The sequence below is a fragment of the Pezoporus wallicus genome, unplaced genomic scaffold (genome assembly GCF_028554395.1).
Source record: "Pezoporus wallicus isolate ANWC-B61680 ecotype Strahan unplaced genomic scaffold, APGP_CSIRO_Pwel_v1 contig_7696, whole genome shotgun sequence".
NCBI classification, from domain to species: domain Eukaryota; kingdom Metazoa; phylum Chordata; class Aves; order Psittaciformes; family Psittacidae; genus Pezoporus; species Pezoporus wallicus.
In genome coordinates, this window is record NW_026636239.1 from 42,151 (window position 1) to 103,584 (window position 61,434).

Consider the following 61,434-nt stretch of genomic DNA (forward strand, 5'->3'; position numbering starts at 1 on the left):
TGTGACCCCCCCCAGTGACTTCCCACAATGACCACTGCCCCCCAAGTGATCCCAGACACAAAACAGCCCCTCCAGTAATGCCAGAGAGAGCCCTCAGACCCACAAATGCTGCCCAATGACCCCCCCCGACTCACAACTGCCCCCAAGTGACCCCCATGTGACACCCCAGACCCTCAACTGCTCCCCCCTGTGTATTTCTGAGCTCTGGAGCTCCCTCAGGTCCTGGTTTGGAGCCCCGAAGCTCTGGCTCGTTCCTTGTTCCATGCTCCCAAGGTCCCTGCATGGGCCAGGCTGAGCCAAATGCCCCATAAATGGGTATTTCTGACCCCAGACCTCTCAGGGTGCCTCTTCTGGAGCCCCCAGGTCTTGTTTGCCATCAGGTTCCACTAAACCCTCTCCTGACTGTGCCCCCAGCTCCAGCCGGTGCCATGGAGACCTCTGGAGGGGATGGAAGAGGCGAAGACGTTGCCCTGCGGCCCCAGCCCAGCCACGAGGGCGACCGTGACCCCTCGGATGGGGACGAAGACCAAGGACAAGCCAAGGTGGCATCCGAGAGCCTGAGCGCAGTTCCCAAGGGATGTGAGGCTGTGGGTTCAACCATGCAGCAGGAGACACGGGACCACATGCCCAGCTGTGCCAACCGGGAGGGCCTCTGCAGTGAGCCAGGTAGTGGAAGAGCAGGGATGGATCCTGATGGGATCAGGGCAGGGAAAACCATGGAGCAAGACTGGCCCCAAGCTCACATATCAACTGTGATGGTCTTTCCTAGAGCCATCGCCAGCAGACGCGTTGGTGGGAGATGGAGAGGACAACAGCAAATGGCATCTGGCCACTGGTTCCTCCAGTGGACACAAGGTGGGAATCCCAGAATCCCAGACTGGGTTGGGGTGGAAGGGGCCTTAAAGCTCATCCAGTTCCAGCCCCTGCCACTGGCAGGGACACTTTCCTGTGTCCTGCTCCAAGCCTCCAACACTTTCCTGTTCCTGCTCCAAGCCCCTGTGTCCAACCTGGCCTTGAACACTGCCAGGGATGGGGCAGCCACAGCTTCTCTGGGCACCCTGTGCCAGTGCCTCAGCACCCTCGCAGCAAAGAGCTTCTGCCTAAGAGCTCATCTCAGTCTCCTCTCTGGCAGGTTAAAGCCATTCCGCTTGTCGTGTCCCTGCATGCCCTTGTCCAAAGCCCCTCTCCAGGTTTCCTGCAGCCCCTTTAGGCACTGGGAGCTGCTCTGAGGTCTTTCTTGCTCTGGGCTGCAAGAGCACGTTGCCAGCTCATGTTGAGCTTCTAATTGACCAGCCAGCACCGCAAGTCCTTCTCCTCAGGGCTGCTCCATCCATTCTTCCTCTGACTCTGTTTGTGCTTGGGATTTCCCCAGCCCAGCTGTGGGACCTTGCCCTTGGCCTGCTTGAACCTCATGAGGTTCACATGGTCCCATCTCTGCCCTTCCCTGGGGTAGGATGGATGCAGTATCTGATGCTGATGCTCTTTAGCAGAACCTCCACCATTCAGAACTGTTTTGGCCACAAAGCAGCACCACTGGTCATTAACTCCATCCCTGGTCAGAGCCAGGAGAACCCTCCATGGGGGAGGTCAATTAGGCAGGAAAGAGCCAGGTTTTGGTTACAAATCTGGGTTAACTCATGCAGGCATGTGAGTTCTGGGTCCTGTTGGAGAGTCTGTGTGTTAGGGAAGGTATCTCTGGGGGCTTGGTGTTGCCCGAGTGATCCTACACTGGTCAGGTTCATGGTCTTGAGGGTGTCAGAGCCCTTGGTCATAGCCACGTGGTGCTCAGGTGGCTCCTGCTTTCCTCCCCCCCACTCTTGTGACCGCCAGGAACTCTGTTCTCATCCTTCCCAGGCTCCTGAGGTCCCACCACTAGCTGAGATCCAGCTCCAGCAGATCCCAGTATGCTATAACATGGAGAAGGAGAATTACCAGGACACCTGCGTCCATCCACAGGGAGCATTGGGAACACAGGAGCAGGAGCAGAATCATCCGGTTAGTCCATGGCAGCTTTGGAAGCTCATGGCCAAAGTTTGTGGAGGACAAGAGTTGAGTTCTCCATGTCAGGGCAGTGTCTCTGGCCTGGATTTGGGAGCTCAATGCTGTAGAAATGGTGGGGCAGAAGAAGACTGTGCCCAGCCCTTGATCTCTCTTGTCCTTCTGAACTTCATTTCTGGTCCTTCAACTCTCCTTTTGTCCAGGCAAATGCCCCAGGTCACACGGAGCAAGTGGGGAGGACAAACCAGGAGAATCTGAACCGCACAGGTACCGGTGAAGCTCCTCAGCAGAACATGGGAGGACAGTGAGGACCTCAATCTTAGAGTGGGTTGGGGGTTCCTCTTCCAAGAAGACCATGCCCAAACTGCAAGGAGCCCCACCTCTCCCTGGTGAACCCCAGTTTCTACCTTTTCTTGTCTCGCCACCTTCTTTGGAGGTGTTCATTGATGCTTTCTCTTCAGTTGCAGATGACTCGGGACCTTCCAACAGGTTCGTGGTGCGGAGGGATAGCATCACTGAAGGCTTTGAGGTTGGATCTGGAGGGGGGGAGGTCCAGCAGCTCCCCAGGGAGATGAGTTGTGGTGGGAGGAGATGCAGCTTGGGCTACACCTCTTTACACCCTGGTCAGTGTAGAGAGACCCCAGGATGTCCTTCCACATCCCAGTGGTGGGCACTTGCTCTGAGGCATCCAGGTCTTTCCAAAATGCCTTGGAGTAAACAAGAGGTCTTCACCAGGGTGGGAGGTGACGATGGGCTGGACAAACAAGCGCTGGGGACGTTGCCGAGTGGACACACATCTGCTGGGAACAAGAGCCAAGGGGAGTGGATGTGAGTAGTGGAGCAGGTGAAGATGGGGAAGGGGAACGGTGGCAGGAGAACACAGTGAGGCTTCCACCACCTCTCTCCCAACAGCTGCCAGCCCAGCTCCTACCTATTTGGTGCCCATCACCCACTGCAGGATGCAATGAGCCTGGAGTTTGTGGCAGTGCTGTCACAACCTTGTAACCTCAACAAGAAGGACAAGATCTGCATCGTCTTCTACAAAGGGCAAGGCCACTGTGAAGAGTTTGCCAACATGGAGAGAAGGTGAGGAGATGATGGTGGCATTTTGGTGTTGGAGCTTCCACTGGGGGTTGAGGGATCCAGCTGCAGGTTCCTGCTGAGGTTGGAGGTGAACCCCCCCAGTGGGGGCACCCTGGTGTGGTCATAGCACTTGGTGGTGGCTCCCTCAATCTTCCTCATCACTCAGGGAGCTGCCAGTGTCGGATCTAACCTGGGCTGATGGCTTTTGTGGCTGCCCCATCCCTGGCAGTGTTCAAGGCCAGGTTGGACACAGGGGCTTGGAGCAACCTGCTCTAGTGGAAGGGGTCCCTGCCCTTAGCAGGGGTTGGAGCTGGATGAGCTTTAAGGTCCCTTCCAACCCAAACCAGGCTGGGACTCTATGATCCTCCTCCTCTGGGTGATGAACCCGGCTGTGGTGACCTCTCCGACAACTTGATGGCCAGCGCTGCCATGTTGGATGAGCCAAAACTTGATCTTTGTCTTCGGGTTGACCTTGATGCTCAAGCCCAAACCAAGGAGCTCCTTCTCTTCCAGTTCCACGAACCAGCAAGTAATATCAGGCAGCGCCAGGATCCCTGTTTCGTGCCTCCAACAAGGTGCCATCTTCTACAAATACGCCCTGGTTGACACCTACAGCCAGAAGAGGGCCTGTAACTTGGAGCACATTCCCTTGGAGAACTTCAGCATCCCCAAGACCTTTCAGAGCAGAAACGTTCCCTTATTTCGGGTCCTGAAAATCCCCAAAGAGGAGATCAGAGTGGGTGGTAAGTGCTGTTGTTCAGCCCACAGCCATGGCCAGACGTGACAGTGGGTCCTTCCTGCTCTCTTAGAATCGTAGGATCATGGAATGAGTCAACGAGGTTGGAAAAGACATGAAGATCATCTCATGGCACTAAAGGCCTTGGCTACACAGTGTGGGAATGCTTCCAGGGATGGTGACTTCAGCACTGCCCTGGGCACCCTGTTCCGATGCCTGAGCACCCTCTTGATGAGGACATTTCTCCTCTTAGCCAACTTAAACCTCCCCTGGAGCAGCTTGAGGCTGGTTCCTCTTGTCCCCTTCTCCCCTTGTTACTTGGGAGAAGACACCAGGTATACCTGGTCTAAAGATCTTTAGAAGCTGCTCATATAAATAAGCTTATTTTTCCTCCCTGTAATAAAGCTCATAGTTGTCACCCAAGTGACAGCACCCAAATCCTGTCCAGATTATGGGTGGCACCTTTTGTTGCAGATGGCTGCATGCTGTTGGGGCTCAGCCCAGCCTGGTGTCTACATTTTGTTCCCAAACTTCTCCTCTCCACAGGAACATGGACCATCTTTGAACAGCTCCACTGCCATTTTCCCAGAACAAGCACTTTGAGCTCTTTGGTCTCAAAGGGGCCCAGCCACCAGATGGAGGTGAAATACCTGGAGAACTGCTTCTTTGCACACACCACTTCCTGGAAATCCCTTGAGGCCATGGAGAGAAAACTGGACAGGTACAAGGAGAGCAGCAGTGTCTGTCTTGGGGACCCAGAGGAAAGAAAACACTTTGAGGTCACCTGCCAGTCTGCAGATGTGGTGAGTATCCCCCAAAACCTCTGTGGAGCCAGCAAAATGATCCCAGAATTCCATGACTGGTTTGTGTTGGAAGGGACCTTAAAGCTCATCCAGTTCCAACCCCCAGGGGCACCTTCCATTAGAGGATGTCTCCTCATCTTCTAGTTACGAGACGTCTCCTCACAAGAGAGATGCTCCAGATCACTCCTTATCTTTGTGGCCTCCGCTGGACCTCTCCAGTAGCTCCTTTTCTCTCTTGTGCTGAGGAGCCCTGAACTGGACACAGGACTCCAGAGGTGGCCTCACTATGGTCAAGTAGAGGGGGAGGAATCACCTCCCTCGGCTGCTCCCAATTCCCAATGCACCTGAGGATGTCCCTCTTTATTTTTTTTTGGGGGTTGGGGGGGTGGTGGTGGTGGTGATGGTGGTGTGTGTGTGTGTGTAAGCTGAGAGCCTTCTCCTGCCTGATTTTTTTAGCATGTACGACCTTCCTGGATGGACAAGGTGTCTCATGGTAGCAACATCTTCCACCTCCTATCCTCCTCCTCCTTCCAGGACCAAGATGTGCTCAAAGAAAACCCATGTGGTGAAATGTTTTCTTCCTATTTCCCTTGTCCAGATCAGAGACAGTGTTGGAACCTTCATACAAACTGTCATTGAGAAGCTGGACACCTCAGAGCACAAACTTCCTCAGCTCCTCTTTGTGCTCTATGCCTCCTTCAAGTACGGCATCAGCCTTCCCTCAGCCTCCATCGCCAAGGCTGAGAAGCTCTTTGAGGACATTGGGTTCTTGCAAGAAGAAGAACTGAGAGGCAAAAGGTGATTTGGGTTGGGTAACCTGCTCACTGGGGCTCAGCTCAGTTGTTCCCACATGTCCCCATGTGTTCCATGAGCTCTCACATGGGGTCTTTGAGGGTGATTAAACCTAGGTTGGTGGCTTCAAGCCCATTGGGTCCATCTTGGGTACTCCGGGCACCTTGTTTCACATCTCTGATGTTGGGTGTCCCATGGAGGTGTCTTGCTCTGAGCTCTTTCCAGGCAGGATGGGGGACAAGCCTCCGTCCTGTGTTGGCGCACTTCTCCCGCTGGCATCCCAGAGGTTACTTGTGGGAAGTTGGACATTTTGGGTTTTTTATCTGCAGCAAATACTTCCCAGCTCTGAAGGAACTTTGTCTCAAGACCACTGATGGCACCTTGTGGATCTGGCTGGTCCCGCTGCTCTTTGCAATCAAGAAGACGGAAGATGCCTTTGCCCAAATTGTCCTTCCTTTAGAAGCCTTCAAAAAGCTGAGGAAGGACAAAGAGAAGCAAAGGTGGGTCTGGAAGTTGTGGTGGGCTGAGGGTAATGATTCTGCTCTTCAAAGGGCTTTTCATTCCTTCTGCTTGGTGGCTTCTCAAGAAGCTGCTGGTTCTCCTTGCTATGATGTGTCCCCTACCTTGGAGGTGTTGAAGGAACATTGGTGGACCTCAAGGGTATGATGGAGAGGGGTCCTGTGTGGTCTTATCCAGACAGCTGGATGGGAGAAGTCCTGGGGAGAGAATGGGTTGAAAGGTACCTTTGAATGTTATCTAGTGGCACCCCCTGTCCCATGCAGGGACACCTCTCACTAGGCCAGGTTGCTCAAAGCCCCATCCAACCTGGCCTTGAACACCACCAACAATGGGGCAGATATCCCTGTCCATGCAGGGATGAATCTAGAAGTTCCTTTCCAACCCAAGCTGAACCCAAGCTGAACCCAACCCATTCTATCACTGTGTTTACCAGTCATGGTGCCATCTCTACCACCACCACCATGCCTCCTGGTCCTCCGAAGCCCGACTGATGTTCTTGACCTGCTTTCCTAGGAAAGTCCTGAAGATGGTGGGTGCTCACAGGACCTTGATTACAAGCTGTCCTCTGCTGGCAAAGAAGGTTTTTGAGATGCTGGCCCTGAAGAACTTTGTGGAGGCCCCTTTGGCTGACATGTGGCAAGTTGCCTTGGAGTCCTTGTTCCGGCGCATCATAGACGAGAGGACGGATCTGCCTGTAAGGACAATTGCCTGGTGGAAGACCTTCTTTTGCCCTGCAGGAGTTGGGGGGCTATTTAACCATGGGTCAGGATGTGTCCTGGGTTCCTACAGAGATTTTTCAGCAGAACTGAAGGTCGTCATAGTAGAAAACAGGGCTTGGAGCTGAATCCTGAGACCAAACACAAGGGAATCCCTTTAACCTGGCCAGAAAGGTCCATGCTTTAGTGTGGAAGCTCCTCAGGTGTGGGAGCACAAGTCATCTCACATTGGTCCTCAAGGTCTTTCTGTCCTATTTTTCAGGAAGGGGATTTGAACATGGCCTTGAAAAGCATTGCCACCTGGATGGAAACCTGGGTCAAGGACTTGTGAGTCAGGGCTTCTTGAAAGGAGAAGATGGAGGGTCTAGGGAGGGATGGATAGATGGATGATAGATGATGGGTGGATAGATGGATTGATGGATGGATGGGTGGATGGATAGATGGATGATAGATGATGGGTGGATAGATGGATTGATGGATGGATGGGTGGATGGATGGAGGAATGGATGGAGAGATAGATGGAGGGAGCCCTGGATGAGCAGAAAGCAGGTGGCTGCCATGAGCTGCCCAATGCTTTTTTTGATGTCTCTATGGCTGACAAGCCTGGAGACCCTCAAGGGTTGTGTCCCATGGACCTGCCCACTTCTCCCAGCTGCAGAGGGTGGCTGTGCTCAGACAGCGACTGCAAAAGCAAGTGCAAGAAGCCATTGGCCCTGTCCTATGTGCACAGGTGTTTCTCAGGGTCTTCAAAAGCACCGCTGAAGGCCATCCCCAAGGATGAGGTCATGCAGTGCCTGAACCTGGGGTACCTCCTGCTGAAGTACTTCTTGCAGAAGCAGATGCGCTCAGTGTCCTTCAGCAACGTGCTGGCAGTGCTGCAGATCCTTGGGACATCTGTGGACATCACAGAGTTACTGGAAGTGCACAAGGTGAGGACGGGACCTGGGGCTTGTCAACAGGGCTCAGCTTCGTGCCTGTAGCTGAGGAGAGTCCAGAGCTTGTGCCTCACTCTTCTGCTCTTGGATTTCTCAAGGAATTCCAGCTGCTCACCTCAGAGGAAAGGTTTGAAGAGTTTTCTGGTTTTACCAAGCCGTGGCTCCAGACGTGCTTCCAGAAGGCACCTGTGAAGCAGGCATCCTTCCAGAAGAGCTTTGATGTGAGTGAGGAGGCCAACATGAGCCATTGGTAGTTTCAGGTATTTCTCAAGGTCAGCTGATGGGTTTGACTCTTCCACTACAGACATGGCAGCAGCTGCTCTCAGTGAAGATCCTCTGCCCAAGGTGGACCAAGTTGTGGCGGGGCTTGCTCCAGGATATGTTTAAGAACTGGCTGGAGAAGGTAGGTTATGGAGACCCATGAGCAGCTGGGGGAAGATGCTGCAGGTCTTTGTCTCAGTGGTGGGACTTGAGGTGCTGGGTAAAGGCCCTGAAAGCAGCCGCCTCTCAAGTGGTTCCTTGCTGTAGGTTGAGGACAAACACCTCATAGACTTCTTCCAGCATTTCCTGAAGATGGATAAAAGCTATGACATAGATCTGGAGAGCTGCTTTACCAACCACATCATCCAGTGTATCAGAGGCATTGGCAAGAGCAAGGTAGGAGAGTACCTCCACACCTGGGGCTGCAGGAGGTCTCCACATTCCACCATGCTGACTCTTTTTGCTCTGTGTTGGGTGAAGAGTGTGGGGAAAGGTCCTTCTGAAGCACCCACGAGCCCACAAAACCCCTAAAGAGGAGAAACTTCTCATCCTTCCAGGAACCCATGCTCAAATCCTTGCTCTCTGTGATCCTCAAGACAAGGAAACCGTCTGCTGCGAGGCTGCTGTCCGTTATGGTGGAGAGGATGTTCTCAGTGATGGAGACGCTGAGAAGTGTCACCATGTTTGATGAGAACACTGGCCCTGTGCTGGCCAACCTGCTCAACAAGCCTGAAGTCTGTGACCTCCTTTCTGTTGTCCGTGAGTGTCCCCTGTGTAGCTTTCTTGGGAGAAGCTCTTGGTTTAGAAGCCAGATGAGAAGGCCAGGAGTCTTTCCATTGGAAACACAAAATGAGAGGGAGGGGGAAATGATTTCCAAGCCAGAAAATAAGGTTTCATTCAGGGCTGGAGAAACATCTCAGTTTCTTTATCCCATCCCAGTGGTGCTTCATTGAGCACTCAACAAGGGTGGGGCTTGTTGCTGAGGAGAAGACATAATGGAGACAGAGCCCAGAGCCTTGTCCACACAAAGACAGTGAAGGATTAGAACAAGAGTGGTTCTTCACCACACTTGGAGGGTTTCCATTGACAAAGCCTGGTTTGAGGCCTGTATCGGCCGTGCTTTGCTCAGGCCATGGAGAAGAGGAGAGTTCGTGGCTGTTGCTCCCTGCTCCACCTTCTGGCACCACCAGAAAGACTCTGGGCTGGTTGCCTCCATAGCTGCCCTTGCCATAGTAGCTGTTGGCTGTGGTGGGATTGTCCCATCACCAACTCTTGGCCACAAGAAAGACAACCAGCATCTTCTGTGCTTGGAAGCCCTCCATACCCACCTGACCTGGCTGCCCAACCTCAGATACAATCTCCTGGGTGGTCTCCAGGCTTGTTTCAGGCAGGAGGAATTTCTCAAAGGGTTTCCAAAGGAAATCTGTGATCTTCCCAAGATGCTGGTTTTGATGGTTCAGCTAGAAAGCCACCACACATCTGTCCTTGACACCCCAGTGGGGTGATGGAACCCCATGAACTGGTTCTTCCTGAGGATCTGGCTTCAAAAGAAACATATCTTTGATGAAATTCTATTGATTATCCAGGAGAAGGAGAGGGCAGGTGCCATTTTCAGCTCAGCAATGATGCTAATGTCCTCCTTGACCGGGTGTCTGCGCTCTTCTGCTTTGTGGGACGCTGCGTTCTCTTGGGAGACCTTCCCTGCAGCGTCCTGGAGAGCATCTTAAAGCATCGGGAGCAGTTCATGAAAATGCTGTGCACCTGTGGTGAGTTCAGTGTCCAACCTGGGCATGTTCTCATGGATGCATGGCCAGTGGGAGATAGATCTATGGGATAACAACCTAAAATGCTGGGAAAACTACAAATTGTCTGCAAGAGGAGCCCAAAGAAATGGAAGTCCAAGTGGAAGAGTTGCTCATTCTGCCAAAAGGGGTGATTTTAAGTTATTTGAGAAGCAGGAAGGAGCAAAACCGCTCTTTTTTTTCTTAATGCATTTGAAGTTTTGGGGTATTTGTGGAATTTATTTTCAAGTTTTGGGGTGTTTGTGTTATTTGTTGCCAGGATTGGGGTGGTGGAGCTCCCTGGTGACAGGCCTTGCCTTCAGATGCAGTGCAACTCCAGCTCTATCTACTTAAAACCCAAAGGAAAGGGAGCAAGTTCTCATTTTGCTCTGAGAAGAAACTATGGATATTTCATTGATGTTTTGGGCTCAGATAATGAAGTTGTGGATCTTTTTGGTGGTTTTGGCCACAGGGCTGCTTTGGGAAGGAGCTGTAGGCTTTCTGCAGGCTGAAAATCATCTTGGTTTTGATGGCAGGGGTTAATTTTCCCACAGCTTTTCTCTTTCCAAGGGTTCTTCTTCAGGTCTGGGTCTTCTTTTACCAGATTCCTCTTTCACCAAGTGTCTACCAAATGTGCTGGAGGTCAGGAAGCGGGAGTTTGAGCAACTGGAAGAGCAGAAGAAGCAACGACATTCCCTTCTGTGCCTGTGCCGTGCCATAGAGGACGTGATCAAAGGTACTGGTTGGGTTAGCAGGGCTCCTGCTGTGGGTGTTGGGTGCGGAGAGGTCTTCTAAAATGCAGAGTCTCACAGTAGGGTGGAGGGAAACGTGATCGGGGAACGTGTTGACATGGAGAAATGTGTTACGTGGGTTCCTTCTTGTTGTCCCTACTCGGTTTAGTGGATACAAGCATCATGGAGAAAAGCATTATGGACAACAACAGCTTTAAGGATCAGACCTCGGTGAGGAAGTTCCTCATTGATGGCACGAGTGAAATGGAATCGCACGTCCTCGATGAATATCAGGACATGATGCAAAAACTGGATGTGGTGAAGAGAAGCCAATGTTTCCAGAGGCTGTTGATGAGAAGTGCGCAGCAAATCAAAGCCACGGCCTCTGAAGACCAAGTTTTGTCCATAGCAGATGTGGAAGAAAAGATCTACAAGCCAGCCATGGCTGCCTTTGGAGAAACCTACCAGACCCTCAAAAACTTCTCCATCACCCTGGGGACGGTGAAAAGCCAGTTCAAGACAATGCTGGGACAGCAGGATCAGCTCCGGAAGGAGTTTGAAATCATGGAGGAGAGCGAAGGGACGAGGCCTGGAAAAGCTGCTTGGATCCCCAGGGCAGTGGAGAGAATTGAAAACTACCTGACTCTATCTGAAGTAGTGACCACGGCCAAGGTGATCGAGGACCTGAGACAGATGCTGCAGCTCAAGGGAGATTTCCAGGTTCTCAGTGACCTGGTGAAATACGTACGTAGCAGACCTGTGGGCTTCTGGGGTGGGAGCTTCAAATTCAATCCCATCAGGTTTGATTCCTTCTGCCTCCCGCCATGGGGATGCTGCGAGGGCTGGAGCAGCTCTGCTCTGGAGCCAAGCTGAGAGAGTTGGGCTGTTTCAGCCTGGAGAAGAGAAGGCTTCTTAAGAGGAGACTTCAGAGCAGCCCCAATGCCTGATGGGGCTACAGAAAACCTGGGGAGGGGCTGCTACAACAGCGTGTAGTGATGGGACAAGGAGTAACAGCTTCCAACTGGTAGAGGGAAGAATTAGATGGGATATAAAGAAGTTGATTTCCACCATGAGGGTGCTGAGGCGCTGGCACAGAGTACCAGGGAAGCTGTGGCTGCCCCATCCCTGGCAGTGTTCAGGGCCAGGTTGGACACAGGGGCTTGGAGCAAGCTGCTCTAGTGGAAGGTGTCCCTGCCTGTGGCAGGGGGCTGGAACTGGATGAGGTTTAAGGTCCCTTCAACTAAAACCTGGCTGGGATTCTGTGATGGTGGAGACCTACAGGGATGCATTCTGGAGTAGACTTGGGTTTGAGGCAAAGATCTCATCTGTTTCAGGGAGGAGGAGGTAGGACCAAGCTTCTTTCCTCCTCTTCCCTATAGACACAGGTTGGGTTTTATTTTTTCCCTAGGATAAGGAGGAATTCAAGAAGAAGCGACTTGATTTTATGACCCAAGACTTGATGAAGGTGAAAAAACAATTGAGTGACATTCCCCAGGGAGTTTTGGACTTTGTGAAGGAACTTCTGGAATGTTCAAGGAGAGGTTTCACCGCCTGGATCAAGACCATAATAAAAGGTGGGCTGAAAAGGAGAAAGTCCTCAGATATGGACATCTTCTGACATGCTCTAGTGGAAGGTGACTTTGCCCATGGCAGAGGGTTGGAACTGGATGAGCTTTAAGGTCCCTTCCAAACCAAACCATTCCATGGATCTATGATATAACGACAGAGGGAAGATACATAGTTGTTGCCCCTACATCCAGCACAGGGTTTCATGATTCAGGGCAGGGAAATTCCTCAAATCTTCCTCTTATTCCCCCTTTTTCATTCCCAACTTCCCAGACAAGACAGAAATCCCTGTCTTTGTGGAACTGGCCTCAATTTCTGCGGGTGAAAACGACATAGATATTGACCGAGTGGGCTTCTTCCGGGATGCAATGGCTGCTTCTGCCCCCATCATCTTAGACCTGAGTCCCACAGCTGGCTTTGACCAGTTCTCAGAAGCTCTGTCTTTCATCAAAGATGCCGTCGCTAAAGACAGGAAGCTTCCCAAGAAGCTGGTGAGTCTTCAAGTCCCATGTCCAGAAGTACACTTGGACACTTGCTGTGAGGCCCAGTTGCTGACCCATAGGTGTGTAAAACCATTTAAGATGGTTTCCCTATGACATCCATCTGGGCCTGGCAGGACCCGGGCAGAGGCTGGGCTCTTTTTTGGAGTGGAAGCCTGGTGGTACATCTCAAGTGACCTGACACACCCGTGTGAGCTACTGGAGGAGACCAAGTAGGTGTTGTGAATAGGAGGAAATGAGTTCTGGAGTCTACAGCTTAGGATCCTCAGAAGAAATGCTCACAGAAACACCACCCGTATCAGATTAGAGAGGGGAGTAGTGCTCCATGTCCTTCCAGCTAGTTACTGGGTCTCCCCTTGGTTCTTCTTTTGCAGAGAGTTTCCTTTGACGAGAAGTGGTTAAAGGTGGTTCACGAATCTCATGGCTCTGTGGAGCAGTCTTCAATCTCTCAAGCCAGAAGCATCAACAGAAATGGGAAGTTTACCATCTCAGCACCTGCAAAATGCAAGGTGAAGGGTCTGAAAAGGGTGTCTTGTACTTTTTAATGCTATGGGAAGAAGGGATCTTTCTTGGAATCATCTTCCAACGAGCGTTCCAGGTTGCCAACAGATCTCCAGCTGGGTTTGCATTCATTTTCTCTTAAACCTTGAATATTTTCAGTGGAAAAGGGGTTTTTCTTCCCTCCAAGGGAAGTGGTACAAGACATGTGGAGTCCTGACGTGGAGCATTTTGACTTAAAGGCCATGTGGTGACCTTGGTTGACTTCTTTCCTTCCCAGGCTACGCTTGAGAACTGTGTCTCGTTGCGACTGCTGCCTGACTGCGAGGGTAGCACATCTCCAGCAACCCCCAAGGACAAGCAGTACAGCTTTCCTGAGCTCAGGGAGCTCCAGAACAAGCTTATGTTGATTACCACCAAAGTTGAGCAGGGCAGAGAGGAGACAAACCGCTTCTTGGAGGTAAGTCACAGGGCAGAACCAACATCTGCATGGAAAAAAAGAGGCCTGTTTGGTTCAGGAATTTTCTGGAATTATTTCCAGGAGACTCATCCATGACCTGCAGCTCTGGCCTTTCAGGAGGCCTTTCTAGAATAACACCCACTTCCCAATGGTCGTGGTTTAAACCCAGCCAGCCAGGCTGTTCACTCACTCCCCCCTCTTTCCTCCCTCTTCCTTTCCTCCCCCCTCCCCCCCCCCGAGCTTCCCTGCTCCCGGATGGATGGGGAGGGGAATCGAAAGAATGTAACTCCCATGGGTTGAGATAACAACAGTCCAGTAACTAAAGTATAACACAAATCACTACTGCTACCACCAATGATAATAATGATAAGAGAAAATAACAAGGGAAGAGAATACGATACCACCCGCTGAAACAAGCCCGATCCAGAAGACCCTGTGTCCTTCTGGGACACTCCCAGTTACCTCCCCAGGCATGATGTGCTGTGGTATGGAATACCTCTTTGGCTAGCCTGGGTCAGGTGTCCTGTCTCTGCTTCCTCCTGGCTTCCCCTCCTCCCTGACAGAGCATGAGACTCACAAAGTCCTTGGTCAGAGTAAACATTACTTAGCAACAACTAAAAACATCAGTGTTATCAGCACTGCTCTCAGGCTAAAAGTCAAAACACAATGCTGCACCAGCTACCAAGAAGGAGAAAAACTGACTGCTACTGCTAAACCCAGGACACCAAACTACAGAGGTGGGATTTGCTTTCCTGGGCATCTTTCCTCAATTGTGGTGCCCAACAGCCTATCCAAAACCTTTCATACCTCACTGTGAAAGGACTGATTCCATGGTTTGGGGTGGAAAGGACCTGAAACCTGCATGAGACCCAAACTGAGGAAATCTCTCCCCAGAAGCACAGTGGGCCACCTTCATAGAATCATGGAAGTGCCTGGGTTGATAGGGACCTTGAAGCTCATGCAGTTCCACCCCCCTGCCATTGACAGGGACACCTTCCACTAGAGAAGGCTTGTAAGAAAGATGAACTTCTAGCAAGACCTATGAGGATGGGACAAGGGGGAGCGGCTTTAAACTGACAGGGGAAATTGAGATGAGCTCTTAGGCAGAAGTTGTTCCCTGTGAGGGTGCTGAGGCTTGGGCACAGGGTGCCCAGAGAAGCTGTGGCTGCCCCATGCCTGGCAGTGTTCAAGGCCATGTTGGACAGGGCTCGGAGCAACCTGCTCTAGTGGAAGGTGTCCCTGACCATGGCAGGGTTGGAGCTGGATGAGCTTTAAGGTCCTTTCCAACTCAAACCAATCCATAATTCATGTTTGCTCTCCTAAATTTCAGCGTCCTCACTGCTCTTCCGGCCCATGTTCCTTAAGGTTGCCCACCAGGGTATGATCCCTGCAGCCCAGGCTGTCACCAGCCTGGACATCCCTCAAGAGTTCATCCATGTTGGTGAGCATCAGGTCTGGTGATGCACTTCATCTGGACAGGCTGCCTGGCACCTGGATGAAGTAATTGTCTGTCCTTGACTCTCTCCACGAGTCTCCTGGCCTCCTCACAGCTTGGCGTGATGCATTTCCAGTAGATCCCAGGGGGCTGACGTCCCCCAGCAGGATCAGAGCCTGTGAGCGTGATGCGTCCTGTAGCTGAAGTCAGGAGACCCAGCTTCTCAAGGATAGACCCAGCTCCTCAAGGGTAGACCCAGCTTCTCAAAGATAGACCTAGCTCCTCAAGGGTAGACCCAGCTCCTCAAGGGTAGTAGACCCACCTCCTCAAGGTTAGATGCATCTCCTCAAGTATAGACCCAGCTCTTCAAGGCAGACACAGCATCTCAAAGGTAGACCCAGCTCCTGAAGGGTAGACCCAGCTCCTGAAGGGTAGACTCAGCTTCTCAAGGGTAGACTCAGCTTCTCAAGGGTAGACATGGCTTCTGAAAAGTGATTGTAAAAGAGCAAACCAGCCATGCAGCCAAATGCTCCTGTCCCTTCTTCATCCTCCCTCCCTGTTACATCCATGTGTCTCTTGTACTGGAAAAGGAGGACCTGGGCAGTGTTTGGAAGCTGCTGAGAACATGCTGCAGTAGGTGACCCATCCCCTGTTGTGTCTTTGATGTGTTACAGGTACTGGAAAAAGTTGAAACGATTGCAAAGTTGTACCTGGAGCTTCTCAGTGTTGGCAACATCCTCTTCATCGACTGGAAGGCTGATATCTACTGCCGCCCCCAGCAACATGTGAAAGTCTACACGGAGTTTGGCATTGCTGGGATCCTCGTTCAGAGCACGAGGCCCCTCCTGGAGGAGCTGGGCAGCCTTTCGAAAGCCATGGAGCATTGCTTGGCCAAGTGGAAGAAGTACCTGGAGACTCAAAGGGACACCTACTATCATCTCAACCTCTTCACTGCCCACCAGCTCTTCTATTTGTGCAGCCAGCTGGCCAGAGTCCAGAAAGGCACCACAGAACCACAGGTTCTCATCATGCTTTCCGTCATCAAGCATGACATCCGAGCAGAAGATATCCAAAGAGCCCTGCGGGATGCGTTGATGACTCCCCTGGAGTCCATCCCTACGTTGGCGGGATGCGAAGAATCAGTTAGTTGGCAGGACTACATCATCCGCTTCCCCCAGCTCATCCGAAGCTTGGCTGAGTCGGGCTATAACGAGGCAGTGGCAAAGGCAGCCTTGCAGAGCTGCTTGGAAACCTTCCCCCATGCACCCATCACGGAGCAGATGCTGATGGATTTTGCCTTTGAGCAAGGTGAAGACAAGGACTTGGTTGAGCAGCTCAGCAAGTCCTATGAGGAGACAAGAGAGACCTTCCTGCAGAAGAGACGTAAGTTTAAGACCAAGCCCAGTGACGTTGACCAGGTCTCCTTCAGCTCCCTGGCACAGCATGAGTTGTCTGCCTCCTTTGAGAGCTTGCCATCTCTTTACGACAAGGTGAACCTCATCTGGGATGCCTACTGCAAGAAACTCCCTGGCCTAGTTTCCGATAAATACATAGGTTTGGATGTTTTTGGGGAGACACTGAAGCGTTTGGCTGCTCTGGAGAGCACACGCATCAAGAGAAGTCTACCTGTAGGCTTTGAAGTGGGGAAACCAATTCTCATCACGTGCAAGGAGGAGGACATGTTGCCCAACATGTTATTCCTCTACCGACACACTGAGATGGCGCCTCTCCCATCATATGATGAGGTCCTGGTGTGCACGCCCAACACGCATGAGGAGGAGGTGGAGCTACTTGTCAGAAGAGCTCTTGCTCCAGGGTCTCAAGACCAGAAGATCTACTGCTTGCTGGGTGCTGATAAATTAGTCTATAAAGTTTCTAAACAGCTTGAGTTCCACTTCTTCCGCCTGGTGCAATCTTCCCGCATCCCCAGCTACAGGTTCATCATCTTCTGCAATGCCAAAGCTCCCAGCTCCTACGTTATCACAGCCTTCGATGCCTACAAGATGACTTTCCCATGCTACTCCAACGCAGAAATCCAGACCTACCTGAAGATGCACCTCAAAGTGCCAAGTGGGACATCCCCTGTCACTCAAGCCTTTGAAGAGCCCCATCAGCAGAACATGAAGCTAGTCTTCTCAAAGCAAGCAGGGATGGGTATGTTTAGGGAAGTCATATTCTGTGTTGTAGCTCAAACCAAGTTGTCAAGGCCAGGGTGGATGGGGCTTTGAGTAACCTGGTTTAGTAGAAGGTGTCCTTGCCCATGGCAGGGGGTTGGAACTGAATGATCTTCAAGGTCCCTTTCAACCCAGACCCTTCTGTGATTCTACGAAGGTGGCCCATGGTGCTTCTGGGGAGAGATTTCCTTGGTTTGGGTCTCATGCAATTGTAGAAGGGTGGATTGATTCACTATCACCTCTTCCCACTCCTTAGGGAAGTCTCTCTTTGTGACCAATACCATTGGGAAGGTCCGTGCTCAGCTGGGTGGCATGCTACCACTTCAGAAAACCATCAGGCTGATGGAGTCGGACATCGATTTCCAGTCCTTTGTGGAGGAACTCTTCTCTGTCGAGGAGTCTGCAACTGGAAATCAGCCCAGCGTCTTCCACATTGATGTGTCTCCAGTGGTGAGTGCCTGGACAAGAAGAGGTGGTGGAACACAGAAGACCCTACACACAAGGGAGGGGGAGGAGGAGGGGGTGAAAACTCAGTTGTAGCAGCGTGTTTTGGAAGACTTCCGCACCAATTTTGGGGTGTTTCTCTTTCCCTCCCAGGTATCAAAGGGTCTCTACCGGCTGCTGATTGAGCTGTGCATCCTGCGGCACATCCAGAGGCCTGACGGCTTTGTCTGGAAGTGCAAAGCTTCTCATCTTTACTTGATTGAGTATTTGGCAAGAGGGAAAAGTGTCAGCAGTACAAGGAAGAAAGAGGTATCCTGGGGGATCGGCACTCACGCCGGAGGAACCATTCAGGCTGAGCAACCTCAAGGCCATGCTGCCATTCAGCAAGGCCTTGATAGGCTGGAGAAATGGGTTTAGAGAAACTTAATGAGGTTCAACAAGAGCAAGTGGAGGAGGAAGAACCCCAAGTACCAGTACAGGTTGGGGGCTGCTCTACTAGGAAGAGAAGGACCTGGGAGTATTGGTGGATGGCAAGTTCACTACAAGCTGGCAGTGTGCCCTTGCAGCCCAGAGGGACAAGAGTCTATTGGCGTGTGACCAGCAGGTCGAGGGAGGTGATCCTCTCCCTCTGCTTGGCCCTAGTGAGGCCACTTCTGTAGCACCGTGTCCAATTCTGGGCTCCTCTGTACGAGAAAGACAAGGAGCTACTGCAGAGGGTCCAGCAGAGGCCAGAAGGGTGATCAGGAGTCAGATCAATATCTCAAAGGTGGTTGCCAGGAGGATGGTGCCAGACGCGTTCCAGTGGTGCCCAGTTGACAGGATGAGGTGCGATGGCCATAAACTAAAACACATCCTCAACATGAGGAAGAGCTTGTTTATGTGAGGGTGGCAGAGCCCTGGCACAGGCTGCCCAAGGGGGTTGTGGAGTCTCCCTCTCTGCAGACATCCCAAACCCACCGTGGACACGTTCCTGTGTGCCCTGCTCTGGGTGGCCTTGTCTTGGCAGGGGGGTTGGACTGGATGACGTCCAGAGGTTCCTTCTAACACTAACAGGCCTTGGGTTCTGTTTAGTCTACTAAACTCTGGTGTCTCCACCAGAGCTCTGCAGTATATAGAGTCTGCTTCTCCAGTGGGACAAAGTCTGACCCACACAGAAGCAACCAGATCACTACTAAAAGGGAAATATCAGGCCCTGCACTCAGCTTTGGAGTTAAAAAAGGAGCTTTTTCATCCTATTTCTCCTGTCTCTTGGACCTCAGTCATGTTTTCGAAACCAGTTCACACTCGAGCTGTGCTTTAGAGCTCCCCTATGGTATTAGAGCATACCTCTATGTTATGAAACCTACCCGAGACTCACTAGTAGTTGATCATCCACCTGTGGTTCCTCACCATCCCTTCAATATTGGCTGAGTTCAGGTCCCTCCATCTCCAAAAGGATTTAGTGGAATGGGAGAACATATAGGAGAAGATCACCCAATCCAAGGTAGGATGCTGGGCAAGACAGACCTTACTGGTTATTGGGATGCTCCATCCTGGCAGTGAGCAAGGCCAGGGTGGATGGGGCTTGGAGCAACCTGGTCTACTGGAAGGTGTCCCTGCCTATGGCAGGGGGTTGGAACTGGTGGGGCTTAAGGTTCTTTCCAACCCAAACTATCCTATGATTGTATGACTTCAGTCCATTTGTAGGAATCTTGGCATTTCCATATTTGCTCCCAACTTTCTGAACCATTTATAACCAGGAGGGAATTAAAAAGGGTGTTCTGATAATGTAGGCAAAGTAGGGAGGTTGGAGACCTACCCTCACGGTGATTTGTGTCCTCTTCTTGTAGATGTCCATTGAAACGGAAAAAAGAATCCTGGATCTTTTTCCTACCGTGGAGTGCATATCACCACTGCAGGTGCTCAATCTGCTGGAACATCCCAGCCCCGTCCCTCCTGCAGAACCCAGGGAGGAACAGTTTGACCGGGACAAGCTAAACAGTGAAGTTTTCCAGAGGTGCTACCAATACCTCATCAGATACAAACAGAAGGAAAACCTTGACTATTTCACTTTTGTCCCTAGCAAAGTGTCAGGGACAGAGAAAGAATGCCTGCAGTGCTTGATGGAGTTCTGTGGGAGAAGCAACCCCTCCTGGACCGAGCTCAGCAACTTTACCCACTTCTTGAACTTCCAGCTACAAAAGTGTGAGAAATCGATTTTCTGCAGCCCGGTGGTTGGAGCAGACTTCTCTGGCTTCAAAACATTCGTCATCAAGTTCATGATCACCATGTCCAAGGACTTTGCCATGCCGTCCCTCAACGTGTCTGATGAAAGTGTGCCCAGAGAGGAGGGGAAGGAGATGGATGATGTTCTGAGGGACCACCAGCTAAGACGCCGGTGGGAACAGGAGTCTCACCCTTATGTAGTCTTCCATGCTGAGGGTGACTCCATGGAGTTTTTGGGGTTCCATATCAACAAGAATCTTGATGCTATTGACGCTTACTCCAAGGCCGTTTTGGAAACAGCAGTTCTGAGCAAGAACTTATACATCACCTTGAAGCTCCAGAACGTTCCTTTCAATAAGGAATTCGAAAAGTTATCCAGGCCCGAGCAATTGGAAGCCCTCTGCAGGGTCTTTGGGGTGAAATGCCAGGAAGATCCAGATCCTTCATACCAGCTGACCCTGGACAACACCATGAAGATGTTGGCTATCCACCTGCGGTTCCAGTGTGGCATCCCTGTGATCATCATGGGTGAAACAGGCTGTGGGAAGACAAAGCTGGTGCAGTTCATGAGCAACCTGCAAAGGGCAGGCAGGAAACTCCAGAACATGGTGGTGGTACGTGTTCATGGTAGCACCACCTCCAAGGCTATCTGGGAGAAGGTGAGGATGGCCGTGGAGCTGGCCCGCTTCAATGAGGAAGAGCACAACGTGGACACGGTGCTGTTCTTTGATGAAGCAAACACCTCAGAGGCAATCTTTGCCATCAAAGAGGTGCTCTGTGACCGCAGTGTCAACGGCAAGAGGATTCCCACTGACCGCTTAAAAGTGGTGGCTGCTTGCAACCCTTACAGGAGGCACACCAAGGCCACCATTGAGAAACTGGAGAAAGCTGGCTTGGGATACCGAGTGCGGAGTGAAGACACTCCAGAGAAGCTGGGTTACATCCCCCTGCGGCAGTTGGTGTACCGGGTGCAGCCCCTTCCTCCCAGTTTATTGCCTCTGGTCTGGGACTTTGGGGAGCTGAACGAGAAGACACAAAGCCTGTACATCAGGGAGATTGTGAAGTCCACAGTGGAGACCAAGATCCCCGCTGGGAACCTGGATGTCTTCACCAATGTCATCTCAGCCTCCCAGAAGTTCCTGAGGGGGAGGAAGGATGAGTGCAGGGTGGCCAGCCTCCGGGACATAGAGCGCTGCATGCAAGTCCTGCTCTGGTTTTATGACTTAAGAGAGCTGCTCTTCCACGAGGTTGATAAGAAGAGGCAGCTGCATGAAGAGGAAGAGGAGCCAACCTTCAATGATGCACAAAGGGCTTTGGTCCTTTCAGTGGGGGTCTGCTATTATGTGTCTCTGGAGAATCGCCAAGAATACCTGGAGGAGATTGCCAAATGCTTCTTTGTCCCTGCATCCCGGCTACAGCAAGAGATTGAGCTATGCCAAGAGGTGTTCCTGGATAACATCACCATTCCCAAGGCTACAGCCTGCAACAATGCTCTGAGGGAGAACATCTTCATGATGATTGTCTGCATGGACCTCCGGGTGCCACTCTTTCTGGTTGGGAAGCCGGGAAGCTCCAAATCTCTCTCCAAAACCATCGCTGTAGATGCCATGAAAGGCCCGTGGTCTAGCAAACCGTTGTTCAAAGCATGCAAAGAGGTCCAGCTGATCTCCTTCCAGTGCAGCCCCCATTCAAAACCAGAAGGCATCATCTCCACGTTCCAACAATGTGCTCAGTTCCAGAAGGGTAAGAATCTGAATGAGTTTGCTTCTGTGGTCCTGCTGAATGAAATTGGCCTTGCAGAAGACTCACCTGACATGCCCTTGAAGGCACTGCATCCTCTTCTAGAAGATGGATGTGTTGACGATGAGGATCTGGAGGCTTACAAGAAAGTTGGCTTTATGGGGATCTCCAACTGGGCCTTGGACCCTGCCAAAATGAACAGGGGCCTCCTTGTCTTTCGGACTGAACCTAACGAGGAGGAGCTGGTGAAGACTGCCAAAGGCATCTGCGCTGACCAGCCCCATGGGGACAGGATTGAGCATTTGTTCCCCATCTTGGCAAAATTCTACCTCAAAGTGCTGCAAACGCAGCCAACAGAATTCTTTGGGCTTCGGGACTTCTACAGCTTAATCAAAACGGTCATGTCCTACACACAGGACATGAAGTGCAGTTCTCAGGAGGAGCTCCTCATAAGGGCCATTCAGAGAAACTTTGGAGGTTCCAGAGATATCTATCCACTGGGAATCTTCTGTAACTGCACCAGCGAGTTCCAGCTCTCCAGTGAGAAGAAAACCAGCTGCATCCGTCTGTTGGAGGAGAATATGGCTCCGCAGCAAAAGGGAGCCATATCCCGGTACCTCCTGCTGCTGACGACCAACAACGCTGCCTTCCAGATCCTCCAGATGATGCGGCTCATCGATACCAGCAACTGCGACGTCATCTTCGGCTCCGGTTTCCCCCAGGACCAGGATTACTCCCAGGTGTGCCGCTCTGTGAACAGGGTGAAAACGTGCATGGAGATCGGCAGGCCTGTGATCCTCCTCAACATCCAGAACCTTTACGAGAGCCTTTATGACACCCTCAACCAATGCTTTGTCAGCCTGGGGGATAATTTCTATGTTGACCTGGGCCTTGGTACCCACGCTGTGAAGAGCCGCGTGAAGGAGGAATTCCGGCTGGTTGTTATAGAGGAGCAGGAAGTGGTCTACAGGCAGTTCCCCACTCCTCTGCTGAGCCGTCTGGAGAAGCATTGCTTGAACATGAACACCATCCTCAACCTGCAACAGCAAGACTTGAGACAGGATCTGAACCAATGGGTCACATGGTTTGTCAGCATCAAGAAGCCCGATTTGTTCAGCGGATGGTCCCACACTCTCGCTCCCGAGGATGTCTTCATTGGCTTCAGTGGTGACACGGCTGCTGCCATCGTGCTGGAGAGCTCCCAGCACATCCACTGCGGAGCCTATGAGCGCTACGGAGAGCCGGTCCTCTCTGCTGCCAGAAGCAGACTGGTGGAGTGTGCCACCCCTGACTCCATCCTGCGCCTCAAGAGCTCCATTCTGAAGAATGCTGAGCAGATCCAGGACCTGTATTTCATCGAGCAGAAGCACAACAGCCTGGCCAGTCTCTTAGGAGAGTTGATGAGCCAGCAGGAGAAAGGGAGCACCACCGGGCTGTGCCTGCAGGTACTCGTGCTTGGCTGTAAAGCACCCAAGGGTGCTGTTTGTGTTCCAAGTGAGCATGGTGGCCCTGTCCCTGGCAGTGTTCAAGGTCAGGTTGAACGGGGCTGTGCACAACCTGCTCTAGTGGAATGTGTCCCTGCCTGTGGCAGGGGTTGAAATTGGATGAGCTTTAATGTTCCTTCCAACCCAAACCATGCCATGATTCTATGATGGCCACTTGATCTTGGTTGGACCAGGAAGATGATGGGCTTGTGTCCCCTCTGTGATCATCTACAGCCCTTGCTCTTGAAGCAGATGGGACCTACTCAGTGGACCTTCCAGTTGCCTGGAGATGAGCACCAATCACCAACAGAGATGCCCCAGAGTAACCCACCCTTTTTAGGCATCATGACATCCAGGTTTGCCATGCCTTTCTGCTGCAGGTTTCTACCCATGCCAGGCTGCTCAACCAGAAGGATGTAGAAATGCTGAGGAAGATGCTTGACCTCCCCAACACAACTCGCTGCCTTTTCCTAAGCCAGTTTGACACCGAACATGCTTTCCGTCAGGACCTCAGGTGAGCTTTGATGTTTCTTTCCTTCAGTCTTGCAGGTGATCTCCACTTCTCATGGTGCTTTGGGGGTGGGGAGAGACCTTTACAGAAGAAAACATTAAAGGAGACGTTTTCTTGTAGGAATTTCTTCCATGAGCCCCAAGAAGCCAGTTTACTCCTTGTCCAGTTTCATTTTGATGAGCCGCAGAGCAGCAAAAGACTCCTGGCCTGTGCCAAGTAAGCAGCCTCCCTTCACCCCTTCATCTTCCTTCTTCTTCCTCCACCTTTCATTGTCCTTTGTCATCCTTCCTTCTTTCTTCCTCCATTCTTCCTCTCTTCCTCCTTTCTTCCTCGTTGGCGCCTTCCTCCTCCTTCCTTTCTTCTTCCAGGCAAAACACACTTCTCAGAAACCTCGAGAGCACTTTTTTTCCCCACCCTTAGGATGTGAACCGGGCTCTGCTTTAGACTGTCTGGTCTCATTTGCCTCTGGGGTTGTAGCAGGTTGCACCAACCATTATAGAATCATCTCATCCAGTTCTAACCCCTGCCACGGGCAGGGACACCTTCCACTAGAGCAGGTTGCTCCAAGCCCCTGTGTCCAACCTGGCCTTGAACACTGCCAGGGATGGGGCAGCCACAGCTTCTCTGGGCACCCTGTGCCAGTGCCTCAGCACCCTCACAGGACAGAGCTTCTTCCTTATATCCCATCTAATTCTTCGTCTTCCAGTTGGAAGCTGTTAGTCCTTGTCCTGTCCCTACACATTGTTGTAGAAGCCCCTCTCCCGGTTTCCTGCAGCCCCTTTAGGCACTGGAGCTGCTCTAAAGTCTTCCCTTAAGGAGCCTTCTCCAGACTGAACCAGCCCAGCTCCCTCAGCCTGGCTCCAGAGCAGAGCTACTTCAGCCCTCTCGGTATCTCCATGGCCTCCTCTGGCCTCACTACAGCAGCTCCACGTCCCTCTGGTGCTGCTGCCCCAGAGCTGGATCAGGACTGCAGGGGGATCTCCCCAGAGCACAGCAGAGGGAGGGAATCCCCTCTCTGAGCTGCTGCTCATGCTCTTGGGATCAGCCCATGGCTGGGTTCTGGGCTGCAAGCGCATGTTAATGGCTCACCCTGAGCTTCTTATTAACCAAGACTGTCAGAAAGAACGTCTTCTTGGTGTGGCATCCACCCAAGAAAGCCTGTTCAGTAGACTGCAGCCTTTGCAGAAGGGTTCCTGAGGGGGGAGCTGCAGCCGTTGCTTGGAGAGATCAGTCAAATCTGGAATCAGCCAGCTCTGACCTTCTGATGCTTCCAGGTACTGCATCACTGACGAGCGACAGAGGTCGGCCAGCCCCTATCTGCTGCACGTGGTGCTGATCACTAAAGTCCCGCGGGTCCTGGGCGGGTGCCGCTACCTGGCTTTCGACAGTGGTAAGGCCATGCTTGCAACCTGGGTTGGGAAGAGTTGGAAGGGAGGATGAAGGTTTGCAGAGAAGACCTGTGAGGTGGTGGAGCTTCTCTCACCTCCTTCCTGCCCAGGCTATCTGGTAAATCCAAGCAGCCAAGCTCCCTGGGTTTCCAAATGGCTGATGCACTAAAAGAGAGCAGATGGGCTGATCCACCTTCTTACCTGGCCAGGTGACTGGAAGTCCATCCACTTGGATGAGCTAATGCCCCCAGAGAACTTTAAGGCCAATCTTGGCCAGCTCTCCAAAATGACCATTGCTGAGATTTTCACAAGCAGCTCCCTGCAGCATCTCCCAACAGGTAAGAAAGTCTCTCACCATAAATCCACCATCTCCCCACTGCTGTCCCCTCCAGAAACCCACTGCCCCATCCTTAGATGTCCCACCTGTGGATAAGCCCCATTCTTCAACTAAATGCTTGGGCAACGGGGCAGAAGCGGTTGGATCCATCATTGCAAAACAACTCCAGGGGGCTCCTTGAATCCATGTTCTTCCTTCAAGGTGTCCAGCCAATTGCTCCCCAAGCCAGAAGGTCTCGTGTCACTAAGAAGCTGACACTGAGCTGCTGGGTGACTTCCAACCCAGTGTTGCTTTATTTCTCCCTGTTGATTATGGCAGTGCTCAAGGCCGGGTTGGACGGGGCTTGGAGCAAGCTGCTCTAGTGGAAGGTGTCCCTGAGCGTGGCGGGGGATTGGAACTCTATGAGCTTTAATGTCTCTTCCACCCAAACCATTCCATGATTCTCAGGTTAGATCTAAGAAAGAAGCTCTTTACTGTGAGGGTGCTGAGACACTGGAACAGGTTGCAAAAAGAAGTAGTAAATGCTCCATCCCTGGCAGTGTTCAAGGCCAGGTTGGGTCTAGTGTGAGGCATCCCTGCCCATGCCAGGGGGGTTGGAACTGGATGATCTTAAAGTCCTTTCTAACCCTAACTATTCTAGGATTCTATGATTACTGAGGGACTCACAACACCTCCTGTGGGTGGAAGTATCTTGTCTTGGTGTTTTGAGAGCTGAGTTGTGTGGTTGATTGTGATTTCAGGTTCTCCAGAGGATTCTGCTGCCTTGGGAATCCTCACTGAGTCAGGTCTTCACCCAGAAGAAAATGTATGGTTTCTCCTTTTTATCTCTCCCCATTTTTGTTGCTTATCGCTGGGCAAGGACTGATGTGGGGCTCAACAGACACCTTGGGATCTGCTTTTGAAGTTTGTTGCTTGGCCTGTGCCTTGTCACAGGGAAGAATAGCTGCAGGTCTTCCTGGTGATGTTGGGTTTTTGAAGGAGGGTGATGGTCTCCCAGCCCCACTGTGAGTGACTGGCACAAGACCAGGAGCCTTTTGCCCCCACCACCAAAGCCTTGTCCCATTAGCAGGGACATCAGCAGACCTCCATAGCCCAGGGACTGCCTTAGCCAGGGTTTATTGGGAAGGTGAGATGGGTACAGAGCTTGGAGCCCACTCTGTTAAGTTCTGGAGAAGATGACGTCCCAGGAAAAGTGTCCCCAGGCAAATGAGAGCAAAGTAGTATCAAGCAATCAACTGACTTCCAGTCTTTTCTAGCCACAGTTTCTCAATGTGGATGCAATGATCAAAGGGAGCATCCAGAAGGCCGTGGTCCAGCTGGAGGACAAGAGGGACAACAGCCAGCGTCCAAGAGAGAGAGTCAAGATCCTTCACAACCTGCTTTTCCACCCTCAGAGTAGAGGTAAGACTGAGTAGAGAGAACTACTAGCGGCTCATTGTTGCAGGTAGCAAGCTGTGTGGCTGGCAGAAGACACCAAGCAGGTTAAGGGCCAGTTTTAGTGTCTCTCAAAGCCATTGTGGGTGGAGAAGCACCCATAAGACAGAGGACAAGGTTGCATGGGGCTTCCACCACCTCCCTGCACTGTCCCTTATGGGCATGACCCAGATCCACCAAGCTTGCTGCAGGCCTTGGTAGATTTTCCCAGCGAGATATCACTTGCCAGTGGAATTTGATTTCTGCATAGGACTGAGAGAAGAACTTGAGGTGGTGGGATTTTTGAGTGGAGAACTGGCAACTAAAACCACTTACAGGGTTTTCATGAAGTCTCCGACTTGGAGATGTGGACCAAGAGGGTTTTAACCAGTCTGTTTTTGTCATTAGTTTCCAGCCACTTCATGACCATCCTGAGGAAGAGAGTTTGTTACCTCCTCCACGAGCGTGAGAAATCCATGCACGATCCAAAGGAATGGGTTTTCCACAGGGCATTCTCCACTGAATTCATCCTGGAAGACACGTCCTTCAGGTAGGGCTGGCTGTGGGCCACCTCCCCCATGTCAGGTAACCCTGTTCCTAAAACTGCTCTGCATGAAGTGTGAGGCCCTTTGCTTAAAGACAAAGATGTGACAGCCAAGGAATGTAAAAATACAACCTGCTCTAGTGGAAGGTGTCCCTGCCCATGGCAGGGGGTTGAAACTTGATTGTCTTTAAGGTCCCTTCTAAGCCAAACCAATCTAGGATTCTAGCCTAGGACAGGGTAGGTGCTGCTGAAAAGTCATCATCCCAAAAGCCCCCTAAAAAAATCTGTAAGAGGACTGTTGATTTTGAGGAGCCTTCTTTTGGAAGGGCTCTTCTGGCAGCAATGTTGGTTGACATTGAGATAGACAAGGACGGGTTTATGTCAAGCCTGGATGTCCACACTGGGCATCTTCCGAATCACAGAAGCATTGAATCGAGGTTGGAAAAAAACATATAAGTCATCATCAAGTCCAATTGTTGCCCCAGCACTGCCAAGGCCACCTCTAACCCATGGCACTGAGGGCCTCGTCTACACAGTGTGTGAACACTTGCAGGGACATGACTCCGGCGCTGCCCTGGGCAGCCTGCTCCAATGCCTGAGCACCCTCTGAGGAAGGAATTGTTCCTCATCTCTATCTAAACCTCCCCTGGTGCAGCTTGAGGCCATTTCCTCTTGTCCCATCCTTTGTTCCTTGGGAGCAGATGCCAGCCCCCTCCTGGCTCCATCCTCCTGTCAGGCAGTTGTAGAGAGCAATAAGGTTCCCCTTGAGCCTTCTCTTCTCCAGACTAAACCCCCTAGGTCCCTCAGCCATTCCCCATCACACTTGTGCTCCAGGCCCTGCACCAGCACCTCAATGTCTTTCTTGTAATGAGGGACCCAGCACTTTGCCTTGTTGAACCTCATGCAATTGAACCTCACATGACTGGAATATAGTCATGAAGGGCTATGTCCTTCTCAGGAAAGACAGGCCAGCCAGGTGGGGTGATGGGGATGCTCTTTATGTGCGAGAGCAACTACAATGCACTGAGTTCTGTCCAGGGACAGATGACAAGTGAGTTGAGAGTCTGTGGGTGAGAATTAAGGGGCAGGCTGGCAGGGGCGATACGGTTGTGCGTGTCTGTTACAGGCCACCAGATCAGGGTGAGGAAGTTGACGAGGCCTTCTACAGGCCGCTGAGAGCGGCCTCACAGTCACAGGCCGTGGTCATCGTGGGGGATTTTAACTTCCCTGATGTTTGCTGGAAGGACCACTCGGCAACCCAGCCACAGTCCAGGAGGTTCCTCCAGTGTATGGATGATAACTTCCTCCTGCAAATGGTGGATGAGCCAACCAGGAGAGGAGCGCTGCTGGATCTCATCCTCACTAACAAGGAGGGTCTGGTCGAAGCAGTAAGGGTTGAGGGCTGCCTTGGTTGCAGCGACCACGAGATGGTGGAATTCAGGATCTTGTGTGGTAGGACCAGTAGAATAGCAAGTAGAATTGCAACCCTGGACTTTAGCAGGGCAAACTTTGGCCTTTTCAAGCAATTGCTAGGGGAAATCCCATGGGCAAGGCTGTTTGAAGGTAAAGGGGCCCAAGATAGTTGGTTGGCATTCAAGGATTGCTTTTTCCGAGCTCAAGATGAAAGCATCCCGACACGTAGGAAGTCAAGGAAGAGGGCCAGGAGACCTGCGTGGCTAAATAGGGAATTGCTGGGTATGCTCAAGTGGAAGAGGGGATTTTACAGGTCATGGAAGGAGGGGCTGGCCACTTGGGAGGAATATAAGGCTGCTGCTAGAGGATGTAGGAAGGCAGCTAGGATGACTAAGGCCTCCTTAGAATTAAACCTGGTGAGAAGGGTCAAGGACAGCAAAAAAAGCTTTTTCAAATACATGGCAGATAAAACTAACACCAGAGGCAATGTAGGCCCACTGACGAACGGGATGGGTGCCCTGGTGACAGAAGATACAGAGATGGCAGAGTTACTGAATGCCTTCTTTGTCTCTGTCTACTCTGCTGCAGGCAGTCCTGAAGAGCCCTGTACCCCTGAGACCTTAGATGAAGTCAGGTCAATGGAGCAGTTTGCCTGAGCCGACGAGGAATGGGTTAGAGACCAGTTGAGCAATCTGGACATCCATAAATCCATTGGTCCAGACAGGATGCACCCGCGGGTGCTGAGGGAACTGGCGGAAGTCATTGCTAGACCACTCTCCATCATCTTTACCAAGTCTTGGGAAACGGGAGAGGTGCCTGAGGACTGGAGGAAAGCAAATGTCACTCCAGTCTTCAAAAAGGGCAAGAAGGAGGACCCGGGTAACTATAGACCGGTCAGCCTCACCTCCATCCCTGGGAAAGTGATAGAACACCTTATCCTTGGTGCCATCTTAAGGCATATCAAGGATAAGAGGGTTGTGAGGGGCAGTCAACATGGCTTCACCAGGGGGAAATCATGCTTGACCAATCTCTTAGCCTTTTATGAGGAAATAACATGGTGGATGGATGATGGCAGAGCGGTGGATGTGGTCTACCTTGACTTCAGCAAAGCATTTGGCACAGTCTCCCACAGCATCCTCACAGCTAAATTGAGGAAGCGTGGTCTGGATGATCAGGTAGTGAGGTGGACTGCGAACTGGCTGAAGGAGAGAAGCCAGAGAGTTGTAGTCTATGGGGCGGAGTCTAGTTGGAGGCCTGTAACTAGTGGAGTGCCTCAAGGGTCAGTACTGGGACCAGTATTATTTAATATATTCATCAATGATTTAGATGAGGGAATTGAGTGTACTATCAGCAAGTTTGCTGATGACACTAAGCTGGGAGGAGTGGCTGACACGCCAGAAGGCTGTGCTGCCATCCAGCGAGACCTGGACAGGCTGGAGAGTTGGGCAGGGAATAACTTGATGAAATATAACAAGGGAAAGTGTAGAGTCCTGCGTCTGGGCAGGAACAACCCCAGGTTCCAGTATAGGTTGGGGAACGACCTGTTAGAGAGCAGTGTAGGGGAGAGGGACCTGGGGGTCCTAGTGGACGACAGGATGACCATGAGCCAACACTGTGCCCTTGTGGCCAAGAAGGCCAATGGCATCCTGGGGTGTATTAGAAGGGGGTGGTTAGTAGGTCGAGAGGTCCTCCTTCCCCTCTACTCTGCCCTGGTGAGACCCCATCTGGAATATTGTGTCCAGTTCTGGGCCCCTCAGTTCAAGAAGGACAGGGAGCTACTGGAGAGAGTCCAGCGCAGGGCAACTAAGATGATTAAGGGAGTGGAGCATCTCCCTTATGAGGAAAGACTGAGGGAGCTGGGTCTCTATAGTTTAGAGAAGAGGAGACTGAGGGGTGACCTTATTAGTGTATATAAATATATAAAGGGGGAGTGTCACGAGGATGGAGCCAGGCTCTACTCAGTGGCAAACAATGATAGGACAAGGGGTAATGGGTACAAACTGGAACACAAGAGGTTCCACTTAAACTTGAGAAGAAGCTTCTTCTCAGTGAGGGTGACAGAACACTGGAACAGGCTGCCCAGGGAGGTTGTGAAGTCTCCTTCCCTGGAGACATTCAAAACTCGCCTGGACACATTCCTGTGTAACATTATCTAGGTGTTCCTGCTCCGGCAGGGGGATTGGACTAGATGATCCTTTGAGGTCCCTTCCAATCTCTAGCATACTGTGTATTACTGTGTATAATTGGCCACAGCCCATGGATCCAGTGTGGCCAGATCCCTCTGTAGAACCTTCTTCCACTCCAACAGATTAACATTCCCACCCAGAGAAGAGCTGGGTTGTTTTGGTTGATTTGAGGGTCTTCAAGACTGATGGCCTCCCCTTGGCAGATGAGGGTTTATGGTAGGAAGTGATGTGATGAGCCAGGTCAACTCTTTTTCCAGGCAAGCCCTCTGGATGCACCTGGAGGGCATCGTGGCCAACATCTTTGCCCAGATTCTCGCTGTGGTGGATGCCAACAACAACCTGGATCTCCTCTTGCGAGGCTCTTCGCTGCCAGAACTGTGGCTCCAGATGTTCCAAGAAGAAACATTCCTAAAGATTAAATACACCAACAAGTAAGAGACAGGGTGTGAATGACGTGGGTGAGGGGGTCTTCCTTAGGAGAGTAGAAGCTGGTGTTTGTAGTGAAACAGCAGCTCATGCTTGGGGTGCAATGTTTGTAACCTGGCCATGGAAGTTCCTGAGTGTCAAGACCCTGGCACCAACACTTCCCTGTTGTTCTAAGCTGTCAGCAGAACTGGCTCCTTCCCCGCTCTTGCCCACTTTTCCCTGACTTTCCTACCAGGTTTCTCCACAGGTTTCTGAACTCCTCTGAAGAGAACGTCAGCAGGAGTTGGCAACGTCACCTGGCTGCTCCATCTCTGAACACCTACAGGCTGTTGCACAATTTCATCCTTCTTTCTGTTGTAATTCAAGGGCAGCAGATGCCAAGTTTTCTGTGTTATCTATGACCGAAGACCCGAACATCTCCCTCTTCTGCCAATTCCCATTCAGCTGGGTTTTGAAAGCCTACCTAGACAATGTCTGGGAGAAGGTCTATCATATGAAAGGTAATATCAGCCTTTCCAGAGGGAGCTTTAACCCAACTAGACTGCTCAAAATCCACATCCTTACCAGGAGGGACCATGGGGGCTGTATTCCTCCCTCCAATCATGTTCTACATCTCTTCTGCATTGTATTTCCTCTTCCTATGACAGCATTGGGCCTCTTCACCCATTGCTTTGCACTCAGCCACATGTCCACCTCAGTCTTGAGGAGGAGCTCACATTTTCAGCCAAGCTGCCAGTGTGATGTAGAATCATAGATGTAGTCACTGTCCCTTCTAGATCAGCCCCAGAAGCCAACGGAGGAAGTGGCCAGGTTCTACCAAACCTTCATCAAGAACATCTTGACGCCAGATAGCAGCAATCCAGACATGCTACGCTGTTACGCCAATGACTTCCTCAGGATGGCTTTTCCTGGACAAGATTTCTCTGTCTATGAGGTCAGTAAGGTTGGGTAGAGCACTAGCCTGAACTGGCCTTGGAATAAAACCCCAGTGAAAACCCCAATGGATACTCCATACAACTGCTCACCCCTGCTGACTGTCCTGAGCAGTGATTGGTCCTTCCAGCTAACTTTCCCCAGTTTATATACCGGAGAGGATGCTCTGTGATATGGAATATGACTTTGGCTAGTTTGGGTAAGGTTTCTGACTGTGTCTTCTCCCAACATCTTGTGTCCCTCCTTACAGGCAGAGCATGAGAGACTGAGAAGTCCCTCATGAGACTGAGCCCCGCTGAGCAGCAACTAAACCATTGGTGTGTTACCAGCATTATGTTCATCCTACATCCAAACCACAGCCCTATCCCAGCTACTGGGGAAAAAAATTAACTATCCCAGCCAAAACCAGGACAGTGGCCAAATCTGATGTTCCTCAGCTGTGAGGAACCTTTGGTCTTAACTCCACCTTGAGAACTATTTGTGATGGAGAAACTTCCAATGGGCCACAACAGCAATGCTGAACAACCCACTTCAGTCCATTTGCTGTTGGCTTTGAGTGGAAATAACACCTTTTATCCCACCTGCAGGTTCTCTCCAAGGTCTTCCTGGCCACCGCAGGCCAGCTCTGCTCCTCCTTGGGCCTGGGGGAGATGGACTTTTCCCCAGTTTGGCTTCACATGGACTATTTCTACCTCCGGGATGATTATCAGCTATTTGTGGACATAGCAAAAAGCAATGACACTGTCATAAGTGAGCTGCAGGCAATGTATGAGAAGAACCCCCCAGAAATGGTGAGCAGAGAGCTGTGTGTGCCTTCAGACCATTCTCCTAGGGTATTTGAATGTTGGTGGTCTTCACAGCTTCCATAATTCAATTACATCCTCTGTAATTAGTAAGACATCCTTGTGTTTGTGCTGCTCTGGGTACCAAGTTGAAGACATCTTTGACCCTAGATGTGGGTGGAATTCATTGTGTCACGATCCAGTGACTCCAGCTCCTTCACTGTGGAGTGATGTCCACATCCCTCCTTCCAACAGCAAGCCATGGTTTCTAGAGAAACTCCCTGTGGTGACTTCAAGATCCTTCTTTCTCCTCAGCATGGTTGGACTCATTAAAACCCTTCCTGGTTTGCTGATGGCAGACCTTCACCTCTGAAAGTCCAGCTTAGCCCTGTCAGCTACTCCAAAAGCTATACCAGGATCTCATCATAGAATCCCAGACTGGTTTGGGTTGAAGGGACCTTAAAGCTCATTTAGCTCCAGCCCCTGCCATGGGCAGGGACACCTTCCACTAGAGCAGCTTGCTCCATGCCCCTGTGTCCAACCTGGCCTTGAACACTGCCAGGGATGGGGCAGCCACAGCTTCTCTGGCACTCTGTGCCAGGGCATCAGCACCCTCACAGGGAAGAGCTTCTTTATATCCCATCTAATTCTTCCCTCTTCCAGTTGGAAGCTGCTACTCCTTGTCCCACCCCTACATGCTGTTGTAGAAACTCCTCTCCAGCTTTCTTGTAGGTTCCCTTTAGGGAAAGGGAGCTGCTCTAAGGTCTCCCCAGAGCCCTCTCCTTCCCCTGTACCACCCCCACAGTGAGCTCAGTTCCTTCCCTCAACTCCATTCCTCTCTTTTTGCACATGTCGTTCCAGTTTGTCACTCTGGATGCCTTGAACATCCTCCTGGAGAATGTGCAGCCCTGTGAAAACAGGCTTTTGCCCTTCGATGCCTCAGTAGCATGGCTCAAAAGTGTCAAGTCCATTAAGCCCTGGATGGAATGGATCAGTGAGGACAACTACCAGCTTCATTTCTACCAGAAGAAGCAGCAGCTCCTGGAGAGTGTGCTGTAAGTTCAGTCATTCTCCACTGACAGTAGAGCAAGCAAACCTTCTAATGTCTGAAAGTCAGGTGATGAACTGAAGTGACCATCCTCCTGGGGAGCTGGAGACACAAGTCCTCTTAACTGTCCCACTCCTTCCTGGTCCTTCTGGAGTCACAAGCATGATGGCAAAGTGTTGTGGTTTAAGCAAGACAAAAAGTGGCTTCAAAAAAAAGGTTTCTGGGGTGGGACAAGATGGTCTCTCCAAAAGACAATACTCAGAAGGCCCAAGGTTGGTTATAACAAGTAGGACCATGCTATCTAATCCTCCTAGTACTGTCTCAGAAGGTCCTCAATGCTCACAGGAGGAGTCACAGCAGCACTGGTGGGAAGGGAGCTCAGCAGGTCTGTGGTCCAACCTGATTGTCATCCTTTGGGGTGGGTGTTTTACAGACATCGCTGGCACTGCACCAACATTGTCTACATGTTGATTGACCACCTGCTGCACAATGAGACACAAATGGAGGAGAAACTCCTGCGGCTTGTGGTGAAGCAGTTCATTTTCCTCTGGAATGTAGGTTTTTCTGGGCTGGGAAGCTTGGGAGGGCTTTTTCTGCGGTCCCAGCTCTAGGGAGACCTCAGGAAAGAAGAAAGGCTGGAAATACCATCCAAAAGACAAATCCAAATAGGATTCAGAATTCAAAATGAGGATTTGGAATTGAGGAAGCTTCCTTGAGAAGGAAGTGACCTTGATCCACATCACTACCCTCAGATGTCCATGTAGTGACATCCATACACGGATCTGCTTGGTTCTCCTGCCTAGGCCTGTGTCCTTTCGGCACTGCCATCCCATAATATTTCTCCTCCATGTCCCAGAGAGATGTTTGTGCTGAGCTTGGACTGTGGGTTTCTTTTACAGCGCCTCTATACAAAGCTTCTGCCGGGCTCTGAACCAGAGAAAACTTTTGATTTGGTGGTGAAAGTGCTGAAGAAATGCAATGAGAATGCTGACATGGTGTATCTGGTGTAAGTGCAAGCAGAAAAGAAGTTGACCTTGGGGTCCTTCTCCATTGCTGTGTTTGTAAAGGGTGGGTCAGCACTCGGGGTAAACCTCTTTGGGTCAAAGGGAGGCCACACTGGTGCAGAACTGGTTGAGAACCTGTCTTGGAGGTGATGAGTAAAACCAAATCAAAACTCTGGAGGTCTCTGGAGAAGCTTCTCTTAGGTGTGGTGATAAAGAAATCAGCTCCCCTGAGCACCCAGGTTTCTGTCCCCTTCACTCAGCCATCCTCAACATGATTAAGCTCCTCTTAATCCATCAATGCATGCTGGAGTCCAGAACCTTGTCCTAGACTGCACCCCCAGAGCATGAGCAGAGCGGCAGGGGGGGGATTTTTTCCCTTTTCTGTGCTCTGGAGAGATTCCCCCTGAAGTCCTGATCCAGCTCTGGGGTAACATCACCAGGGGGACGTGGAGCTGCGGGAGCGAGTCCAGAGGAGGCCACGGAGATTCTGTGAGAGCTGGAGCAGCTCTGCTCTGGAGCCAGGCTGAGGGAGCTGGGCTGGTTCAGCCTGGAGAAGACAAGGCTCCCTAAGAGAAGACCTTAGGCTTCTAGAACAGTGTGTAGGGATGGGATGAAAGTAACAGGTTTCAGCTGGAAGAGGGAAGAGTTAGATGAGATAAAAGGAAGAAGCTTTTCCCTGTGAGGGTGCTCAGGTGCTGGCACAGGGTGCCCAGAGAAGCTGTGGCTGCCCCATCCCTGGCAGTGCTCAAGGCCAGGTTGGACACAGGGACATGGAGCAAGCTGCTCTAGTGGAAGGTGTCCCTGCCTGTGGCAGGGGTTGCAGCTGGGTGAACTTTAAGGTCCCTTTCAACACAAACTATGCCATGACTCTATGATACTTACGGGATTGTAGTAGATGCCTCTCTAAGGTGGGATGGTCCTCAGGCAGCTTAGAAGCTGTGGTGGGCCTTGAAGCAGTGGTGGTTCCCCTTGGTTCTCACCAGTGAGGCCTGGCCAAAGTGCCCATTCAGCCTTGCACCCATCCCAGGGTGTGCATTAGGCAGGAGCCAACCCTCCTCCAGTCTGGCAGCAGCACTGAACTCCTGCTTCTTTCCTTGGTGTCCCTCAGGAAGGGCGTGAAGGAATGCAAGAGTTGCCTACGGGAGATCACTGACCCAGCGGAGCTGCCCTGCGGTCACATCTTCTGTACTCGCTGCATCCTGGACTGGGACAACAAACAGTGTAAGATCTGCAAGGAGGAATTCCCAGAGGATTACACGCCCACTGCTTCTGAGGCCACGAGGTATCCTGGTGCTGGCAAAAACCTCCTTGCTTTGAGTGTCTTCTTGTTCAAAGTTGGATAGAAGCTGCTGAACAAACATCTGTCCATCTGAGGTCCATCTCACCTCCCTGCTTTGAGTCCTGTGCTCTGCAGGGAGAGGGACGTTGTTTCTTTTCTTAAGGTGGAGGTTGACCATGAGTCTTGGTTTTCTTCTGCCCTCCAGGGAAGCTGTTGCCTGTCACAACAAGTTCAGGAGGAAGTGCAATTCATTCTTTGTGGAGTTCATCAGCATCTACTTCCTGGGAGACAAGCAGACGCCGTCTGCCCAGATCATTCAGCGACTGCTACAGTTTGTGGCTTCCAAACCTAACCCTGAACATCAGGCATGGAGAAGGGGTAAAGGAGCTTGATTCTGCTCTACCTGGGTCTGTCCCCACCCCCTTGGAAGCACGAGTCTCCCACAACATCCTTTTCTCTAAACTGGAGATGTGTATTTTGTGGGTGGGCAGTTGGGAGGATGGGGAATTGGCTGGATGGTCACATCCAGAGGGTTGTGGTCAATGGCTCAATGGACACCAGTGACAAGTGGCATCTCTCAGGGGTCTGTGCTGGGACCACTACTCCACCAACAACACGGACAGTGGGATGGAGTGCATTGTCAGCACATCTGTGATGACATGAAGTCATCACAAGACTGATGCAGTTGACATGCCCATGGGATGGGATCCAGAAGGACTTGGACAGGGAGCCCACGTGAACCTCATGAGGTTCAACTGGGCCAAGTGCAGGATCCTCAAAGAGGGAAGGTTCAGGCTGGACGTGAGGAAGAGCTTTTGTGTAGTGAGGGTGACAAAATTCTGGAACAGGTCGCCCAGGGGGGTGGTGAATGCCCCATCCCTGGAGACATCCCAGGCCAGGCTGGATGTGTTTCTGGACAGCCTGATCTAGTTGAAGATGTCCCTGCTTATTGCAGGGACGTTAAACTAGATGAGCTTTGAGGGTTCCTTCCAACCCAAACTCTTCTGTGAATCTATGATTAAATAACAGATGTCATCCTTCTTTCTCAGCCTACAAGCCAAGAAGTGAGTTGTCACCCTTTGAGGAGTGCATGGACACCAGTCCCACCATCCAGTCTTCCCTCCTGAAGCTGCTGCTGCGATGCGGGTCAGCCCCACGGTTTCTCCCAAACCCCATTGCTGAACCTCTTGGCTATATGGAAGCTGAGGCTCTGTCTCCTTTTCTGCACCAGGTTCAACAATGTCAAGGTTTACTTGGAAGAATACTTGTCCCAGATGGAAGAAAAGATAATGTCCCACCAAAGTAATATTGACCATTTCTACTTCATGGTGGTGCACTGTCTGGAGGTGAGGGTCCCTTGAGATGCACTGGGAGTCCCAACACCATAACATGGAAATAACATCCTCATCACATTAATTACCTCCCCCTCCATATCATCTTATGGATGAGGAGCCAAAGGAGGAGCTCACCTTGAAGAAAAGAGAAGGCCCAAGGAAGGAGGGGGAGCTGCTCGGTTCTAACCCACCTTCAGACTTAAAGATTGTCTCTCTCTTGAGCAGGATTTTATGTATTCTTCTTCTGAAGAAGACATCAACCAGCTGGCTGAGCACTGCCTCTCCACCGCAGACATAGCGGCCTTCTGCAAGCCCCAAGTCTCAAAGATCAACACCCTGGAGTTCATTGCCCAGCTCCGGCTCTCCATCAGCCACGTGGCCACTGTGCTTGGCAGATGGATGCTTCCAGGTGAGTACTGCTTGGTGTCAGATGAGAACTATGCCTACCAGCAGAAGGTCTTGAAACAGCCCCAGAAAGGTCTAACCTTGGAGATTCTTGATGGAAAATAACTGGGTTTAATAAAGGTTAATAACTTTCATGAAAGTTTAGGTTGTTTTGGACAAATTTCCAGATCTTCAGTCCCTAGACTCACTGTGGTCTACCTACATATTAGGGAGCCTTCTCACTGCCCATTGCCTGGAAGCTTGGGTAGAAGATCCTGGGTCTTCCTGCAACCTAAACAGCCATAGGGGCTGTGTTGGTGAAAGACGTGTACGATGGGCTGTGATCATGGGGACTAGGCATGACGAGAGATCTCCTTTTCTTGCAGATCCTGATGCACCCACTACAGAAAGGACTGAGAAAAAGCAAGACCTGGTGAGGGCAATGAAGAAGCTGGTTGCAAAGGCTCCAACTCCATGGCCTCAGGTGTTCCTCATCAGAAATCTCTGTGACCTCTATGGGTTCACTTCTATGTGGAAGATTCTCCAGGTGGAGAAGTGGATTCTACCCCAAGGAGTAGAAGTTTCACAGGTGAATTGTTTCTTGAGAGCCTGGTGCCAAAGCAGAGCTGAGGGTAGTGGGCAGATCCCACCCAGGGCTCCAGCCTTGAGATAAAGGTCTTGGGGGTGTCCCCTTAACCCATCAATGTGTGCTTGTAGCCCAGAATCCCCCCTGCCATGTCCTGGGTTGCACCCCAAGAACATGAGCAGCAGGGGAGGGAGGGGATTCTCTCCTGCTGTGCTCTGGGGAGACACCCCCCCCCCCGCATTCCTGATCCAGCTCTTGGGCAGCAGCACCAGAGGGATGTGGAGGCGCTGGAGCGAGGCCAGAGGAGGCCATGGAGATGCTGCGAAGGCTGGAGCAGCTCTGCTCTAGAGCCCGGCTGAGGGAGCTGGGCTGGTTCAGCCTGGAGAAGAGAAGGCTCCTAAAGGGAAGACTTTAGAGCAGCTCCAGTGCTTGAAGGGGCTGCAGGAAACCTGGAGGGGGGCTTCTACAACAACGTGTAGGGATGGGGCAAGGAGTAACAGCTTCCAACTGGAAGAGGGAAGAGATGGGATATAAGGAAGAAGCTCTGTCCTGTGAGGGTGCTGAGGCACTGGCACAGGGTGCCCAGAGAAGCTGTGGCTGCCCCATCCCTGGCAGTGTTCAAGGCCAGGTTGGACAGAGGGGCTTGGAGCAACCTGCTCTAGTGGAAGGTGTGCCTGCCCGTGGAAGGGGGATTGGAACTAGATGAGCTTTAAGGTTCCTCCCAACACAAACCAGGCTGGGATTCTGTGATTCTTAACTCATGGGGCTCCCTTCCAGTTGAGGAGAGTGACAGGTCCTCACAGGCTCTTTCTTGTGCCTCTCTTGGATGTCCTCCACTTGCTCCTCAGGATCATAAAGTTCATCTTTGTTTTTCAGTGTAGAAGAGCCTGGTCCAATACAACATTGATGTTTTGTGTGCTGGACAAAGCACAAAAACAGCTTAAAAGCCAAGTATCCACAGCAAAACAGAGCTTGACTGTGAGTATCTGTTGTGCCTCTGACAGGAAGTCTCAGGTTTGGTCTGGAAGTGTTGGTTAGTCTGGAAGTGTTGATTGGTCTAGAACCTCCTGGAAACAGGAGCTTTCCATCTGTCTTGATAGAGAGCTGTGTCTTCTCCCTGCTGCCAGAGGACACAAATGGGGCTTAGCATGGGCAGTGGACCTCGGGGATGAAGCCAGAAGACTCCTCACAGGCAGGTGCCATGCTGGTGGCCTTCACTTACATCTGGTTTTTTTTCCAACCTCTGTAGTCTGTCATGAGACAAATGGAGAGCATCCTCCACTTGCCATCCAGCACAGATGAGCTGCCAGAAGACAAGCTTATGAAGATTGTGGATGCTTTGGGTAATGGCAAAGACCCAGGCCTGCAAGAGGTCGTCTTCCACACTGCGCTCACTCTGGCCTTGTTCCCAAGCCGCATCACTCACTTCCTCAGGAACATCAGCTTCAAGCCTAAAGTCGTGATGGTGAGTCTCCAAGGATGAGGTGGACAGCTCTCTCCATCCCATTGTACTGGTGCAATGTGTCCTGGTCAGCTTATTGCTTTGTAGATTGTTGTTCCTCTTCCTTCTTGTTCATTGGGCTGAGAAGTAACTGTGACCATTCATCCTTGTCTCCTTCAAATGTGGATGAGATCATAGAATCATAGAATAGTAAGGGTTAGAAAGGACCTTAAAATCATCTAGTTCCAACCCCCCTGCCATGGGCAGGAACACCTCACACTAAACCATATCACCCAAGGCCTCGTCCAACTTGGTCTTGAACACTGCCAGGGATGGCACATTCACAACCTCCATGGGCAACCTTTTCCAGTGCCTCACCACCCTAACAGGAAAGAATTTCCTCCTTATATCCAGTCTAAACTTCCCCTGTTTAAGTTTCAACCCATTAGCCCTTGTCCTATCACTACAGTCCCTAATGAATAGTCCATCACCAGCATGCCTATAGCCCCCCTTCAGATACTGGAAGGCTGCTATGAGGTCTCCAGGCTGCCTTTTCTTCTCCAGGCTGAACAGCCCAAACTTTCTCAGCCTGTCTTCATATGGGAGGTGCTCCAGTCCCCCAGTCATCCTCGTGGCCCTTCTCTGGACTTGTTCCAACAGTTCCATGTCCTTTTTATGTTGAGGACACCAGAACTGCACACAATGCTCCAAGTGAGGTTTCACGAGAGCAGAGTAGAGGGGCAGGATCACCTCCTTCGACCTGCTGGTCATGCTTCTTTGGACGCAGCCCAGGATACAGTTGGCTTTCTGGGCTGCGAGCGCACACTGAAGCTGGCTCATGTTCAGTTTCTCATCAACCAACACCCCCAAGTCCTTCTCCACAGGGCTGCTCTGAATCTCTTCTCTGCCCAACCTGTAGCTATGCCTGGGATTGCTCCAACCCAGGTGTAGGACCTTGCACTTGGCATGGTTAAACTTCATGAGGTTGGCATCAGCCCACCTCACAAGTGTGTCGAGGTCCCTCTGGATGGCATTCCTTCCCTCCAGCATATCAACGGAACCACACAGCTTGGTGTCATCGGCAAACTTGCTGAGGGTGCACTCAATCCCACTGTCCATGTCAGCGATGAAGATGTTAAACAAGACCAGTCCCAACACCGATCCCTGAGGGGCGCCACTCGTTACTGGTCTCCAGACAGACTTTGAGCCGTTGACCACAGCTCTTTGTGTGCGGCCGTCCAGCCAGTTCCACCATCGAGTGTTTCACGTATCAAATTGATATCTCTCCAATTTAGAGACAAGGATGTCATGTGGGACAGTGTTGAACCCTTTACACAAGTCCAGGTAGATGACATCAACTGCTCTACCTCTGTCCATCAGTTCTGTAGCCCCATCATAGACAGCCACCAAATTGGTCAGGCAGGATTTCCCCTTAGTGAAGCCATGCTGGCTGTCACCAAGCACCTTGTTGTTTTTCATGTGCCTTAGCAAAATTTACACTGTCCTAGTATTCACGGCAGGTTCCTCTGTTCAAAAGTTATTTTGCTCCTATATGTGAGGCTATAATTCTTTGAGTGTAAAGTCCAGGTCTCAAGAATAGGACCACAAACATTAGAGGTTATACTTTTCTTATACAGCCACTGGGCACAGAGAGGGAACTCTTCTTAACCCTCCCAAGTAGCCACGGTTTACTTTTGTCTACTCCTCCCCCAGCGTTTAAATCAGAAACAAGGATACAAGACAGAACAAATACTCTTCGTCCAACTCCGGCCGCACTCCTCGCGGAGAACACAGAACCGTGGATCAGGACTCCACACTCGCTTTGTAGCTATGCCACATCTCAGCCACATGCAGAATTCTTGCACACAGGGATCACGTACACACACGGTGGTTCCGCTTACCCTTCACCTGCTTCCTACACAGTCATTAGCAGGTCCATCCAGGCTCCCAAAACCTAGGATGCAGCGAAAACCTGGACTCACCCTATCTACCCTCTGTATTGCTAGTGGCCACTCTATTGGTTGGCAAGTCCCCTGCTTGCAAGCCCTACCTGCCAAGGAGAAACTATGTTGTGCGCCAGACAAATCTGCTCACCTTGCCAGCAGCCCTGGGCCACACGTACGACTTATAGACCCCCAGAATTACCCATATAAATTTCAAGCATACCATTTTCCGCAGCCGGCACAGGTTGTTGTCTGTCCCCGCAGTGAGCGGACAAGGAGAGGAGCTCCTGCAGGCAAACGGCCTGGGGCACCTAGGGTATCTGCTCCTTAGCCGGTCCTGCAGCTGACAGAGGTCTCCTGTCTGGCTTGCCAAATTGATAAGCAGATTGACTCCACAACTCGTTAAAGTTGTAAAGTAGGTATGCTTTATTCAGCTGAGGCGCATGGGGGATAGTTCCTCCAAAGGCATGCGCACCCCAGCGTCATTTTCCCTCTACGTTTATTCTCTGAAGTGTTACATACGCAGTAGGTTGCACAACACACCAATACATATACATATCCTTTTCTCACTTCATATTATAATGAGCTAAAGCCTCCTTCACGCCTGTGCAGTGCCTCCTGGTGGCCATGGGCAGAGGTCTCGAGATGAAGTAAACGAGTCTTACTCACTCTTGAACTTTTCACCTCCGTCTTGCACGCATGCTCACTAGTCCCCTGCCTTTGGCTCAAACCACAGTTCCAGTCTCAGCCAGGTCTTAACCAGATGGATGGTGCTGCAAATGCAAACTTTGACAACCAGTTCCCCTTATCCTTTCTTACACAAGTTTACATTAAACACCAGCTGCACTTTTAGACAAATACTTATTGTTAACTAAAGAGATTGAAGATAATCAGAAGAATAACATAGGTTTAACTATTTGGTTATTAATTCAGGCCCCCTATCAAGCATGCCTTCCAGGAGAATCTGCTCCAACATTTTGCCTGGCACAGAGGTGAGACTGACTTGTCTGTAATTCCCTGGGTCATCCAATTTCCTCTTCTTGAAAATGAGGGTTATATTTCCCTTTTTCCAGTCATCAGGAACTTCACCTGACTGCCATGATTTTTCAAATATGATGGACAGTTACTTAGCAACTTCATTTGCCATCTCCTTCAGGACCCGCACATGGAGTTCATCAGGTCCCATGGACTTGTGCATGTTCAGGTTTTTAAGATGATCTCAAACCAGATCCTCTCCTACAGTGGGCCTAAGGTCTTCATTCTCACAGTCCCTGCGTCTGTCTTCCAAGACTTGGGTGGTTTGGTCAGAGCCTTTGCCAGTGAAGACTGAGGCAAAGAAGTCATTCAGAACCTCAGCCTTCTCCAAATCCAGGGTAGCCAGTTTTGCCGATAGCTTCTGGAGGGGGCCTACATTGTCCCTAGTCTGTCCTTTATTCGCTACATACCCATAGAATCCCTTCCTGTTATCCTTAACTTTGCTAGCCAAGTTTAATTCTAACTGGGCCTTAGCTTTCCTAACCTGGTCCCTAGCTTCCCAGACAACATCCCTGTATTTCTCCCAGGCCACCTGTCCTTGCGTCCACTTTTTATAAGCCTAAACCTTATAAGCATAAGAGATGTGGGGTCTATGTGTGATGCTCATCTCTTTACTGACTCAAGGGGAACTGTGGGCCTGGCAGATCTTTGTTGGTGGAGATTAAGTGGTTTGAAGCCCAGCCAGAGCTTCAATATTCCTTTGCCAAAGGTCTTCCATCACTGAGATGATGGTGGAAATGCTCATTCCCCTTGGATGAGTCCATGCATGAGTTGTTCCTGTTATTGGAGGGCTGCAGGAAGCAAGCAGGACATTTGCTGCTTTTCCTGGAAGTGTCTCTTCTCCCTTCCCGTCAAGATCATGGTTGGCTCATGACGTATTCAGCTCCAGAATCAAAACTCCTAGATAACTGGACTCTTGGGGGCTTTGCTTCTGTCTGGTCACTCCAGCCTCATGTCTGTCTGTCTGTCTCATGTACTTGACCTGGTCCCCATTCTTCACCAGAAGTTTCTCCCTGATGACGGTGGCCACGTAGGACCTTTCTTCTCCACTGCTGGCTTTAGAAGCCCAATTGTTCCTCAGATGGGTGCGAAGTGAGCAAGAGAGATGGTTACTCCACACCTCACCTTCTATTGTGTTTCCTTTGCAAGGGGTCCTACTTTCCAACCATGCCTGGTGACCTGCTTTTTGATGAGGACAACTGGAAAATTGGTGAGACAGAGAAGATCTGGAGTAAGTATTGGGGGAATCTCACTGCTCTTGTGTGTGTTGGGGACCCACCAGCAACTGATAGAGATTTGCCAAAGGATGGAGGGAAGGGATTAAAGACTCTGCAGGCCGTCTCCATCTTTCTGTGTAGAAGGTGGAGTTCATCCTTCCTGATCTCCACCTGCATGGAGCAACCTTGGGTCCTTTACGAGAAGTTCTGCGAGAGGTGTGTGGTGGGGCTGGATTCCAGGAAGTGGGGGCCAGACCTGTTCACTCTCTTGGGGAGCTTAGGGCCACGTTCCCATCGTGGAGGTTGTTGTGGAGATGACAGACTAACCATGTCCTCTTTCTAGGCTGTCAGTGTGGCTTGTGCTGGGTTGTCACCAAAGTAAGTGCCTTCTTCTGGCTGGTGGTCTTTGCAGCTCTGTCTTCTTGTGCTTCTCATTGCATCTCTGTCACTTCCATGCATGGAATGGAGCTTCTCAGGTCTTCTTCTGGCTCTCAGAGGTGCCCATCCCCTTTGCACCATCTTGAAACACATCTTGGTCTCTTGGCTTGGCTGCTTCTTCTGGGTGGCTGCTATAGACTCTCATGCTGCTGTGCTGATCCTCTCCTGATGTGGACTCCAATGCCACCTCTGTGCCAGGTGGTCTTTTAGCTGCAAGAGCAACTGCAAGGCTCAGAAGCCAGCTGGGCTCTTCTCCAACTCAGGTGGGTTCATCTCCCAGCAAGGCACTGGGCTAAATGGAGCTGGGATTTGTGCCTCCCCATGGAATGCTTCCAGGTCTTGCTTTATTCTCATCTCCAGACCGACTCCTAGACATATCCTGTGGGCTGTAGGAGGAACCTGGTTGGTCTGGAGATGTTTGCTCACATCTCCTCCCACTTCTTGTTGCCTGTTGCAGTAAGCCCATGTGGAAAGCCATGCAGAAGCCATGGAAATCCTCTGGGTGCCTTCAGCTTTTGCTTGAAGCCTTTAGCACCTGGGTGGTCTCCCAATCTCCTCTCTCACCCCACCCTCACGTGTCCAAATGCAGTGTGGGCTTCCCATGGAAGTGAAGAAGTGCAAGTGTGGTGCCGCTGTTGGGGGAACCAAGCACACACCTGAGAAAGGCTTTATGCAGAAGGAAGTGTAAGTCAACCTTTTGCAGTCCCAGAGGTCTTCACCTGCTGACCTAACCCTCCCACCCTTCCCCGAGCACAGGGGAAATAGCCAAAGCAAAGGTCTCTTTGTCCCATGGTCCCATGGTGAGACCTAGCACGAGATGTGGTGGGTGATTGCTCCTTCTTGACTCAGCTCTGAGGATACAACAGAGAAAGGCTACATCCTGGAGAGCCCCATCTCACGGATGACTGAGCCGGAGAGGTGCCTGTCTCCTGCCTGTGTGGCTCTGGCGAGAGCTCTGCTCCATTCCTCCCTCCTGCTGGGGATCTACACAGACAAACAGGTCAGTGAGCATCACCCTGTGAGGAGCGCTCAGCCCAGCTTGGGAGGAGACCTCCCTGAGAGCCTAAGGGAGGAACCTGCCACATCCTTCAGGCCGTTCTGGACCTGATGAGAGAGAAACCAGAAGATGTGGAAAAATTCTTCTGGGGCCAGCTTAAGAAAGACTTGGAGTGCCTGGCAGAAGCGCTCAGCAGGAACACAGAGGATGCCCTGTTGACTGTGCACCTCTTTCTACAGCACCTATGCAAGGACAGCTCAGCAGGTAGGGGAACCAATGGAGGTAACCAGAAGGCATGTGGTGGTTGGGTTCTACCCAGGACCAGTGTAATGTAATTGTTTCCTCCTTCCTGGGGTAGTCTTCATCCCAGGAAAGCAGTGAGAAGACATGGAGGACCATGAGGGCAGTGAGCTCATTCAGAGCACTTGGGCCAGAGCAGCTTGAGGGCATGAGCAAACTAGGAGATACAGACCAGTCAGTTTCACCTCTGTGCCTAGCAAAATCTTGGAGCAGATTCTCCTGGAAGGCATGCTAAGGCACATGAAAAATAACAAGGTGCTTGGTGACAGCCAGCATGGCTTCACTGAGGGGAAATCCTGCCTGGCCAATTTGGTGGCCTTCTATGATGGGGATACAGAACTGATGGACGGGGTAGAGCAGCTGATGTCATCTACCTTGACTTGTGCAAAGTGTTCAACACTGTCCCACATGACATCCTTGTCACTAAATTGGAGAGATATCAATTTGATAGGTGAACCACTCGGTCGACAAAGAACTGGCTGGATGGCCGCATTGAAAGAGTTGTGGTCAATGACTCAATGTCTGTCTGGAGACCAGTAACGAGTGGTGTCCCTCAGGGATCGGTGTTGGGACTGGTCTTGTTTAACATCTTCGTCGCTGACATGGACAGTGGGATTGAGTGCGCCCTCAGCAAGTTTGCCGATGACACCGAGCTGTGTGGTTCAGTTGATACGCTGGAGGGAAGGAATGCCATCCAGAGGGAGCTCGACACACTTGTGAGGTGGGCTGATGCCAACCTCATGAAGTTTAACCATGCCAAGTGCAAGGTCCTACACCTGGGTTGGAGCAATCCCAGGCATAGCTACAGGTTGGGCAGAGAAGAGATTCAGAGCAGCCCTGCGGAGAAGGACTTGGGGGTGTTGGTTGATGAGAAACTGAACATGAGCCGTCTTCAGTGTGCGCTCGCAGCCCAGAAAGCCAACTGTATCCTGGGCTGTATCCAAAGAAGCATGACCAGCAGGTCGAAGGAGGTGATCCTGCCCCTCTACTCTGCTCTCGTGAAGCCTCACTTGGAGCATTGTGTGCAGTTCTGGTGTCCTCAACATAAAAAGGACATGAAGTTGTTGGAACAAGTCCAGAGAAGGGCCACGAGGATGACTGGGGGACTGGAGCACCTCCCATATGAAGACAGGCTGAGAAAGTTTGGGCTGTTCAGCCTGGAGAAGAAAAGGCTGCGTGATGGATTATTCATTAGGGACTCTAGTGACAGGAGAAGGGGTAACGGATTAACAGTTAAACAGGGGAAGTTTAGATTGGATATAAGGAAGAAATTCTTTCCTGTTAGGCTGGTGTGGCACTGGAATGGATTGTCCAGGGGAGTTGCGAATGCTCAATCGATATCTGGTGGTGTTCAAGGCTAGGTTGGAAAGAGCCTTGGCTGACATGGTTTAGTGGGAGGTGTCTGTGCCCATGGAAGGGGGGTTGGAACTAGATGATCTTAAGGTCCTTTCTAACCCTAACTATTCTATGATTCTAAGGGGGTATCTGCATCATCCCTTCTGCTCTCGGCGCCTCTTATTTCTACATCAAGCTGCCAGGAAACCCAACAATGCTCTGGGCAGACCCCAGGCTCTACAGGGTAAAAACTCATGTGTTCCTCTGTGTCTTCTCTAGGTGATAGTACGGCTTTGGGCATCCTGCGTGAGAAGAAGGATCGGGAAGAATGGGAAACATTGTTCAAAGCCCTGGCTAAGCCCATCTTCCAGGTATGCCTGGTCCCAGCTGCTGCCGCTATCACATACCCAAAGCACCATTTCATGATTCAAAGATCATGTCCATGTCCGGACACATCTGCTGGGCTCAGTGTGGAAGAAAAGATTTATCACCTCTTTTATGAATGGGGACCTTGTCGTGGTGTGGTCTCCTGGTTCGCTCCAGCAGAGAGCTGGCTTCTTGGACACTTTGATTCAGATCCTCCTTCGAAACTCATTGGTTTTCTTCCCTTGGAAAAACCACCTGTGGGTTTCTGCCTGGGCACTTGGGTTCTTGTCCCTTTGGAGACCAGTTCTCCCCATGTTGCCCACTTCTCCAGTGCCCTCATTGCTTTTCTTTGTTCTGAGACCCTGTGAATCCCCTCAGGCCTCTTGAGTGAGGAGAGGTGGCTCCTAATGACCCTTGGCTTCTTGCAGGAGCTGGAGCACAGCCTTAATTCTATCAGGGAGCAGAGGATGAATGAAGGTCCCCAGAGCTCCAGCCTCCTCCTGAAAATAGTTCGTGGCCAGACACTCCCTCTCCAAGACCTACCACAGCAGGGGCTGATCAACCAGCCCTGCATGTGGCAATTGGAGCAGAAGGTGACCATCCAGACTCTGATGCATTTCCTGCAGCTGGAAGGTGGAGAAGACACTGGAAGTCCATACCCGATTCTGCTGGAGCTCTTGTCAAAGGTTGGTTGTGGGAATATCCTCTCTCCACCAAAGTACATGCAATAGATTCAGCCTGGTTGGTGTCTGTGGGTAACTATTTGCTCCACCCTGTGTTTCTTTGGAACATCCAAGCAAGACAAGTCTCCCTTGTCCAGATCCTCCTCCATTTTCTCTTCCAGCTTGAGAACATCCAACACGTCCAACACCTGCCTGACATCTTCCGGCTGCAGAATGCCCTGATCCACTTCTTCCAAAACAGCCATAAAGGGGAGCACTACACAGTCCAGCAGTTCCTGGACCAGCCCGAGCTGTCAGGTGTGCCATGGAATTACATCACCCCATAGCACCCAGATGCTCCACCGAGACGCTGCTGCCATAGTTGCTGTGGTGGAGGCAGTGCTAGAGCAGCCCATCAAGGCCTTGCTTTGAAGGACCAGTTTTGGAGGGGAGTTTAGGAGAAGGTGGAGGCCTAAGAAAATGAGATGGATCCAGGGCAGATCCTTTCTTCTGGGGCATGTGGGGCCTGGCGAGGTTCTTCTGCCATGTGCAAGGTGGCTGAGATGGGCTTTTCAGCTCTTAAGTTGTGGTGCCTGGTTGGTTGATGTCACACATGGTCTCATGGAGGCTTGAAGCTCAAGCAAAAATGGTTTGGGTGACACCTCCAGCCATGTTCCTGTTGAGAGACATTCTCTGAGCTGACCAGTCTCCTGGGAAGATGCCTTGAGGGGGCTGCTTTTTACTCTCTCTGTCTCCACAGAGGACCAGCGTTTGGCTTTCAGCAGAGCTATTGAGACCATCCAGAAGGTCTGGAGCAATATTAAGATGAACCCATCCATCTCAGGTACGTGGTCATCTCCAGGAGGTCCCTTCCCTCTTTCCTTGACTGTTTGGTCTGCTCTGAAGCCAAGCTGCTTTCTGCACCTACCATTGCTAGCAAAGCTGCTGAGCTTGCTCCCCACCTGCTGAAAAAACATTAGAACCCCTCCTGAAGATACAAAACCTAATAAAGAACCCTTCCAAGACCTCAGCAGGAGGGAGGATGTCCCCTGGCTCCATACAGTGGGTAGAAGACCTCCTTTTACAGGCATCACCGTCCTGCCAGACCTCTTGCCCAGTGACATCAGCACCAGCACTGCCATCCTCCAGCTCCTCCCAACCCAACCGTCCATCAGCCGCCTGGTGGCCAGGTTCCTCATCCAGCTGCAGAACAGCTGCGTGGACACAGCCGCACGGGTCACCAAGGAGAGGCAGCGGTAATGTCCCAAGATGCTGACCCTGTGGCGTGTCCACCTCCTCCAGCAGGTCCTCAATGGCAGAGCAGGGCAAGGTGAAAGAGCCAGCAACCAGGGCAACCATTCCTCTCCCAGGTCCATCTCCGCAGAAGAGGTGAAGCCCTCCTCTGTGCTGACTGTAACCAAGAGCGACCTGGTGACCATGGCACTGACCAACTTGCAGTACGAGATAGACAAAGACGGCACCAAAATGACCTACTTCGACTTCCAGATGCTGCAGAGGCAAGTGGTTCATCGCTTCATCAGTGGAAAGCCCATCATCAAAGCTCAGGTGAGCTCCATATCGGCCAAATCAGGTTTTCCCAGGCCAGCAGTAGCATTTGGGTCTGTTTCCAGCCTCTTCTGGAGTCAGCAGACTCAACTGAAGGCACTAGCAGATGCCTGCTGTGCGTCTGCCTCTGTTCCTTGGGTTTTGAAGGAGTGCCATGGCCAGAAGCTACATCTGAGGCAATGAAATGGTGGTCTGAAAGGCAGCGTGCAGACCTACATCCCTGCTTTTGTTTTCTTTGAGAATAAGGGGGGTGTTGGTAGTGTTTAAAGAGCTTTGAGAGGTTTCTCCCAGGGTTATGCTCAGTCTGGAGAAGAGAAGCAGTGAGGAGACCTCAGAGAGGCTTCCAGTGTCTGATGGGACTCCAGAGATGCTGGGGATGGACTCTTCATTGGGGAATGTAGCAAAGGGACAAAGGGTGATAGGTTCAGACCAAAATAGGGGAAGTTCAGGTTAGATCTAAGGCAGAAGTTCTTCCCTGTGAGGGTGCTGAGGTGCTGGCACAGGGTGCCCAGAGAAGCTGTGGCTGCCCCATCCCTGGTAGTGTTCAAGGCCAGGCTGGACAGGGCTTGGAGCAAGCTGCTCTAGCAGAAGGTGTCCCTGCCCATGGCAGGGGTTGGAGCTGGATGAGCTTTAAAGTCCTTTCCAACACAAACCATTCCATGATTCTATGATTCTATGTAGGGTCCAAAGTGGGCCTGAACCACCTTGAAGGAGCACATCTCTGTGGCTGTTGGACTGCATTCTGTGTAAATGAAGGCTGGAGGTGGTGGGAAAAGGGGACTTGAGGACACCAGAACCAGGCTTTCCTGTGCGTCGTCTCCTAAAGGTGGAGATCAGTCCACACTGGCTGTTCCCAGGACGTTTTTGGTCCCATCTTTCCAAGGGGGACTTTCTCCATCACCTTGCTTGGAAGTAAAGTGAGGTTGCAAGGTTTCCTGATCCTGCTCCATGGACATGCCTTCCTCCAGACATCAGGGATATCCCCTGATCTCCACAACCCCACAGTGTCCTCAGGAGGCCACGCAGAGCCCATGGGGACATCCCATGGGCTCACATCTGCCCAGCTGAGCTTCTCTACTGGCCCCCATTAAGTGACATGTTCATAACTATTTGTCCCAAACACTTTCCAGACAGCTCCATCCATTGCCCTCAACAACATGAGGACCCTCCAGACCACCAAGACGAAAGTCAGGGACCAACTGCCCCAGGTAGGAAACAAATGGCTGATTGTCTTCTCCTCCGTCCAACCCTGAGGTCTCCCTTCAATGCTATGGCATGATGGGGGCACAGAAAGTAGGCAGTTGTGTGGGAAGGACCAAGGCCAACTCAAGCAGGGGGTAGAGACCTGGCAGGACCCATTTGTCTTGCACAAGCTGGGAGGATATCACCCTTGTGGGTCACGTCCCCACTGTTCTTGCTGCCAGGAGATGCTCAGCATCAACCAGCAGAAGCACATCATGGAAGAGGCCCGCTCGGTCAATGCCCTCTCCAAGGTCTTGGACACCCTGAAGGTGGCTGCTGAGTTCCTGGCCATGACGGGTGGTGACCCGGAGTGCCCGCTGCCTGAGTACATTCGGCATGAGCTGAGGATGGATGCCGGGGCAAAGCAGCTCCAGGATGTGCCGGTGGGCAAGGGGTGAAGTTGGGTGGGAAGTGGGACCTTCACCCTTGCTCCCTCTTCATTGCCCATGGCTCCCACCACCTTCACATGCTGCAAGTGTCCGTGGAGGATTGAGGGTCTCATCCTCAAAGCAGAGGTCCTGGGCACCTGGGTGGGTTTCAAACCTTGGCTTGGTGGTGCCAGGTTTTCATGCCACATCCATCAACCCCTCGGGGACACCTCATGCATTGCAGATGGCCTGGGACATCTCTGTGGGGGACACCAGTGATGTGAGCCAAGGGGTAGTAGATGGGCCTGCCTGGGGGCTTGACCTGTGTGGTTGAGGTTCAGCTACTGAGGGATATTGGTGGCCCAACGCATGGTCCTCCAGGACACGCTGGAGTCAGTTGAAGGTGCATGGGACCTTCCAAGGAGCTGAGGGGCTGTTTCTCCATCACACTCCTTCAGGTGGTGCCCAACACCCGGCTGAAGCACATCCTGTCACTGTGGAAGGTCCTGGCAGCTCGCAGGTCCATGCTGTTGGTACAGATGAACCAGGTGAGGGAGATGAGATTGGGTTTGGAGGGGGTTTTGCTCCCTTGGGAAGAGAAAGGAGCCTTATGGTGCTGCAGCCATTTGATATCCCCATCTCTTCCCTCCCCTGGGTTAAATCAAGGTCTCTGGCCCATCCTGCAGATAATTCACTCCCTTGGGTACTTCCAAGACTGACTTATGTCTTGGAAGCTCTTTGGTGGTCCTGATAGGAGGTTTCACACAAGGACACAAGAGGGTTGTGGTTCTCATTTCTCCATGAGAAGTCACCTCGGGGGGGGGGGGGGGGGGATGTGATGTGCTGGAGTCTCCTCTTTGCTGAAGGTTGGTGGTCCTGGCAGGATCCCTTCTGTCTGATGCCCAAAGAGTTCCAAGAGAAGCTGGGTAAAATGGAGGAAAAAGCCCTGTCCTCTGCGCTGGCCAACACCAACCTCGACCTCTTCCTCATTGAGTTGCATGAGATGATCACAGTGGCACTGTCCATCTTCCAGCCACAAGATGAGTAAGTCCAGGTTGTATCCTGGGACAGGCAGAGCAGTGGCACAAGTCACAGCTTCCTGGTGGGGTTCGGTTGGGGAGAGATCTCTGAAGGTCTCTGGTCCAAGTCCTGCTCCATACAGGTTACTCAGGGTCTCATCTGGTGAATCTCCATCTTTGGAGATGCTTGTGCTGGGGGTTAGCCCAAGGTGGCACCACCGCTGATGGAAAGGAGTTTTTCTCATGTCCAGTCATCTGCTGCCTTGTTGGCTTCTGATGCCACCAGAGACACTCAAGGGCAGCCTCTAGTATGAGGTGTTGGCCACCACTGACCAGCGACAGTTGGCCACCATTGAGAGCCACCATTGACCAGCGACCTTGGCCACCTTGAGAGCCACTATTGAACAGCAACCCCGGCTACCACTGAGAGCCACCACTGACCAGCAACCTCGGACACAACTGAGAGCCACCATTGACAAGCAACCTTGGCCACCATTGAGAGCCACCGTTGACCAGCATACTTGGCCAGCACTGAGAGCCACCATTGACCAGCATCCTTGGCCACCATTGAGAGCCTCCACTGACCAGAGACCTTGGCCAAGACAGTGCTAAGGGTTGACACCCATTGCTGTCCATGGCTGACTGCTGGGGGTGGTGGAACATCCACTCCATCTGTACCCACCCACTCACCCTTCTGCTTTGCCTCCCTCCACAGGCTGAAGTTTGCCTTCACGTTCTTCCTGGAAGACAACCAAGTCCCTGCCAGCTCAGTTTGCAGCCTCACAGATGCCCTGGACCCTGACATTCCCATCAAGAACATCCTCTCTGTCTGGAGGACAGCTGCAAGGACCAGCCAGGCCAATGTCCCTGCCTACAGCCAGAAGGGGCCAGCCCAAGGAAGTCGTTAGATGGAAACATCTGCCCCAGCTCTGGGGGCAATACATGAGCCACATGTGGGCTCTTGGAGCAGCTTGAGCCTCCGAGCCCCTGAAATCCTGCTCCCCAAGGCCTGAACCCAGGTGGGAAGCTCCCACCTGGACCCACCACTGCCCCTCAGAGACCTCAAGCATCCCTGTCCCTCCCACCCTGCTGAGCCACATGGAGAGCATCCCCATGGACACATCCCCAGCTTCAATACCCCAGTCTTCAGTTAGCCAACACTACCCCTAAAACCCCCATATGGGTGCCTGAGAAGTTGTAGTCCCTTCTACGGCCCCGGTGCTGGCCAGCGGGTACATCTGTGCCTCCCCATGCTCATCATCAGTGGCCTCTGTCCTGCCTTGTTCTTCCCCTTTCTGTCATCATTAAATGCTCAAGGACCCATCTTGGTTTCTTGTTGTTCCTGAAATGGTGGTGGAGGGAACCTGGCTGGTGTCATGGGCACAACCAGACCATCTCAGGGGCTACTGTGGGACTCAAAGGCCCTCCAGACCTGGCAAGACCTTCAGTGGTCACAGGTCGCCGTCGGCAGGAAAGACCACAGGTATCTCCCATTATACCCCAGTGCCTTTAAGGGTTTGACCCATGTGGTGAGATCCTTCTCTCCGTCCTTCTGGAGGAGGTCCATGCCCAAACCTTCATCCTGTCCACACCTTCCCTGCAGGCATTGGTGAGACCTCCCAAGTATCTTCTCCAGGCTGGAGCATCACAGCTCCCTCAGCCTCTCCTAGGAGGGATGCTCCAGCCTCCTCATCATCTTGGTGGCCCTTCTCTAAGTCGAGTCTAAAGCTCTCCATAAAGGTTTGGCCAAATTGTTGCTGAAGACCACTTATCCCTTTTGGTTGGATGAATCCAATCAGCTCCCAACAGACCCAGCTTCTCAAAGGTCCGTAATCATGGAACCCAAACTTTGAGTATGGCCCCAGCCATAGAGTCAGATGCTCCAGTCTCGTCACCACCTTCCCTGGTCTCTCCCCACTGTGGCCATGTCTCTTGTACTGGGCAGACCAGCACTGGATCCAGTCCTACAGGTGGGCCTCATCAGAAGAGAGGTGAAGGATCCCTCCCTCCACCATAAGCTCGTGGTTTGTGGTCAACCTGATGTCACCAGGACCTTTTCTACCAAGGTGCTTTCCAGGCTGGTGTCCCTATAGTGTCTGGTGCCAGGGACTGTCCCTCCCCAGGGGCAGGACTTTGGAACCCCATGAGGTTCCTTTCAGCCCATTTTCCAGCCCATTGAGGTTCCTCTGGGTGGAAGCGCTTTGGCTTCTCAGCTGATTCTTCCATTTGGTGGTGGCACCTGGAATGTGCTGATCTTCAGCCAGTTGACAACCCAGCTCGCTGCTCACCCACGTGTCACACATGTCAAATGTGTCACATATCACACGTGCCACACGTGTGTCACACACACATGTCAAACACTTGTTACACGTCATACAGGTTACACACATCACACACGTTACACACATCACACATGTGTCACACATGCGTCACACATGCATCACACATACGTCATGCACATCAAACACCTCACACACACATCAAACACTTGTTACACATCACACACATCACACACATGTCACACAGGTCACACATCACACACGTCGTACAGGTCACACGTCGCACACACGACATGTGTGACACCTGACACAAGTGTCACGCATCACATACCTGTCACATGCAGGTCACACGTTACACATCATATGTGTCGCACATCACACAAGTGTCACACATGTCACAAAACTGAAACAAAAGGAAAGGAGAATACAAAAAGAACCAGGGTGCATGTGTGTTTCTTGACAAAACCTGGTGACAGAAAAAGAGGCATTTGAAGGCCCACAGTTCCAAATCTCATTAGGTGTCATACAGCTCAGGGACACAGCACACAGGTTATGATTTCTTTCAGAACACGAAAGTCAGATCCAGTGTTTCAGCACTTCTGAATATAAATAGTGCTCAAAATATTTTTATAGGGGTTTTGTTTGGTTGGGTTTGCTTTTTCTTTTGTGTTACCATAACACAATTTCAGTCTGTTAAATCTTTAACAAACAAGAAAGTCAGTCAATTTTGGATCATTAGAAACAGAGAACCATTATGCACTTCTCTTATGCAAGCCCAGATTATGTTCTTGACCCCTAGCTCATTAAACTGAGGGAAAATTAAGCTATCTAATGGGCAAAACGCCAAAACCCAACAACAACAAAGCAGCAGCTCAGTTGCTGTACTAGCCTAGAGTTACTGTACTGTCTCCCCAGGCAGGGACACCACACACTAAACCATGTCGCCCAAGGCCCTGTTCACCCTGGCCTTGGACATCGCCAGGGATGGAACATCCACAGCTTCTCTGGGCAACCCATTCCAGTGACTCAGCACTCTCTCATTAAAGAACTTCTTCCTTATATCCATCCTAAACTTCCCCTGTTTCAGCCAGAACCCATCACCCCTTGTCCTATCACTACTGCTCCTAATGAAGTGTCACTCCCTGGTATCCTTATAGCCTCCATTCAGATACTGGAAGGCTGCTATGAGGTCTCCACGCAGCCTTCTCTTCTCCAGGCTGAACAGCCCAAACTTTCTCAGCCTGTCTTCATATGGGAGGTGCTCCAGTCCCCCAGTCATCCTTGTGGCTCTCCTAGGCTTTTTCCAACAGTTCCATGTCCTTTTTATGTTGAGGACACCAGAACTGCACACAATACTCCAAGTGAGGTTTCAGGAGAGCAGAGTAGAGGGGCAGGATCACCTCCTTCGACCTGTTGGTCATGCTCCTTTTGATGCAGCCCAGGATACGGTTGGCTTTCTGGGCTGCAAGCACACACTGAAGACGGCTCATGTTCAGTTTCTCATCAACCAACACAGCAAGTCCTTCTCCACAGGGCTGCTCTGAATCTCTTCTCTGTCCAACCTGTAGCTGTGCCTGGGATTGCTCCAACCCAGGTGTAGGACCTTGCACTCAGCATGGTTAAACTTCATGAGGTTGGCATCAGCCCACCTCACAAGTGTGTCAAGCTCCCTCTGGATGGCATTCCTTCCCTCCAGCATATCAACTGAACCACACAGCTTGGTGTCATCGGCAAACTTGCTGAGGGCGCACTTAATCCCACTGTCCATGTCTCCGACAAAGGTGTTGAACAAGACCGGTCCCAACACCAATCCCTGAGGGACGCCACTCGTTACTGGTCTCCAGCCGGACATTGAGCCATTGACCACAACTCTTTGTGTGCGGCCATCCAGGCAGTTCTTTATCCACCGAGTGGTCCATCCATCAAATTGATGTCTCTCTAATTTAGAGACAAGGATGTTGTGTGGGACAGTGTCAAATGCTTTGCACAAGTCCAGGTACCCCTGTCCATCAGTTCCGTATCCCAATCATAGACAGCCATCAAACTGGTCAGGCAGGATTTCCCCTTAGTGAAGCGTCGTGGTTTAAACCCAGTCAGGCAGCTCGTTCACTCACGCCCCCCCCCCCCCTTTTTTCCCTCCCTCTACTCCCAGAGGGATGTAGAGGAGAATCGAAAAGAATGCAACTCCCGCGGGTTGAGATAAGAACAGTTTAGTAAATAAGGTATAACACAAATCACTGCTGCTGCCACCAGTGATAATAATGATGAAGGAAATAACAAGGGAAGAGAATACATCACCTCACCACCAGCCAACCGATAACTCGCCCCCCCACCCCGTCTGACTGAGCACCAACACATACCTGTACAACCCCGCAGTGCCCCAGCCCTTCCGGATAACTCCCAGTTACATCATGTTCATGACGTGCTGCGGTATGGAATACCTCTTTGGCTAGCTTGGGTCAGGTGTCCTGTCTCTGCTTCCTCCTGGCTTTCCCTCCTCCCTGGCAGAGCATGAGACTCACAAAGTCCTTGGCCAAACCAAAACATCATTGTTATCAGCTCTGTTCCCAATCCGAAAGTCAAAACACTGCATTGCACCAGCTACCAAGAAGGAGAAAAATGACTGCTACTGCTGACCCCAGGACATGAAGCCATGCTGGCTGTCACCAAGCACCTTATTGTTTTTCATGTGCCTTAGCTTGCCTTCTAGGAGACTCTGCTCCAAGACTTTTCCAGGCACAGAGGTGGGACTGACTGGTCTGTAATTCCCTGGGTTTTCCCTTTCTTGAAAATGGGGGTTATATTTCCCTTTTTCCAGTCCTCAGGAACTTCACCTGACTGTCATGATTTTTCAAATATGATGGACAGTGGCTTACCAACTTCATTTGCCATCTCCTTCAGGACCTACAGATGGATTTCATCAGGTCCCATGGACTTGTGCATATTCACGTTCTTAAGATGGTCTTGAACCTGGTCCTCTCCTACAGTGGGCCCAAGGACTTCATTCTCACAGTCCCTGCATGTGCATTCCAAGACTTAGGTGGTGTGGTCAGAGCCTTTGCCAGTGAAGACTGAGGCAAAGAAGTCATTCAGAACCTCAGCCTTCTCCAAATCCAGTTCTCCTGATAGCTTCCGGAGGGGGCCCACGTTGTCCCTAGTCTGTCTTTAATTGCAGTGTACCCATAGAATCCCTTCCTGTTACCTTTCACATCCCTAGCCAAGTTTAATTGTAACTGGGCCTTAGCTTTCCTAACCTGGTCCTTAGCTTCCCGGACAACATCCCTGTACTCTTCCCATGCCACCTGTCCTTGCTTCCACCTTTTATAAGCCTCTTTTTTCATTTGAATTTTCCTGAGGAGCTCCTTATCCATCCAAGGAGGTCTCCTGGCCCTCCTGCTGCACTTCCTTCTAGTTGGGATGCAACACTCCTGAGCTTGTAGCAGGTGACCCTTGAATATCAACCAAATGCCTTGCCCCCCCCTGCCCTCTAGCGCTATATCCCATAGAACCTTACTAAGCAGGTTCCTGAAGAGGCCAAAGTCTGCTCTTTTGAAGTCCAGGGCACTGAGCTTGCTGCACACTCTTCTCACTGTCCTGAGGATCTCAAATTCGACCATCTCGTGATCACTGCATCCAAGGCTGCCCTGGAGCATCACATTTCCAACGAGCCCTTCCCTGTTGGTGAACACGAGGTCAAGCACGGCACCTCTCCTGGTCAGCTCCTCTATTACTTGCAGAAGGAAGTTGTCTTCCACACAACTGAGGAACCTCCTGGATTGCTTGTGCCGGGCCGTACCGTCCTTCCAACAGATGTCAGGGTGTTTGAAGTCACCCATGAGAACAAGGGCCTGTGAGCGTGAGGCTTTTCCTATCTGTCTATAGAGTGCTTCATCCGCAGGTTCTCCTTGGTCAGGCGGTCTGTGACCGATCCCCACAGTAATGTCTCCCATCGCTGTTCTCCCTTTAACCCTGATCCACAGACTCTCTTTTAACTGCTCACCTGTCCCCAGACAGAGTTCCATACTCTTCAGCCTATCCCTAACATAAAGGGCAACTCCCCCTCAGCGCCTGCAGGGCCTTTCTTTTCTAAAAAGCCAGTCATAGCAGCCATCCCACCATGTTTCTGTGATGCCAGCCTGGTTTGGGGTGGAAGGGACCTTAAAGCTCACCCAGTCCCAACTCCTGGCTGCCCAGTGGCCATGGGCACGATGCGGCCACCATCACAAAGCCGTGGCAATCCCTGTGGATTTCACAACTGTAATGGGGCCCCCACTGTGAGCATGGGCTATTTAAGGAGCAAGAGCTCTGCAGTAAGCAGGGCAGAGGAGACCCCTCCCTCGGGAGGCTGCATCTCCTGTGGCTGCCCTCCACATCCAGGTCCCTGTTCTTTGACTTTGCAATCCTGTTTTAGTGTTGGCCTCAAACACATTGTGGGTGCGTGCTGTGAAGGGAGGAGAAGCTGTCAGGAGATGAGCTGGTGCCATCCCAGCTGTAGGAGCAGGGGATGGATGGGTGAGGAGGCACTGGGCTTGTTCATGTGCTTGAAGCTCAGCTCTGCCTTCAGAGGTGTTGGGGGAAAAGCAGGAGCCTTCTGTGTGCAGGAGCTGCTGGTGTCAGAGGTGCTGAGAAGGTGTCAGGGCAGGAGCAGCCCCTGGGCAGTGCAGCTGCTGGTGCTGTCACTGGGAGCTTAGCACCAGGGGACCTGCGTGGCTCCGGCAAGGCCTGCGCAAGCCCACCGGGCATTGTGGAAGGCAGGAGGGGTGCTGGTGGGCTCTGGGAAAGGCCAGGCCTGCGCCAGGCATTGTGCAAGGCTCCAGTGCTGTGCTGGGCTCTGGCAATGCCTTCTGGAAGGTGACAAAGGCCCTGGCAGGCACAGGCACAGCACAGAAGCCCACCAGGCATTGAGCAAGGTGGGAAGGAGCTGTTGGGCTCTGGGCACGCCTGCACAATCCTGACTGCAGCAATGCCCGTGGGAGCCCCTGTGCTCCCCCAGCAACAGGGCCAGGACAGGAGATGTTGCTGGGCCTCCCCTGCCCTTGGCAAGCACTGCCCCAGCCCCAGCAACACTCGGGAGCTGCGCTTCCTGAGCCAAAGAATGCTGCTTCCAGCTGCGTGCCCGTACAAAGAGCCCAGCTCCGAGAGTGCAAACGTCCAGCCCCTGCTGTCACAGCAAAGGGGCCAGGACAGGGTCAGTGTTGAAACCCAGCCGGGAAGTCAGCACCAGCAGCCGCTCGCTCAGCACCTGGGTGGTGTGGGGAGGAGAATGGGAACAATGTGAAACCTGCAGGTGGAGATGAGAACAGGTCAGAACTGAATCACAGATCAGGAACCCAGTGGTGATTTGGGTGCTCTGGGGATCTTTATGGGTGTCCATCAGTTTTTGTAGGGTGGTTTGTTTTTTCTGGGTGTTATGGGGGTGTTTTAGAGTTATGTTATGGGGGTGTTTTGGCTGCTCGAATCTCCTACTAACCTGTCCTTAAATACTGGCAGGGACGGGGCAGCCACAGCTTCTCTGGGCACCCTGTGCTAGTGTCCCATCACCTTCACAAAGAAGATTTCCTTCCTAATGTCTGATCTAAATCTCCCCTCTTTCAGCTTAATGCCGTTCCCCCTTGTCCTGTCTCTGCGCACCCTTGCAAAAAGCCCCTCTCTAGATTTCTTGTAGGCCCTGCTTAATATGGGCTGATAGCTAAGATGTCTCTCTGGAGACTTCTCTTCCTCAGGCTGATCACCCCAAGCTCCCTCAGCCTGTCTTCATCGGAGACGAGCTCCAGCCCTTGGGGCGTCTTTGTCACCATTCATAAGCCCACGGTTGTAGGAGCATAAGAGAACAGAGGTTGAAAGGGACCCCAGGAGGTCTCCAGTCCAGCCCCTCAGGAGCAGGATCAGAGCAAGTGGTTCAAGGCTTGATTCAGTCTGAGTTGGCAATCCTTAAGGCCAGAGACTGCACAGCCTCTCTGGGTGACCTGATGCAGCACTTGCCTGAGCCGATGGGAACAAGGTTTCCTTCTGTCCTGGCTGAACCTCTCCTCTGTCACTATCCCCCATTGCTTATTGTGATCCCACCAGGCACCATGGTGAGGAGCCTGGCTCTCTATTCTCCATGTCCTCCTTGCTGGTACAGGCAGCCAGTCCCCAACAGCCTTCCCTTCTCAAGATCTCAGGTCCCCACCAGCCTTGCCTTCTCTGGGCTGAATAAGCCCAGCTCCGCCAGCCTCTCCCTCCAGGTACCGTGCTCCAGTCCCTGCCCGTCCTGAGGGCCCGTTGTTAAACCCACTCCTACTTGCCAGTGGTGTTCCTGAACTGGGGATCTGAAACCTGGATGGAGTATTCCAGAGCATCCTTTCCCTTGTTCTGCTGCCGTGCTCCTGGGCATACAGCCCACGATGCTGCTGTCCTCCCTTGCTGCCAGGGCACACGCTGCCTCCTGTCCAGCTCCTGCCTATCCAAACCTTTCCCATGGGCTGCTGCCAGCCAGGCAGCCCCAGCCTGCGCCATTGCAGGGGAGTCCCCTGCTCTCCTGCCCAAGACACACTGAGACGTCTGCAGCCCCCCCATGCCATCCCATCTCCCCACACCAGCACACCAGCCCCAGCCCTTGGGCTCCTCAAGAGTTCATCCTGCTCCAGGCAAGGAGCAGCCATCCCAGAGCTGGAGCAGCCAGAAAGCTGATGTCATTCCCCTTCATTCCTGCTATGTGAGGACATATCACAGAGAAGAAGTTGCTGTGGTATCATTTATTTCTCTTAAATACAATGACAGACCCACAGTGACACAAACTCACACAATACAAGTGG

At 51.7% G+C, this 61,434-nt stretch overlaps 2 protein-coding genes across 2 annotated transcripts; both read left to right on the top strand.

Moving 5' to 3' along the window:
- Positions 1–35,759: 35,759 nt before the first annotated feature.
- LOC130593782 (E3 ubiquitin-protein ligase RNF213-like) lies at positions 35,760–42,467 on the top strand. Its single transcript, XM_057399162.1, has 9 exons — positions 35,760–35,770; positions 35,955–36,128; positions 36,331–36,503; positions 37,175–37,271; positions 37,357–37,471; positions 37,685–37,868; positions 38,230–38,432; positions 39,679–39,894; positions 42,426–42,467. The coding sequence occupies exons 1-9, from the start codon at positions 35,760–35,762 to the stop codon at positions 42,465–42,467; spliced, it is 1,215 nt and encodes a 404-aa protein (XP_057255145.1).
- Positions 42,468–45,887: 3,420 nt separating this feature from the next.
- Positions 45,888–53,493, top strand: LOC130593783 (E3 ubiquitin-protein ligase RNF213-like). The gene is made up of 12 exons (XM_057399163.1): positions 45,888–45,906; positions 47,415–47,506; positions 47,930–48,187; positions 48,346–48,481; positions 48,924–49,007; positions 49,251–49,419; positions 49,534–49,729; positions 50,860–50,937; positions 51,154–51,354; positions 51,798–51,887; positions 52,223–52,383; positions 53,074–53,493. The coding sequence occupies exons 1-12, from the start codon at positions 45,888–45,890 to the stop codon at positions 53,264–53,266; spliced, it is 1,677 nt and encodes a 558-aa protein (XP_057255146.1). The 3' UTR covers positions 53,267–53,493.
- Positions 53,494–61,434: the final 7,941 nt, after the last annotated feature.

What these genes read in the sequence shown, in the direction of transcription:
- LOC130593782 (XM_057399162.1), top strand. An exon ending in ACATCAGGCATGGAGAAGGG is followed by an intron (nt 36,504 to 37,174) that starts GTAAAGGAGCTT and finishes CTTCTTTCTCAG; the next exon opens with CCTACAAGCCAAGAAGTGAG. An exon ending in AAGCTGCTGCTGCGATGCGG is followed by an intron (nt 37,272 to 37,356) that starts GTCAGCCCCACG and finishes TTTCTGCACCAG; the next exon opens with GTTCAACAATGTCAAGGTTT.
- LOC130593783 (XM_057399163.1), top strand. An exon ending in GATGAACCCATCCATCTCAG is followed by an intron (nt 49,008 to 49,250) that starts GTACGTGGTCAT and finishes CTCCTTTTACAG; the next exon opens with GCATCACCGTCCTGCCAGAC. An exon ending in TCAGGGACCAACTGCCCCAG is followed by an intron (nt 50,938 to 51,153) that starts GTAGGAAACAAA and finishes TCTTGCTGCCAG; the next exon opens with GAGATGCTCAGCATCAACCA.